At 46.0% G+C, this 72089-nt stretch overlaps 1 protein-coding gene across 1 annotated transcript; it reads left to right on the top strand.

Moving 5' to 3' along the window:
* Positions 1-33841: 33841 nt before the first annotated feature.
* LOC149360176 (MFS-type transporter SLC18B1-like) lies at positions 33842-68958 on the top strand. The gene is made up of 13 exons (XM_089569206.1): positions 33842-34391; positions 45639-45734; positions 45832-45905; positions 46807-46954; positions 49243-49311; positions 57826-57925; positions 59256-59410; positions 60440-60538; positions 61908-61996; positions 64770-64865; positions 65783-65857; positions 65939-66032; positions 68856-68958. The coding sequence occupies exons 1-13, from the start codon at positions 34101-34103 to the stop codon at positions 68937-68939; spliced, it is 1470 nt and encodes a 489-aa protein (XP_089425332.1). The 5' UTR covers positions 33842-34100; the 3' UTR covers positions 68940-68958.
* The last annotated feature ends 3131 nt before the right edge of the window (positions 68959-72089 follow it).

Raw genomic sequence — 72089 nt, 5'->3', positions numbered from 1 at the left:
GAATTCTTCATTCGCAAGTCAGTTTTCTAATTTACTAAGCGATCTTACTTGTCGTTTTCCGAATTCAAGCTTACTTTTACTTGGTGACTTTAACTTTCCGGCTATTAACTGGTCGTCTTTAACAGCTCCTGCCAATGATCCCGAAGCTCAGGCTTTCCTCCAGTCCTGTCTCGATTTCTCATTGCAACAACTTATTTCTGAACCTACGCGTCGTTCCGCCACTACAGCCAATATTCTCGATCTTATCTTGACAAGTGATCCTTACCTTTGCTCCAACATTGCGCTCTTAGAAGGCCTTTCCGACCATTCCGTAATCACGGGTAACCTGAATTTTGTGGCCCATAAAAAGGTAACTCGTACTAAACAAATAAGGTGCTACAACCGAGCAAACTTCGGCGAAATAAACGCTTAGTTGTCAGTCTTTGCTGATCATTTTCTTCACGATTTTTCGTCACGCTCCGTGGAAACGAACTGGAACCTGTTCAGCGTGAAACTTGCTACTCTCATTGACAGATTCATACCCGTCATCAGTATCCCCTGCACTAACACAGCACCTTGGTTTAATAGGCATCTACGTCGCCTTAATAACAAGAAAAAGCGCCTTTACAGACAAGCCGACAAGAACAGACACTCCGAATCTTGGCAACGGTACAAACTATGTGATAAGGAATATCAGTCTGAGTTGATATCTGCACGTAGGCACTTCTTCACACACGATCTACCGGCAATGCTAACAAACAATCCACGGAAGTTCTGGCAGATAATAAACCCCGCTAATCATCCTGACATTACTCTTACTAACGCGGAAGGCAGCAGTGTTCCAGTGGCCGAATGCGCCGAACTTTTCAATAACGCATTCACATCCGTTTTTACCCGTGAAGATCTCCCTCTACCTCCTGTTTCTGTCAGCACTTCTAATACATCAATGTCCGAAATATTTATCAGTGAGACCGGTATCTTATCCTTACTAGGGAAGCTTAAAACAACATCAGCATCAGATCACCTTGGCTTTAATAACAAAATACTCAAAAATTCATCTGATGGTATTCATCGCATCTTGTCCGCTATTTTTTCACAATCTCTATCATCAGGCGTGATTCCGCTGGACTGGCGCCTAGCTAAAGTTGTGCCAATTTTCAAGTCTGGCGATCGTTCCTCACCACTAAATTACCGACCCATTTCATTAACTAGCACTGTTTGCAAACTTCTTGAACACGTAATTCACTCGCAGGTAATTAACTATCTTGAAGAACATAACATTATCTTTAAATATCAACATGGGTTCCGTAAAGGCTACTCTTGCGAAACGCAACTTGCCGGATTCATTCAAGACATACATTCATCGATTGATGCTGGCATTCAAGTAGACTCCATATTTCTTGATTTTTCTAAAGCTTTCGACAGAGTACCTCACAACAGGTTATTAATGAAACTAGCACTGCTTAATATTCACCCTCTTGTCATTGCATGGGTTAAAGATTTTCTGTTTTCCAGGTCTCAATTTACAACTGTCAATAACCACAATTCGTCTTTCAGCCAAGTACACTCTGGCGTCCCACAAGGTAGTGTGCTGGGCCCCTTACTTTTCCTAATATTTATCAACGATTTACCGGATTCCATTTCTTCCCATATCAGACTTTTTGCTGATGATTGTGTAATTTATCGCAAAATTTATTCTAACACCGATTGCCAATCCCTTCAATCTGACCTGAATTCAGTAACAGCATGGTGCTCAACCTGGCTTATGCAACTTAATCATTCAAAAACTAAATTGATGTCTTTTACTAACCGAATGTCTCGAATTCAAACAGCATACTCCTTAAATGATAGCTCACTCGAGCTAGTCACCACGTATAAGTACTTAGGACTTCACCTTCATTCAGACTTAGCATGAAACTACCATATTAACCTTATGCTTGCATCTGCTAATCGGTCATTAGGTCTCTTAAAACATAACCTAAAGCATGCTCCTCCTCACCTCCGTGCTCATGCCTATACCACTCTAATTCGACCTAAAATTGAATATGCCTCGGCTATTTGGGACCCTTACCAATCTTACCTAATAAATAACATTGAATCATTGCAGAACCGCGCCGTTCGTTTTATTTACTCCGATTATTCACGTAACACCAGCGTCACAGCCTTAAAGAAACGCGCAGGTCTCCAGGATTTATGTCTCCGCCGTAAAATTGCACGACTGTCACTTTTTCATAAACTTTATCATCATCCATCACTTCATAACGACTTTTTTTCTTCGCCTACTTCGATTTTTGACCGCCGCGATCATCCCTTTAAAGTTAGACGTTTCACGTGCAGGACATTTATCTATGCGCATTCATTCTTACCACGCACAATATCTGACTGGAACACTCTGCCTTCACATATCGCAACCACCACTGATCCTGATAAATATTTTAAACTTATATCTTCAATAACTACTGCTTAACTCTTCGCATACATTGTTATTTTATTTGTTCATGGCTTCCTTTTTTGCAGGGTTTGTTACTAGAAAGATTCATTGTATTAGCGTTCTGTTTGTATAATTTTAATAATGCAGTAATCTTCGTTCTTTGCCGCGCTGCCATTCTTTTGATTCTTTTGCTTACTTATATGTCATGCAAAGTGTCTTATTTGTGCTTTTGATTGATTCTTTTGCTTACTTATTTCATCCAGTGTGTCTTATTTGTGCTTTTGTTGTTTGTTTTATATTTGTGGTTTTTTTTTATTCTGTTCAATTGCCTGTGCCCCCCCCCCCCCCCCCCCTATGTAATACCCTCTCGAGGGCCTTTAGGGGTATTCTGTATAAATAAATAAAATAAATTCATCCATTGCCGAAAATATATATTTTACCGGGATACTTTACGACGGACATTACTCTCTTCCCCTTCTTTCCCTCGTTTCGTTCCCCTTCAAACGTGTAGTGTAGTACATTGGGCGCCGCCCAGTTGACCGCCCTGCCTTTACGTTTTACTTCTCTCTCTTTCTTCATGGCAGTCCTCTGTAAGACTCGATGCGCTGTCTTCTTTATTTCTATGTCTTATTGTTTGCTGGGGGATTTTCTGCGAGTTGGAAAGAAATTCAAACCTTGTTTTAAGGCGAAAGCCTTTACTACCTCATACTGTCGTTAGCAGCCGTGTTTGCAGCCGTGTCGGCAGATTTGTCCGCCTTTCGGCGTCACTGCTTTGAAAAGAAACTGCGCCGAGGGTGGGAATCGAACCAGGGCCTTTAGCATTTGAAGCGGAGAAGCTACCACTCCGCCACGAAGGCTCAAGGTTAGAGCATGAATAAAGGCGCATCTAGTGAATGCATGGGTTTCGTAATTAAAATAAAAGGAATAAGGTCAAGAAAAGAAAAATAAAAGTAAGAAAATAAACAAAAATAAAAACAAAATAAAAATAAGATATGAAAATAAATATAAACAATAAAAATAAGAAAAGAAGAAAATATGAAAAATAAAAACTAAATAAAAACAAACAGGGCGCCGGGAAAAGCTTTCGCCTTGCAGCACTTTAGGGAGCCAAAGTGCCCCCTGAATTTTTTTCACTCTACGGCTATGTATAGTGTTTATTCTAGTATGATTACTGTGAGTAGGCCGTTCATTGCGGCAGAGGTGTCAAATGCTCTAGTTTTCTGGGGTGGCATCAGGCGTAATTTTAATCCCGAAATTAGTTTTCACCCCGTCGGTCTTTGTGCGCGGTTGGGCGTGTGATACTCGATGTTGCGCAATCCGCTCGCAACTGCACGGAGGAGAGTGAGAAACCCTGGCAACACTTTGACGAATTGCAAAACTTCAGTCATGTCACGGTTAATTTGGTTTATCTCTTTTAATTTTGTACGCGGAGATGGTGGATGTATTCTCCTATTTATTCGCCACCGCACTGCTTTTCACAGGTTGACTCTTCTAGTGTTAGGTGGGCAGACCCCACGTTCTGGTAACCTCAGAGAAGGCCCGCGGGGCGGCCAGAAAGATTGTCCAATGCGAGGCAATGTTAATACTTTGTACCCGTTTACTGCTAATACAAAAATATGTCTTTGATCTCTCTCGAGTTTCAGTAAAATCCGGAAGTGCGAAGAAGAAGGAGACAACAAGAAAAAAGAACTTATCTTCACTGTCCTCCGAAGAAATCTTTCGTGAACTTGGTGTCACAGGGATGACAATGGGACTTCATAAATAACCACATCCGACCATGCCATCCAGACGCCAGAAAACGTCTGACGTCTCGTGCCGGAGTTCAGGAGGAAGAAAAAGGGGGAAGGAGTTGAAGGAGGAGTCGTTATGTTAAAACACTGGACGCAATTTACAAGTGATTTTCCTCTAGACACGGCCAAATTATTCACAGGACATCACATGGCAGATTCTCCAAAGCGGCAACTCTCGGCCTTAGACACTCGCAGGTGATATTCGCCTGAGCGCAGTGGTGACCAAGTGGATGAGCATCCGCCTCGCATGCGGGAGGGGGGGGGGGAGGGGGATATTATCTGGTGATATTCTGATGTGCAATGTGGTGAATGCTGAGGTTTAGGCTTAAAAACTATACACAAACGCACGCGAATATACGACCTGAAAGAGTACAAAAACATCATGTGCGCTCCGCACTATACACGTAATAGAAATTCATTACTCACAATGTTTCAGAAATACCGTTTCTGCCGCATGATATGGCAGATAACCACTGTTCCTGCTTTTCCAGGCTCTTGCTTCAAATGTACCATGAGCTTCGTGCAAAGCAACGGGTCGGTAAAAGTCTGCTTCAAGACAAATTGGAACCCTGTAACTAATTTTACAGAAAGCCGAAAGCTATGTAATCTCCACGCCCGCTTGGAGAAAGCAACAATGAGATCTTTTGGACAATAGCTACCTTCACAAACCCATGCTATTAAAACGGCCCTCACTGCTGTACCATGACGTCTAAAACATGAGAATCAAGAACCAAGCCTTACGGAAATGGTGGACTGTGGTCGGCCGTTTGTTTTTCACTCCTTTGCAGTTGCAGTTCTGTGCGTTCTTTGCATCGCGAGTGCCAAGAGATACCACAAAATCCTTTCACTATACCAATAATGGCGATGGGCACATAATGAAGCTTTCACACGCTGAGGCAAAACGTTTAAAAGCAATCCGGAGGCACTCGAACTTCTCCCTTGGCAAAACATTAACTGGTATAGCTATATCGCACCCGCCGTAATCCTGCCTCCCCCCCCCCCCCCCCCGACCCGAGTCCATTAATTTTGATTAAGGCTCCTGGTGATGCCGCGACAGTCACGTAGCATATGACGGGGGGGGGGGGGGGGGGGGGGGGGGGGGGGGCTCTGAATACGACCCATTGCTTGGAACAATTCTTTGGTTTGTCAGGGCGTATCGTTAGTTACAAAAGTGCTGCAGCACCGTCTCGGACCAAACTGCCTCTATAGACACCACCGAATAGACCGTGAAGGCCCTTAAACTTGCTAAGGCATTAAGTGCGCTTTAGCATACACCCAACCGCAGCCATGCGGCTACAAGGAAAAGCTTACACCATACGCAGAAACATCGCAGCTGAAGAGAAGTTCCTCTTTCACGTGGTGTGAACTCAGGACGACTACCTCATCGTGGTAGTCTCTCTAACAAGCTCAGGTAACCTGACGGCTAGCATAAGGTAGGGTGAGAATGAATTGATCAACAACTCAGAGGTAGTTCCCAGGCATAACCTTTAGTGATGGCACCAAATATTTTTTTTTACCCGCATGCCCGAATTCCTTTAACTTTCGTTCCCGACTACGAGTTGCGAACATTCTACTGGGAGAGCGGATGATTACGGAAACGTCGGTTCAAACCATACTAAGATTCAGGCTACGTTTACCGTTCAGAAATGCCGTCGACCTGCAAGCATCGTAAAAACTGTCATGGTTTCCTCTCAGCAAGTACTCTTACAACCAACTGATTCATTGTGACCGCCTCAAGTACACAGCGACTGTGGCAGTGTTGCCCGCCACTTCCCGCGTCTGCATCTTTGACTGCCTGTCCCTGCTACGATATTTCGTACTGCGTATCCCGTTCATCGACTGCTACGCATGGCGCTATACTAGAAGATGACACTTCTGGCGCCACTACTGCAGGTGTTAAATGCAACACACCTCATTTCGTGAAGACTACTACATTTTATCGCAACGGAGCAATAACCAGCTGAGCTGGAAGATTTAAAAAATTTGCTCTTCAGGAAGCACAATCAGGGTGAATTGAAGCAATGCCTGCTTCATTTGGTTCCATGCCTACGTGCTTGAATGTCACGACAGTATTCGTGGCGATATTCACGCGATGTTAAGAAACGCATAGTCGAAAACTGCTCTTGTAGAGCTCGTGCGTGGTGGCTTGTTTTACGATATTAGTTGCCCACAGCTTGGGGATTTCTCCACTCCTCTGCTAACTTTGTTTTAAAACTAGCCCCTAAATGCGAGTTCGAACATTTGCACCCAATTTTTCCGGGAAAAAAAAGACCCGCTGTAATATTAAAGATTCTACTTCTACACGTTTGCCGAAATTCGTCTTGTAGTGAGTCAACCTGCTATACTTTCAGGGCTCCGATGATATGTCTATAACCGCTTCGACTTCCTTCCTTCGAGAGCGGCCTTGTCTTTGGCTCCCTACAGACATTTTGCCAAGACATTTTGCCTGGATACATCTCCTTACCACCTTTCACAAAGAAATTCGAATGGCGCTAAAGAGGCCAATCTTTGGAAAGAGCACTCCCTCCTTTAGCGGCCGCGATATAAGGATAACCTTTCGAATATCTTGCGATGTCGAGAAAATCACTGCGACTATCGCTACGGTGAGACTTTCGGAGCTGAACAAGAAAAAATAATTTTGAAACGAAAGCCTTGCCAGAATGCCACTTCTCAAAAGCGTAAAGCTCCACCCCGAAAGTAAGTGGATGAGAAATATTTCCTTTAGAGTGCCGCTACGCAATAAAGTATCGCCGATATTGAAGGAAAATGCCGAAACTTTAGTCTGTGAGACGTGACTTCCGCTGAAAGTCAGGCCTCATAACATGAGCCAAATTGTCTGTATCCGCGCCTTCGCGTCGTTTGCAGCTTTGTTTTAGAGTTCAATTGGCTGTCTGCTTTATTTCTTTATTTTAATTACGCTTTTTGCTTGTCTCTTGGAGACACGTTTTCTCCGAATTGAAATGAAGATATGACGTTTTCAGATAAGCAGAAAAAGTACCACGTTGCTCAGTTTGGCATTGAACTTGTTCAATTTTTAGCGCCGAATCTTAGTGTCAAAGTTCTCATATTCTCGGTTCGCAAGAACATATAAACCTACAAGGTTGGCACCCGCGTTATGAACTGCGATATTGCTCGCAAACTTAGATGCTGGCGGAGACCGAGCTCACGCAATTTTTCCTTTTTGTTTTAACCATGGGGTCATTTCTTCTTCGTGCCGTTGCGGGGCTCACCGTATTACACATCAGCTGGAACTAGATTCAACAATACGCCCTATTCGCCCGAAGAGTACTCAAGGATGGAATGAGTATGAGCCCTTCACTAACAAATACCAACTCCCATTCGTCTAACGCACATGTTTGGATAAAACTGGTAAAAGCCCTCTCGCATAGATTTCATTCTTGTGCAGAAATGACGAAACTTTTTTTGACGAAACATCGCGATATTGAAAACCATGTTCTTCAGGCCCAAAACTTGCAGCGGCGCTGGTCGCACTTGTATAAAACCGTAAAATAGAATTGTCTTCGCAGATTCGTTACAATGCCCCACAGAAAATAGAGTTGGGCTATTTTGTTCCAAGCACTCCACTACGTTTTGCCTCATAGCCGTGATTCTGGGCAGTCTGTCCAGTTTTCGTTACTCTTCTCTCAACGGGGAATGCACGCTACCGCACCGCCGCTATCTTCCTTCCAGAAACAAGTTCGCAATGGTAAGCTCACAAATGCATCAGCATTGCTGCCCTGTCTTCGTCAAGAGGCGCACAGATCGCTTTTTCGAAGAAAGCAGCATATTTACTTTGATTTTCATGCACTGCCGTTTTGCCCGGCTCCAAAATTATCTCTGAACGGTGCGAGACACAGAAAGTGTGCTGAATAAAATGACTGCTTTCAAGCACTCCTATAAAGCGAGTTTATGACAGTATGACATCCACTTCGCTAGGCAATTTCGCTGCACTTGAAGAGGTTTGTGCAGGCGTACATATGCTTTTGGCCAGGATTTTTGCCTTTTGCACGGAAACCACACCGAGTAGTAAGTGGGCGAGCTCTTTTTTACGCATTTATCTTACATTATTTTATTATTATATTCCTATAGCTTACTGTAATTGATTCACTGTTCTGGGTTGTTTTTTTTTTCTGTGAGATAGCTCTGTACAAGCTTATATGCTACTCCTCTAATAGCATGCTCTCCGAACATTTCCTGAGGATTTTATGCTTAACAGAATTGTCGTCTTTTCTAAAATCAAGATAGAGATAGATGCCCAACGTTTTATCTGTTCAAAGCTTTACAGAATACGTTCACTGATGTGTAGCAGCAGAGTCTCCGTTTATCAGCTAGCTTCAACCACTTATTGCCGTTTATACAGGGTGTCTACGCTAACTTTAGCCAATGGTTAAAAGATAAAATATTTGAGGTAGGCCGGGGAAACCACTTACATACACCTACCAACTGGCTTGCGAATCATAGGCAGTTTTTGTTTCGCAATTAATTAATTAGCAACTAAAACACAATTTTTCTCAACGCGTAAATATTCACTTTAGACACGAAATGTGAATAGCAAAGTTGGACAGCACCTTCAGAAACCCCCATTCTATTTATTTACGATAAAGAATTCCTCACGTGTATCGTTTTTTTCGAGCTCCAAAGAATGTTCGCGATATACAAAAAAAAAAATCACGTGGCTAGCGCATTCGTGCGCTACGATTGTGCTGCTCTCAGTCCTGGCTTGAGTGAACGAAATCAGCTGCTGGCAAGGCGCGACGATCTCATTGCTCCGGCAGGCCGGTATGTCGACGGTGGTTGCGGTGCAACTGGCACCGTCACGCTTGCATACTGTCTCGCGCCGGAATTTGCCCGACAGTGGGCGTAGTCAGGGATATGATGATGATGATGACCGGTCCTCCCCCTGCTTATTTCTTGTTTATTTGGTCTAAGATGTCCCTGACCAACTCTGCTCTCTCCCTGTCTGTTAAAGTTTCATTTGCCCTCAATTTAACTTGAACCCTTTTCGTTAGCCTGCATGTTTCTGCCCCTTTAGGTGAGTGCTGGTGAGATACAGCCGTTACGTACGTTTTTCTTGAGGTATTGGTAAACTTCCATTAATGATGAGAGGGAAGTTTTCGAATGCGGTCCATTTTATTATTATCCTTGTAGTTATTTCACTCTCGTGATCCTGATCTGCGTTCTCTGCCTACTGGAAGTAAACTTATTCCCTTACCACTTTCAGCGCCTTGCTACGAATTGTAAACTGCTGTTGCCTTTTGACACTTTTGAGCATTATTTTGGTTTTCTGCCTATTAACTTTCAGACCAAATATTCAGTTCTTCCTCTCTAAGTCATTCATCAAGCTTTTGCAATTGATCTCCTGATTCACTTAGCAAGGTAATGTCACAAGCGAATCGGCAATGTCCTGAGCGAAGCCGGCACAGCGTTTTCACACCTTAAAGCAACTGCGGATGTTTTTAAGGTATTTTCAGGTAATATTCGCATTGTATTCCTTCGAGTCCCTTATTTCCGGCACCAAAGTCATTTTTCAAAATGGCAAGCAGAACAATTTCAAAACAATGTATCACACTGCCACTTAAACTCGGATCGTTGTGCGGAACGATCCTCGGTTTGACGCAGCGATTGAGTCAAATACATTATCAGAAAAGCATTCATACGTGCGTTGGATGGCTGAAACAGCACTGGAAATGATCAATTCTAAAGAGAAAGGCCTAAGAAGACATTACAAAACTCAAACTTCTTCCCACGAAGAGTGGGCAATAACGCAAGAATAATATTTGTGACGTTGTAAGCACACCGTTGCCTGCACAAATCACATGTGCTGAGGCCACGGAAACAGCAAACTGTAAAGTACTTTTGAGGAGGAATGGATTGTCGCGCGGCTACAAAACTTGACGAAATGGTCAGGACGGGGAGGAAGAGCTGCAGTGAAAATCTTTCAGACTTTTTGACTCGAAAAACCTCTCGAGTTACTACAACATATAGTTCCCCTCGTCCTTTTGCTACGGAAAGTGTGCAAGAGGAGGTTGCCAGGCTTAAGAATTGCGACTTTCCCGGAGCGTTAGTTAGAGGGCAAATGCGAAAGTCATTCGATGGGTTCTCAGGGACCAAAAGACGAGGCCGCGACGGAGGTGTCCTCAATGACTCATCTTTCAGCGCACACAAAACACATGACCCTAGGAAAAGTACACACATACTTACCACCTGTCCGGATGTTTTATCTACGATTGAAAGATGACTCATTGTGCTATAAGCTGCCAGCTATCCGAGCTGTCTACGCTTGATGGTAGTGAGCTCAGCGGGGCGGCTGTCAACCTGCATGCTCGCAATCTCTCCTATGGATTGAAAAGCTTGGCGAGGAGATGCGCCACTAGGGTTTTGCTTTTGGTAGCGATGAAGCTTGCTTGAATTTGCCCACAAGTGTGCTGGAAATTAGCGGCTGGTAGCCAAGTTAACAAGTTTATCTGCACAATGAAATATGTTTCGACTTTCAATATTCATTGAAAGGGCGCTTTCTACAAATTGGCGTCATCATGCGGTAACATGTTGAGTCGTGAACAAAGTGAGAGGGAGCAGTTTGCGCAATCATTTATTGATTATTCCAGAATTATGATGGACAATCTCAGTTGCTTCGTTCCTAACTAGATTCCTTCTCGTTGTCTAATTTTCGAACGTCATTGTCAACTTTAGTGGAGAAATAACCAGGAGCTTTGTCCTAATGTCGTAATGCAATACAGAACATGACTTTACATCGGTCAGTCCGGCCGATGTGTGAACAGGAGACTACTAGAGAATGCAAATTTCTTTGCTCGAAATGTAAATAGGCGCCTCTCCTTCCATGAGGATCATATGACCCTTGAGTCAGCGGAAGCGTCCTTTCTATTTGGAAAACGCCAATCGCTGTTAACGCCCTTGTTCAGTGGGTCTGACTCTTGTGCAGCCTTTAATGGAACGTGAGTGGACAGTTTGCCACGTGGTTGAGACGTGCGTAGTTCCTGGGTGTTTCGGTGTATGTATACAATCACCTATCATTGCGTTCAGATTTCACCTGCTAGTAACATAGCCTGCCCGTTGTCTCCTTCGTTTTGATTCCCTCACGGTTCTCGCTGTTTTCTTCCAATATGAATTCGCACCAACTAGATAGAACTTCTGATTTGTGACAGTTCATTGCTGCAACCTCTCAATGACGTGATCCTGCCAGCACCCATTGGCGTTGTGCCCGACACACACACGGCGGCAGTTTTCTTCTGAAGATATGGTTCTACAATTCTAACCTTTAATGTATCCATGGGGACAATTATAGACCAAAAAGTGGAATACACGCGATGTGCAAGAAGTAATGCCCTCATATTTTTTTAAAACACAGTTTATTCAAAACTGATGAAATTGAAAAAGAGTACAGTCACATATCCGCCGGACCAACATTACCTTTGAATTTATTCTCCGTAAACTTCTATGGTTTTGCACTATCGGGTAACAGGAGCACGCATGCCTGTTAGTACCCATTTTTTTCTTGCTGCTGTAGCTATGCCTTCACGGCGTGAATAAACCTTTCATTCCTCCTGAAATCTTAATCCGTGAAGCGCGTTTTTTGATGCTCCCAAAAGATGAGAGAGAGAGGACGCCAAGTCAGGACCATAAGGAGAATAAGGAGTACTGGGCAGCCAAACCTGTAAATCCATAACACTGTTTAAAAAAAAGAGCTTGTGAAACGCCGACGCCATTTTCTCAGAATGGTATAATAGGACGATCCGTGTGACAAAGAGAATGAGGTTTGCCAGCCTTTCAAGTTTGGACGCATTAAGTTTTTCTGAAGACAGAAGAAATGAGGGGCATTGCTTTTTGGACAACCCGCGTAATATAGAGCCTCGATGCTGAATTTCATTTTCTCCTGTCTTGAAACTTGTCACTTGAAGAAAAGCTCTTTTTCTCACCTCATCTCAAGCTGCGTTGCAAATAAATAATGCTTCAGTCTGAGAAATTTTGTGCACCTTTCTTTTCTGTTATCCGAACGCCGCTTGAGGGTGCCTGTGAAAAACAAATATTTGAGATATCGCCAACCGTTCTGCAGAGTTATTTCACAGCGCTTTTATGCGCCAAGGGGAGCAAAAAGTGGGTTCTTAGCAAATAGATATTTGGTTGTCAAATAGTTTACTAAGCTATTTAAAGAAACAAGAAGGGGTATATGAAATTTAAGAAAGCTCATAATTGCCGCATCTTGTTATGGCAGCAGGAGGGCCATTTATATGCAAATAGATCAACGAATTGCATCTGTGTTGGAAAGAATTTTTAAGGCTGCCACCCCATCACCAGTCGTCAGCCCGTTCCCACAGCAACTAGTGAGACAATTAGAGAGCATGATAATATAGTGAAAAACAATACATTAACCTACACACTCTCCGCCGTTCACGCCGACGTAGAAAATGGTTTTCGAAGATTTTAAAACTACAATTATTGAAGATTAACTGCTCTAATATTAAAAATTTCGTTTCGTTTTCAGGTGCCATCTTGCGCGATAATGGCTCCAGTTGGATAACCCATTTAAAAGAGCATGCAGTCTTGTAACAGTCCCGCACCTGCAAGAACTAAGACCTCACAAATAAAATTCCCTCTCTGTAGCTGTAAGCAACTTCACATGGTCCACACAAAGCAGTGAATGAAGGCAAAACTTTGCGAAGCAGAGCTGTCGTAATTAAAGTACAAGAAAAACTTCAAAGCGTCAACCTTCCTCCCGTTCGCTACAGCTTGAACACATTCATCACCACCTCCTGGAATAGCACGGATATTAACGCGTGTCGTAGAAATAAATTCTTATTGGCACTTTGAATTAGTTCGGCTCTTCTCTTCGAAAAGGTCCGTTTCAATAGTTACTGCGATTGCACGAAGTTTTGTACATGCAGATTTTTTCTCGCACTATGTCAATGGAGAGCGCAGTAAAAATTGATTGCTTTTCGCGTGTGGTCTAATGACATGTTAATTCCCGTATCCGTTCCCCTCTAGTACACATTTGCACGGACACTATGTTGTGGCGAAATTTTCGTAGAAACAAATGATGCCGGAGCACGCGACTTGCCCACGTAAAAAATTCAGGGGGCACTTTGACTGTCTAAAGTGGGTAGAGGCGGAAGCGTTTTCCGCACCACCTTCGCTGTTTCTGTGGCACTGGTGGCGTCACATGTAATTGAGTACTAATTACTAAGTGATGACAAATCACTAATTAATGGTTAATTGCTGATTAATTCCTGAATACTAATTAACTGCTAATTAATGACGCTTAAGCTTCGCCTTTGGAGTGGAACGCGACAGCGCGTTGTAGCGCTGCCAGGGAGTCCACGGAACGCCACCACCCGTTCGGTGCGATGCCTTGCCCTTTGAACGCAACGCTTTTTGAGGAAAGGAAATGGAGCAGTAATTCTCTGTCATCTCGGTGGACACCTGAACCGCACCGTAGAGGAAGGGAGGAAGTGGGAGTGAAAGAAGATAGATAAAGAGGAGCCGTAATGAAGAAAATGAAAATTGTATTTGAGGAAAGGAAATTACGCAGTAACTGTGTCACAAAATTCAGGGGGGGGGGGACACTTTTTTGACCTAAAGTGTGGTCACTGATGTGTGGTTAAGATGTTAAGCTTCGCCCCTAGAGTGGAACGCGACAACGTCTTACAACGCTGCCAAGGAGTCCATAGAACGCCATCGCCCATTCGGTTCTACGCCTCGCTCGTCCGTAAATTGGTTTTTGAGGAAAGGAAATGTATCTGTCTCTCATTTGTCGGTGGACACCTAAACCTCGCCGGAAGGGAATGGAGGAGGATGAGAGTGAGTGAAGACACCGTATTCACTAGACGCGCCTTTGTTCATTCCAAACCATCGAGCTGGCATGGCGGAGTGGATAGATGCTCGTCTCTCGCGCCGAAGATCGGGGTTCGATTCCTGAGCTCAACCAATTTCTTAATCGGTTTTATTTATTTATATGGCCTGACTAGTAAAGCTAATTAGGCTAATTGGGTAATTAAGCAATTAACTAAGCTCAGTCCCACTTACTTGGAGCATCACTATACGATCCCTTCAATTGGTTGCATGGTTACTAGCCAAAGTACAATTGGCCGCGTTTGAAATTCGCGCACTGTGACGTCACGACCGTTTCCACCAATTGAAAAGCGTGACATTTTCTGTCGACAACTGCTGCTTACAACGATGAGACATTAAAGGCTTCCGCCTTAATATTTATTCGTAAGTTGTGCAGGTAGAAACAGCATTGACTGCTCAAAAGAAGATATCCGGACAAGACATACGCTGCACTTTAAATACGAAATCTGATTCGAATTTAAAAATCGACCAAACCAATAGGGGTTTCAAGTAACCACTGAGAATGCAAAGGGTGGGTAGGCGAGATATTCCATTGAGAAGGCTAATCAGAAAAAAAAATAAAAATAAAAGATGGGATGCTGCACCGCGCATTCTGTGCCCGGGAGACGCTGCTAGCTGGCGAGGAGCGCGGACGTGCGTCGAAACTGCTCCGCACTAATTTATGCTTTTCTATCGGACAAATTCTCTGCAGCGTCCAAAATTCAGGCGGACAAGATTCCTAAAATCATCTGGCACCCGTGGATACTATCCCTAACCAGGTAGGCCAATTTTAAGGCGGAAGCCTTTAATGCCTCATCGTTGTAAGCAGGAGTTGTCGACTGAAATGTCACGCTTTTCAATTGGTCGAAACGGCCATAACGTCACAGTGCGCGAATTTCAAACGGGGCCTATTGTACTTTGGCTAATGACCATGCAACCAATTAAAGGGATCGTATCGTGATGCACCAATTAAGTGGGACTTAGTTTAGTTAATTGCTTAATTAACCAATTAGCCTTTCTAGTCGGACCAGATAAATAAATAAAACCGAGTAGGAAATAGGTCGAGTTGGGGAATCGAACCAGGTTCTCAGGAGTGCGAGACGAGCACACTGCCTCTCCGAAGACGGATGGAACCAACTCCTCAGAAGGCCAGACAAGAGCATCCAACTGGCACTCATTTCGTGGGCCCAGGAAGTCGCCCGCACCTGGGGGCCACACCAAGCCCACCTGCCCTAAATCCCGCCAATCTATGGCAATAAAGTTGTTTCTCTCTCTCTCTCTCTCCGCAATACCAGCTCGTTGGTTTGGCATGAACAAAGGCCCGTCTAGTGAATACGGCGTCTTCGTTCACTCCCACCTTCCTCCCTTCTCGTTACAGCGAGGTTCAGGTGTCCACCGAGATATGCGAGAGAGATACATTTTCTTTCCTCAAAAGCGAATTTACCGCCGAGCAAGGCATAGAGCCGAATGGGCGATGGCGTTCTGTGGACTCCCTGGCAGCGTTGCAAGACGCTGTCTTAAATCCCGCCGTCCTAAAACACATGGACCCGACATTCACGGGCAGGTGGAAATTCTGCGGGCAGTATGCTAACCCATACTCTATTGTGTGAGCTTGCCAGTACAATACACATATAGCCGTTATAAGTCAGCCAACTAGGGAGGGCTGGGAGGCGGCCCTGTCCAACTCGGACCTGGAGGCCTAGCGGGCCCCGGTCCAGAGAGCACGGGCAGTGGCAGCGGCCAATGGAGTCCCGGAATAGGGACTGCCACCCAGTTCAACGACCATCCACACCTCCCTTTCCCAATTCAGTACAGTCCTGCAATAAATAGTTTCTCCTCCTCCTCCATCCTGTGCCCGAGATTTTTCTTCTAGTGACATCCCCTTTAACTTATGTGGACTTATATGCCTCCTTTCCAAGCACACTGATGGAAATGGAGATTCTGGACCGCTGGCCGCGACGATCATTGGCATGCAGGCCTCCCTAGCACTGCTCCGTTTCTTGAGAGTTTCTGACATGCACGACAGGCTGTGATATTACCGAACACTGCTACTTTCTTTTCCTCCTTCATTTTAATACCGCCTCATCACTTCACACCCTTTTGAGGGTAGTAAACCGGTTTATTCTTCTAGTTAACCTCCCTTCCTCTCTTTCTCCTCTTCCTCCTCCTATCCTTCCTCGCTGCATTTTACCGTTATCATTGGAGGGGAAAGGTCCTGACCATTTCAAACAAAACATTTTCGGCGACGCAATATTTCCTTTGAAACTGAGCCCGTCCTTTTACAAGAACTCCACGGCAGATGTTTCGCGTACCTCGGAGCAAATCCACGTACACACAGAATGAACGGTAAATCTTTGGCGACAAGGAAGCATTGCGACAAGCAAATAGATTAAAAACGCACTCTTCTGATCAAAAAATTTTTATTCTTTTCAGGGCTATTTCTACATAATTGCTTCATTGTTTTTGCTTAGTCGCACTGAAAATGAAATTAGGCCTGTCTTTCTTTCACGCGAAAAATCGCGCTGGTGATGCCCTTATCGCTTTTATAGCGCACTAAGAAAAATTCGAATTTCATAAGTGCTAAAAACTGCGTGTGAAATTCTCGGCTTTCCCAGTTTTGTGTAGGTGGCTTCTCGCCCTTCAGGCTTTGAGAGAACCTTGGTCGATGGCTCCACGGGGCCGGAAGCCAGATCCGGTGCAGCGGCGTGTGCGCGATGCCTGGAAAATCCGACGTCAGCAGTTTTGCGAGTAGAGAGCAGAAAAGGACTTTGGAGCGCGTGTGGCCGTCAGCCACAGGTGTTTGCAATGGGGGAGACAGGAAATCCTATTACCACCCCCCGCGCCAACACCCTAATAAGGAAACGGCTGACAAGCGAGGCCAAGCAGCGCATGACCTCTTGTTTGGGCCTAGCGTGGGCCTGTTGAAATGGGTGGGTCGTGCGGATTATGTTAGATGCAGACGACACAAATGTAGTTTTCTGTGTTCTCGAACTTTTGAAGTGTGATATATACGGCAAGTAAATGTCTTCGGCTGCTTCAGTACAGTTATCGTCTAACTAATAACCCTTAGCGCAGACATCTAAGTAATCTAGAAATTCGAGCAAGGAATAAGGCCATTGACAAAAATATAACGTTAACCTTTCAGCACCAACGTGTTAATAAATTGACACAGACAAGTTTTGGGGAGTTCATCTCGCGGGACATCGAAACTGGAAACATTGTTTATCACAACTGCGCATAATTCTTTGCTTATACCTTGGTGTCTGTCATCAATATTTAAAGGTATATTTTCCCAGCTGAGTTCTATTATATTCTATTACGCGGTGATCTTCTGCCACTTGCACTACTGCATTCTATTATGGAGCAGTACAGGGAAAGGTTATTTATAAAAACTGTACGTCCTGCAAAGTAGTAGTAGTAGTAGTAGTAGTAAAAGACTTTTAATCGACGATAATTAAATTTGTAACAGCCCACGCTAGGCCCAAACAAGAGGTCCTGCAAAGTAAACGTAAATTTGTTTATAGTAAACAAATAGCGGGTTGAAAGTAGAATGCCACTGTTTCTAAAATTGTTCAATCTTACACTTCGGGAGGATATTTCAGCAGAGCTTGGCTATCTACAGGTACCTTAGCATCAAATTCAGCTGCAGAACCTTCGTTACAAAATACAAAAGACCATATTGTGGAATTACGCGTCAAAAGATGAAAACTTTGTTAAGCAATTGTCTATAATAGCGTACAGCGCGGACCATGGAATATACATGTAAGCTACCACTTCTGCCAAATAGCTTCCCAGAAATAATTTGCATTGCAATAGAATGCAAAACACATCGTTCGTTCAAAAGACGATTAAAATAAGCCGTAGTGAGAAAAGATGCTAGTAAAGTTCCAAGATTTCCAACAAAGTATCGCATGACTGTCTTATTTTTGTGTCAAGGCCTGGAAGGAAACACCAAATGCGACGCTAGAGGAGACGCAGACCTCACTACGGCCCCTCTTACTGTAGTAGCGGTTTGTTTAAAAATAATAATAAACGGAGGGAAAGGATTTTTGCTAGTCCCTGAGCGAGATAGAGAGAAGCAACTTTATAGCCATAGAATGCCGGGATTTAGCGCAGATGGGATTGGTACAGCTTCCAAGTGAGGGCGACTTCCTGAGCCCACGAAACGAGTGGGAGCTGAATGGTTTTGTCTGGCCGTCTGAGGTGTTTGTTCCATGCCTCCTCGGACGGAGCCGGCATAAACGTTTTTGGAGGCGGGTTTTGTCGCGCAACCCCAGAAGATGTGCGCCTTAGTGGCGATTTCTCTCTGGTTTCAATTCTGACAGAAAAGGTCGTGTTCCCGGTCTGTAATGATGTAAGTCTAGAATGGCTAAGGATCGAGTGAGTCTCCCACCTGCGGAGCAAGGTCGCTTGCGCTCGATTAAAGTCGGGGTGGGGAGGCGGGAATTGGAGTCTCTTCTCTCTGTGGAGGTTGGTGATTTCGACAAAGGTCTAGGGAACCTCGGCAAGAGCGTCTGGGTCCGTGTGGCCAGCCGCCCGGTTCGTTAGTCCTCGGGCTAGTCGGCCGACTGCTTCATTCCCAGAGTTTGTTCAGCGTGGGCGGGTACCCAGACCAGGTTGATCTCATGGCCGGGAGTGCAGCCCCGAAGGATGCGTGCAGCGGGATGGCAGATAAAACCTGCCGATTAATTTTGCACCGTTCTTTTGGAGTCGCTTAGGTCGCTTAGGATGGCAATTTCTTCCGCCGCTGTGGCAGAGTGGGCTCGGACTGTGGCGGTGGTGACAAGAGTGGATTGTGGCGTGCTTGCACAAACCACGTATGTGCTTGCATTTTGCCGTGCAGCGTCCAAATATTTTGCGTGCTCGTCGGCAATGTACGTGGCATCTAGTGTTTGTGCTTTGTGTTGGCGGCGCATATAATGGCGGTCAGGTAGCATGGTTTTCGGGGTTGGTTTTGTAGCGAGAGCCGCACTACGCTACCCAGTCGAGCATTTCGCCGTGAGCCTGGAAGGCCGATAGTACGCATGGGCGAAACCACACAGGAGCAACAGGTGCCCGGCGCATGACGTCAGAGTTTGCCGGCCCGACTACTTCCGCTGGCACCGCATGTGAATGCGCATGCGTGGCAACCGGAGAACGACAGCAGGTGCGCGGAACTATCCCCAGCAGCACTGCCAATTGGCCCAATACTGAAAATGTATTGGCACATGCTGGTGCTATAAAAGACTAGAATAAAACCATCCATCTCTAATATTGGGCCAGTTATCCGTGCTGCTTGGGATAGCTTTCGCTACTTATATTCTGGCATAGCTGAGCGTAGCCACCACCAATTTTTTTAAGACAATGCGGCTATGGACCCCTATCGGAATGCGGGCCGTGGGGTTGACGTCCCCTATGGGGTTGAGGCTGAGACGTCCAAGTATGAGCCGGCCGTGTTTGGTGCGGGAGAGGCGGTGAATTTGGGCGTTCTTGTGCGCCTCTATCAGTTCTTCAAGCGTGTTGTAGATGCTGAGTTGGAGGAGATGCTGTGTGCTGGTGTACCTGGCAGCCCCAGTGTACGCTGAACGTATAATGCTGTTCACAGCTTCCTTGTCCTTCCGGCGAAGGTGATAGTAGGGGCAGGAGTAGACTATCGTGTAACTGACGAAAGCTTGCGAGAGCCAACAGAGGTCTTCTACCTCTTCGGCGGGTGCGATGCGCCGGATGAGGCCGTCGATCTGCCCCGGCATCTGCCATCGCTACGGGAAGCACCTGAGCTGGGGCAACGGAAATAAAGTGGTAGCAGGCAGACTGGAGAAATGAAATGAAAAACAAATTGCCAGTGGCTTAGCTTAGCTATGCCAGGATAGACGTAGCGAGAGGTACCGTATATCCCTGGTTACGCCACCGCCGCATCACCATCATCTCTCGGTCGGAGGCGAGCGGTGCGGCGTGCGGTGCCGGCAGCTCTCACGTCACTCGGCGGCTCCGTGCTCCACAGCAACAAGCCATCCGCCTGGCGGTAGAAGCCACGAGGAGTCAAGACCTTTTTGCCTGCTTCTAATTACGGAGGTCTCGGCCTCCGTCACCCAGGCCTGCGTGCAAGGGACGGTGAGTAGGTGGCCTTCTTGTCTGGTGGAAAATGAAATTGGTATCATCACCATGATCCTCTTAGTCGGAGGCGGGCGGCGCGGTGCGCGGCGCCCCAGCTGCGCTGCTGTGACGTCACACGGCTCCTCGCGCATGCGCACAAGTGGCGTCGAAAGCCCATAGAGAAACGGCGAGACTCCCAGTAGTGTAGCTTTCGCTACAAAAGGTGAGGGGACGGGCAGAAGAAATAAGGGGAGGGAGGTAAAATACACAAGTATTCTATTTGCACCATAACAAATGTGCAGGTCGGGATCATGTGATGTCCATCCTCTCTTTCCCTCTTTTTGCTGTGATGCGGTCAGCCCCCGGGGCTGAGGTGGTGTGGAGCCTGAGTAGCACCACACGAATCTCGCCCAGGGAGATGTCCGCATCAAGATAGGGGTTGGCGGAGCCGGAATAGATGGGAAGAGAGGGGAGTCGTAGCAGAGGTAGCGGTTCCTCAGGCCCGCCGGGAAGTGAGGAGTGAAGGAGCTGACATATCCGTGTGAGTCGGGTCTAGCCGCACCCTGAAATGCGACCACGTGACGCGGAGGCCCAGGCTGCCGGCCATGCTATCGCAGGTCTGGCCCCACTGTTGCCGAAGAAGGGAGGATCAGTGCTTCCCCATGTCCGACGGCAGCTGGGCCAAACGAAGGCGCAGGCAGCGATTCTGTTTCTGGGCCTGCCAGCGGTGGTGGAAAGCGTGGTAAGCCTCGCAAATGTGCAGCAAACTGCTGTCTGCCATAGTGGAGTGTGGTGCTGCAAGGAATGTAGACGTGGCAATGCGGACCTCTGCCAATAGGGTCTCAGTTCAGGCCGAGAGATTGGTGATAGGAGCAGAATAGAAAAAAGAGAGACGAGAGGAGCGGAACCGGCCCCAGTCAACTATCTGGGTAAGGAGAGCAAGGGTACGAGCAAGAGAGGGGAGAGATAAAGTGGTGCAGAGGATGTAGTGATCGCTACCGTGTGAGACCCCTGTATTAGTCCATGTGAGATGGTCAACATTTTTGGCGAGCGCAAGGTCAGGATTAGTGTCTCGTTGAACACTGGATCCGATCCTGGTGTGGCAAGCGAAGTCGTTAAGCCCAGAAAGGCATTCGTTGTGGACGAAAGTCTAAAATGAGTGGTCGTCTGGGAGTAGCCCCAGCTGGTATGGGGTGCATTGAAGTCTCCCAGAATGACAGGGCGTTGCGGCCAGTGCAGGCGAGCGTTTTGCGGAGGACAAGGAGGAGAGGAGTTGGAGGGGCTTTGGGAGGCCTGTACATATTGAGAACGAAGAGGCTTCCCTCAGTGCGACGGCTGAGAGGATTTCAAGCAGGAGATGGGCAAATTCTGAAATGCCCAGCTGGTTCAGTGCGGCAGTAATGTTGCTGTGCACCAGCTTTGTAACGTTTGGTTGAGCTTCCGAAGGAGCATGGAAGGAAGCGTAGTCGCGCAGCTTCACAGGAGCTAGGGTTTCCTGGAGTGCTAGGACGCAGGGGAGAATGTGAGGAGGAATGTTCTGGTGCTGAAGCTACACGGTGCTTCGTTTGCCGCGGAAGCCCCGAAAGGTCCACTGCCAGAGATTAAGGTGCAGGGGATGTCTGGCCAAGATGGATGGCGAGGTCCTCAGAGGGAGTTAGAATAAGAGCAGGTATTGGTGGGGCTGGCAGCAAGAGAGGTGCGGGATTGGATCCCCAGTGCCGCCGGGCACCCACCGGTAGTACAATGGGTGGAAGCTTCCCCTGGCCTGGTTCTCGGGTTAATCAGGCTGAAATGCATGGGAAGTTTGTCCTTGACCCCACATTGAGCAAGCTAAAATACCTTGTGGCATGGCGCTGCTTGGCCGCACATGCCCTTGTGCCATAAAAATTCACTATCATCATCACACTGAAAGAACAGCCGCGCGGCACAACAAACGCGCTCGCTGAAGTGACGACGCCGGCTGTAACAGATGAATGAAAGGTTTATTGGACTCTTATCTGAAAAGGGACAGCCGTCCCTCTACAAACAGAAAAAAATAAATTACGGTGACTGATGTCGCCCAACACACACTCACAAGCAGCACACGTGCACAACAAACAAGAGTTCATGAGGGTTCATACACGTGGGGGAAGCACGCGGGAGGAAACCGCGCACCAACACCGTGCATGAACATTGCGCACAACACTGGTGCGCAACACTTAATATGGCAGGAGCCGCCCCGACACACGGCTCCCGCTTGCGACAATGAAGCGGGTGCTCCACCATCGCAGGATTTATTTCTTGCAGCGTCAATCGGTCTAAGCACGCCTGTTCAAACAGGCGCGCTCGCCCACGCTGCAGCATGGAGAACATGGCCCGTTGGAGTCGGCCCTGCAAGGAGGCGGCGCCTCTCTGGCGGCACAAAACAAAAGCGCCTACGCACAACAACAGTTGCACAAATGCATCGCGTGGCCTGGTGGGCGAGTCTACCGACAAAAAAACATACGCGCCATTAGTCGCCAAAAGGTTCCAGCAACAACGAACTTGAACACCGCGTGTTCGACTGTTTCTGTCTCACCGCTCTGCGGACACCGCGAAGAAGGAGCGATGCCCAAGGCTGCGACGCGAACTCCTGTCGGCAAAACCCTCCAGCCTCGCAGCCAGGCGATGTCACGGACGTCTGGTGGAGGAGAGTGAGACGTCAAGTGTCGCCACCGCACCCACCTGCTCCGCTCTAGTTGCTCCGGGGTAGCGTCCTGTAACAGACTAAAGAGAAATTTATTGACTGGAGTTGTCTCAGGGGCTCCCGTCCCTCGAAAGAAGCAGTGACACCCAAACAATCTAAGTCCACTAAGGCGCGAAAAAAACACATGTGGGGAGCACACCAAAAGTTCGGGGCACTGTCACAAGGAGTTCACGTCGCGGTGTTCGCCGCGCACTGGTGTCACGTAGTCCACGGCACACAGCAGGACCACGCTCACAACGCTCACTTTCCTGCTCACTAATACGGCAGTGATAGTACGGCCACGCAGCAGCGCCGCACTTCGATGAAGCGGGTAGACCAGCGTCGAAAGAATTGGTGCCCTCCATACACGAGGTCCACACATGCTTGTGCCAACATGCGCGCACGCACCCGCTGCAGCATGGGGTACATGGCCCTCTGTGGCCGTCCTTGCAGAGCCGCTACACCTGACTAGAGCCACAGAACAAATGCCCTGACACAAAGCAGCACACGTACAGAAGCGTCGCGGAATGTGGAATTAGGGTCAAGGGTCCCCGAACATACGGGACATAAGGACCCAAAATGTCCTGGCGACTGCAAATTCAAAGAGTGCGTGTGGCATTGTCTCTACGAGACCACACTGCGGACATCGAGTGGAGTGCGAAACGCCCCAAGCCGCCAGGCTATCTGCCAAAGGTAAGGCCCGCCAGCCCCGCAGCCAGCAAGTCTCGCGCGTCAACGGGAAGGGATGGCGACGTCAGGTCCCGCCACCACGCCTCCATGCTTAGCGCCAATTTCTCCTGTGGTGTTTCTTTTATGGCCAGGAGTTCGCATATCCGAGAAGCGGAAGAAGGCAATAGCTCTACCTCTGGCAGTGCTGTGGGGAGGGACCTAAACACCTGGCAAGCTCTCTGGTGGAATCGAGGCTGCTGGACGGCTGTCGGGCCGACGCTCTGCACGTCGAAAAAAACGGCGACGCGACGTGCCGAGTAGGTACGCCAGAAGCCCCCTACCCGGGTAACCGGCCTGATTAACAAGGTCATTGATCGCTCGCAAAGCGAGCACATTGCATATTGTGGGGAAATGTGGAAGGCTGCATCCCGCCATGTTAGTGGGCAGCCGAAGGAGTGCGCGCGCTACAGACTCCGTTTTTCCCGCCCAGAAAAACGGGCCATATAAACTGGCAAAGTGGCGCATAAAAGCGCGGGGTGGGTATGTGAGCAACGCGAGCGACATAATACAGTGGGGCGCATACCAACGCGCGGATGCTAAACACGCGCTCCGCGATGGGGAGGCGGAATCGCACCGCCGCTGTCAACCGTTTCCCGCCGGTCTCTCTCACCTGTGTCCACGGCTCGCGAGCCGGCCCACCGGGCGCGAGGAAATAACTGCCAGAGCTCCCAGAAAACTCTTAGAACTTTCACGGCCGAAACCCACTGTACGTCGCGCAACAGGTCTGAAGAAAACGCGCCAAAGCGCAACGCTCTACTTCAGCAGGGCGACGGAGAGCTCGCTGTAGACTTCAAAAAGCCTCAGAAACGCTACGTAGCTGTCCTCATCCCGCAGAAGCAGGAACAAATCGTCGGCAGATGCCGAAATCTTAACCGGCCTTGACCTGGCAATGGGGAACCCCGCACGGATGGGCTCTCGGCAATGCCACGTAGCCATGGGTCTAAGCATGAAACAAAAACCATGGGCGACAGAGGGCAGCCCTGCCTAATTCCTCTAGATACACAAAAAGATGCGCTGATCGCTCCGTTAACGGTCAGACGGGCCGTAGGCCTCGAGTAAAGAGGCCCGACTCTCGCTACGATGTCTGAGGGAAAGCCGAAGGCCTCGAGGACACCCAACAGGTGCCGGTGCTCGATACGGTCAAAAGCTTTAGACTGACCCAGCGAGACAAAGCAGCACTGGATCCTCGCTCTCCAGGTAAACGTGAACAAATCGTGAGTAAGTGCGAGAGCGGAAAACACCGAACGGCCCGGCACGTTACACGTTTGAGCAGTCCTGACCAGCGACGGCACAATCGCGCTCAACCTGTTCGCCATCAGTGACGCCACGATCTTGTAGTCTGCGTTGAGCAGAGTGATCTGGCGCGGCGCCTGCGGGTCGGATGGGCATCAGCGGGGCTTCAGAATGAGAGCGACTCGGCTAACCCTAAAAGACTACGGTAGTGCTCTGTCCATCAGGAAGCTGGTGACCATATCGAGCGGGGGACCCTCTAAAACATCGTAGAGCTTGGGGTAGAAACTGACGGGGATACAGTCAGGTCCACAGGCTGAGGCAGCGTTCATTTTAGCACTAAGGTATTTGTTTGGGCTAGTCGGTACATTGTTAAAACTGAAGGCACAGCGCACGAAAGACAGGACTAAGGTAGGGACAAACACAGCGCTGACTTGCAACTAAAATGCTTTATTGCCGCCGCGGTGGCTCAGCGGTTATGGTGCTCGGCTGCTGACCCAAAAAACGCGGGTTCGATCCCGGCCGCGGCGGCTAGAATTTCTTTGGAGGAGAAATTCTATAGGCCCGTGTACTGTGCGATGTCAGTGCACGTTAAAGAACCCCAGGTGGTCGAAATTTCCGGAGCCCTCCACTACGGCGTCTCTCATAGCCTTAGTCGCTTTGGGACGTTAAACCCCATAAACCAAACCAAACCTAAAATGCTTTATTGCTCGCATGCAATAAATAGGCGAAAAAGGAGCACAATCAACAGATAAAGCATCAGTGATGATTGTCAAGGAACACAACAAACAAAAGCACACAGTCGCATCCTACAGTAGCGTACTTAACTTCTAAGATAGTCAATTTCTTTTTGTGTTAGCGTGACGGAAGGCTTGCTGAAGCAATTGTCAAGACCCCGGTGAATTAAAAGAGCTTCAACTATTTCCCGCGTACGTTGGTCCTTATGTTTTAGCTGTTGTGGCGCGGAGCTCATCTCGCGTCGCCGGCCCACAGAGCTGGTGTTAGAGCTCGTCGAGAACTACGGGGAGACCCTGACAGAATACCTCAAGATCTACAACCCCGACTCTATTCTTTTGATCCCTTTCGTTCCGTTATACGTATATATGCGAGTATAGCGGTCATCGAAGTGGAACCCCCAAGGGACCACCATTTGCGTAAAATTTGAGGGCTACGCGTTTGACGCAGAAAGTTGAAAGTGGTGCCAAATGATTTCGCATGTTCCTGAGGATAAAATTGCTAATTGAGATAAAACCCAAAGTCTAAAACCGAAATGAAACCGACCACATTTTCATCCCAAACCTTGTATTCGAAAGACGTTCAGCGACCATTAGCGCCGAACCGCTTGTCGCCGGTCGTTCCGGATGGCGCCAAGCGATTTTTCGTGTTGTGGTGGACACGTTTATGAAATTTGTTGTTGCTAACGAGGAAATATACCGGAAAGCAAAGGCGGCTGTCAATCGCAATAGTAGTGGAAAATCATTGAGGTAGATGGCGTTGCTTGCATCTTAAAGGTGTTGCTTCCGGTAAGCAAACATCCACGGATGTTTGGATTTGGACTTCTTCACATTTGCTGAGCCCGCCGCTGTAAACACTTGAAGTTACCGCGGCTAACGTAAGCCGAACATAAGGCAGTTTTGGCGGAGGATTTTTTTCTTCAAAGACTATGGCATGTTTTGTCATCGGTAGCTAGATGTATACGGACGAAGAAAGGCAAGACGATACAGCGCTGTATCGCTGTATCGCCGTATCGTCTTGCCTTTCTTCGTCCGTGTCTAAGGAGTGCGCTGTGTTTTTCCCCCAAGGTGGGCTAGATGTATATGTTCTTAATTATTTATTTTGAAGTATTCATGTATTGTCGTGCATGTTTGGAACCGTGGCACTGTGACTGACTTACTCTTCATGGTTTATGGCTTAGGGGGGTTTAAGGTCCTAAAGCGACTCAGGCTATGAGAGACGCCGTAGTGGAGCGCTCCGAAAATTTCGACCACCTAGAGTTCTTTAACGTGCACTGACATCACACGTACACAGGCCTCTAGAATTTCGCCTCCATCAAAATTCGGCCACCGCAGCCGTGATCGAACCCGCGTATGTCGGGCCAGTTGCCGAGAGCAACCACCAATGAGCCCCGCGGTGGGCGTGGCTTAGTTCGCCTAAGATTTCCGTTCACCGAAAATTGGCACTCTTCTTTGCCTTGAACCCTATGTGAAGATCAGGAAGCTCTGTTTGGCATAATATTTAGCCTTCCTCGGGTACGTGAGCAGATGGAGCCAAGAGATGGAAATTTGTCATGTATATGCACTCCCATTCTGCTAAAATGATTTTTCTTCTATTCTACTCATTCGGTTTGATCAGGATTTGAGCTGCAAGCCGCAAGTGAGAACAATGGACATGGACAGGGCATGTAGCACTAAGTTGAGATAACCGATGGTTGCATGAGTTAATGGACTGCCCTCCTAGGAAAGAGATGGGGCGGCCGGTAATCTATTCGGTGGAGGAGATTCGGAACTTTTGCTTTAATAAAAGACAGAGGGCAGCCGAGAATCTTGTCGGTGGATCCGCTTTTCAGATTTGCGTGCAGAATGTGGTAGCAGCTGGCGCCACACAAATAGATCTGAAGAAGAACGGCTAATTGGGTGAGTTGATGGTTATTCACAACAATTTTAAAACAGCGCTACCAGACAGAGAGGACCGACGCATATCAGCGTGTTTTCAGCGCAATGCGTGTCTTTGTTCCTGTGTCCCGTGCCTGATAGTGCTGTTCTTACATTATTGGAGATAAATGGTAGAGGCCTGTTTCCTGCAAAGTATTAAGGTGGTCTCATTATGATGATAAAGATAAATGTAAATGCCGTCCAACATGGGCGTTCCAACCTTGCGTCGTTCCTGCCAAATGGATTGCTCATCACAGTAGTGCCGAGCACTAGGGAATAGCCATGAACTCTGTCGGCCGGAAATCCGGAGCTTATTTTTTTTATTCCAGGCTTGCTGAATGTGAAAGAGTAAAAAGCAAATACATGATGATTTCGAGTTGTTTTTCTTTATTTTGCACGAAGCAGAGCTCCGGCGCAAGCCCGTCTTTTATGTTCGGAAAAAAGATTGCAGAAAGTAAAGCGCTGAACCACTTTCCATTGCTCATAAGTTACGTTTTGCGATTTCCTGCCCTCTCGCCACAATTGCCGCATGCTCAAATTTATCTCCCAATGATCCAAGCGTCATTCCCAGAAGAGAGATGGTTTATAATGGCTCATTATCAGTGTAGATGTAGAGAAAGTGGCTCTACGATATTCGCCTCTTAGCGACCACATCTGACGGCTGCCCGCCTCAGTATAGAAAGGCGACAGCCCAGAAGTAAAATTACCACGCTATACCAGGGTATTGCAGCAAACCCACACATAAAATTGGATAGTCTTTGGAGTGGGTATTTTAGCTGGCAAAAGTGAACTTTGCCTAGAGCAATAGAGAAAACAGAGGAAGGAAACAGGTTACGACTCCCTCAGCACGTAGTTCAGAAAACGACACCAAAACTGCTGGGTTCCGATTTTGGCGTGGTGCAAAGACGAATAGTCTGGACCCAATTAAATTAACTCAGCCAGGTAGACGTTCGATTTTTTGGAAGACACAATGTATCACACTGCCTCCTTGGCTGTTTCAATATTAACCAAACAGTCTTTTCGTATTGAACGGCTTGGTACCGGAGACTTTTGAAAAGACTGAAACTTCTCCATCACTTATTTATTATTAAAATAAGGCACCTGCGTGAAAAATTGAGCTAAATGACTTATTCCTCAACCTTCGGTTAGTCAAGAGTCTTCCTTCAACTAATATCATTTATTTATTACAATTAGCTACTGCGCCCATTTGGCATTATCGTAGGGGTGTTAATTGCAAACATAAAGTTGCAAAACAAAAACTGCAAACAGAAAAACGGAAGCGAAAGCATACAGTCAGTTCTGAAGCAAAATTAAAAGGAAAATAGTAATTCAAACAGTCATTTTAACAAACAAGACGGAAACACATTCAATGCCAAGTGTAAGAGATACACAGACGACAAAAAAATTGTTACTCAGTTTCACAATCAACTACACGGCATGTAAGGTGAAACAGGTTCAAATAATGTTCCTGATTATATATTCGGATACGTCTCAATATATGAGGCTCGAACGTTTCCTCCCGTTTGCATTAGGAATTATTGCCAAATGCTAATGCACTGCGATAAAGAATTTTAAACAATTTACAGCGTCATGATTGTAATCCAGGAACTGAGTGTCGTAAACGTAAATGCGAACGAACATTTCTTCCTGCTACATGGCAGGCTGCAAGCAGGTTGCATAGAGAGCGCAATGGGCCAGTTCATCCTGTCTTTTAAAGACAGTACAGGCTGTCAAATCCCCGATAGAAAAACAGTGCTCACGCGTGTACAGTACGCGACAACACATGCACAGAGGGTAAAACGCATGTCTAAAAGGAGCGAACTGTCTGTTGCGGACCTCCCAACGCCGCTGCGTCCAGGAAGTTTAAAATGACTACGAAATCCTATAAGTTTAACTGCACATTTTTTAACCAAATTTTATCGATATATATCGTTGTTCAGCCCGAAACAAGCCCACAACGTGTTCTAGACAAGTGTTCTGCCCTCTGTACGTGGTTCCGTGCGCGCACAACCTCTCCTTCCATCTAATGACCACAAGGTTCCTTGCCACATTATGCAATTCATTTATGCTACGGCTGATATCTACCCCGAGGTCGCCGCTCCCCCTGTGGGTAGCACCGCTCCATTCAAAGGTAGCTCATGTGCCGCAAGGGCAGCAGCTGGTAGTGGCTCGGTGTCATTTTCAGGACTCCTGAAATTTGGTGTAAATATGGTATCGAGCTTTGCTTTCAGCTACCGATGCTGAGAAGAAGCTGGGTTTGATGACCACGTGAGATTTGTGCTCCACGATTCCTCCTCACTTGTACCATGAATGAAATAGGGCCAACGTTCACGATTGTGCCACGGACTCATTTCTCAGGACCTCTGCAGGTCCTCACGAGGACATCATCCTAGATGTTGAAAAGCCGCTCACGCGCTTTGCGTCGCATCGTATCAGCGAGCTGTTTTTGAGCCACTCTTCCTCCGACCGACGGCTTGACTGCGGGGAGTATCGTATGGGGAGTGATGCGTTATGTCAGCAGGAGCGCCTGTAAGGCTGAGCGGAGGGAACCTTTTGATCGTCCTTTCCACAGCGCAGATATTATTGACTGTACAAATCTCTCCGCCAGGACATCAATGCTTGGATGCTACACTGCATTCACGACATGACAACCAATGAAGCCGTAGGCGAAACTCCTCACACTGACGTCAGTCTCAGGAATCACCTCAACATTTTACAAGAAAACGAAAATTGTTTCTTCGTACGGTACGCTACACCGCATAAAACCGAAATTAACAGGGATATGTTTATGAACTGGGAGAAAGTCAGCGGTGCTGAGTTAAAATAAAAGAAAGACTTGACAATTTTATCACGAAAGAAGTAGTATCGCAGTGACCTCGATCGGGAAGGGCGTCAAGACTGGCAGTTTAATTCCTAGAGCCGAAGCTCTAGTAATTAGCTGCGGCTAATTTCTAGAGCTGCGGAATCGCAAAGAATTCCGCAGTTGTTTCCTAGAGCTGCGGAAATCGCAAAGAACACGAGCCTCTAGAATTTCGCCTCCATCGAAATTCGACCGCCGCGGCCAGAACTGAACCCACGCCTTTCAGGCCAGGAGCAGAACGCCATAACCATTCATCCAACACGGCGGGGCGGAGAACTTTTCATAAAGTTATGGTCTTCAAAGCAGGAGCAATGGTGACGCCGCTTCTAAATGGCCTCACCAAATTTGTACCGACGAAAAGAGACCGATTGCTTGCCCGTGTGGTGGTTAGCGAAAATATTTCGTGAATGTTCATGTGGAGAGGGCTCGCACATCCGTCTCTTAGATTTCGCACTTGGCTGGACGGAAGGAACTTGGATTCACAACGTTCTTTTTCTCGCTGTGCATATACACTCGGGGCTAAAAGATTTTTATTGATTTGCTATGAGGCATTTAATCATTGTACAATATTTAAGCTGGTTTTAAAGGCACCTGCATGGGTGCAAAGCTGGCGTTAATCAGCAGGATAACGCACCATCATCCAAAGTGGGAGCGCTTCTTCCGTGAGGAACTTTTAGGAAAGGTGCTGGCGAATGGTGAAACGAAGTGATTAACTTTTTATTGGTGGCCGGACGATTAATTTCTGTGTGCAGATATGCTGTCTTCCTTAAGCACTCGGAATGCATGCGCACGAAGAGCACTCATTTCGCGTTTTGCGAATATTTGTGGCGGAAATTGCATCGACGTTGAATAATTATTCGTTCGTTTAACCAGCTTCGCAACCAACTCAAATACCCAGCCCTATACTTTCTACATTTCAGAAAACCGTGACAGAGTCCCACGTAAACATCCGCGAATAGCGTACTTTTTTTTGGAATGGATGTAGAGGAGTAAAACGTTTCAGTACTGAAGTCTTCGAGCTTTAGATTCCTGCACGGATGTTTCGTTAGTTCATTACCTCTTAGATCGGAACACGTAGTAAATAATCAGTCGGTCGTGGCTTTCAGCCGAAGTGATAATATAAAAATCAGGGCTGCACACAAACTGCATAGAAGGGTATGCCATATGAAGCAACAAAATCTACGAGCGCCGAACAGTGGGCGTCCTGATGTTGATAGTGCCTAGGACAGGACTGCTGACCGTTTCATCTTTGCAACTGAAACATCGAGAAAGCGAGATAAGCTTTTAATGCGCCAGTATAAGAATTTCGCTGTTGGAAAAATCTATCCGTCCGTGTAAAGCCTTGGCTGGCAGGTGGAGAAGTGTAGAGAAGGAAATCACCATCTTCATTTTCGGAGGAATATTGGAGGGAAAGTAAGAGAAAGACGGCGAAAACAAGGGGGAAGCATATGGTGACTGACAGACTAGATCATACCACCCGCTTTCACAGTCTCAACTCGTCAACGCCAGCGTCTCTTCTCCGTCCGGGGGCAACGCTACTTTTAACGCCCACTCTGCCGCCTCAGACCCGTATCCCATACCCCACCCGAGAGGACTGGGAGGCGACCCTGTCCGGCTGCTGCACCCTTGATGCCCAAAGGGCCTTAACGCCGCACGTCCGGGCTACGACAACCGCAAATGGGGCGCTTGACTAGGCATCCCACCTAGTGGTTGTAAGGGTGTGACCCTGCCTATGATTCTCTCTGTGAGAATCATAGAAATCTCTGCCTATGATTACACACATATTTTCTCCACCACCAGTCGCCTATAAATTTATTGAAGAACCGAAATTTCAGCCGTCCGAAAATCGCTGACATGTTACGACGTGTTAGAGAGTGGTTTCGGGAAAGGGAAAAGGATTGCGGCAGTGAACAGTGGATAGAGGGCACAGGGAGTTACAAAGTGATTGACGGACTAGATCATACCACCCGCTTTCACAGTCGCAACTCGTCAGCGGCAATGCTTCTCCTCCGTCCGTGGGCAAGGATGTAGAAAAATCATCCCAGAAAAATTAAAAGAAAAAATTTCAGTTGTTTGAGTCTTGATGAATATACAAGAAAGTGGAATGTAAAAAGGCTTTAAAGGTAGCGTGGGAGTTCGATTTCTAGCAGTTCGACAGAAGAAAAGTTCGGTCCTCAGCGATTACAGCACAAAGAAGAATACAAGTAGGTTTTAATGTTTGTAGATTTGTCCAATGTCCTCCGAATGACCGAATATAATGATCGGTGCATGGCGCTGCTAGGAAGTGAGACTCAGAGACCTAAAACGCAGTTCCTCGATTGTGGCCGTTCTGTGAGGGTCGCTATTGTGTGCTCGTAATATTCTCGCTCATATTCATACCTGGGCATTCCTACAATGTGCTGAACTGTTTAAATTAACCACAGTTGTCACAATGAGGAGTGTTCGCCTGAGCTAAGCGCTTTCTGATTGCGGAGTTTTAGTCCCAGAGAACAGTAGACAGATTTCAGATCCCGGAGAACTTTACGCAGAAGTCTAGTTTTTGGTGAGCCGGCACAATTACTAAAGGCATAATGATAAAATCATACGTTTAGACCGAATTTATTGCTTCATAAAGGTGATTTTTCGTCTTTGAGAACGCTTAAAATGATGCAAAGAAAAACTTTGTTATGTCTCAAAGCTTCAGATCTCTGTAGGCAGCTGGATCTACCTTTTCATTCCCTATAATTCTATTGTCCGCTAGATTCCCTTGAAATATTGTGGAGCGGTCTTCGAGCCTGGCTAAGTGGGGTGGGTGTGCAATTTCACAGGAAGCTGGCTGAAGATTGTTCTTCCTAAGCAGGCTTGATAAGTTTGGCTAGCTGCCCTTAAGTCTGAGAATACCGCCGTTTGTCTAGCTAGCTTTCCGGCGCAGGATATTTAGGACAGCTTCTTTGATGCCATGTTGTTCACGAAGCACTTAGATTTCATTACATTGAACTTTTAATGAGTTTGGCTTCGATCTACACTCGCAATTTTTACATCTTACCAGAGGAGACGAGAGTGATTGCGAAGTAACAGCGTTCTAAGATATAGAGTTCACTGGAGGGCGTGCAACAACTGTTTCCACGTGTCTTTAAAAAACAAATTCACAGAAATCAGATATACGTTGGGTAAAATAGTCATGCCGTCCAGTTCGCCTGTAGTGCTTTACAGATCTCGGCATTTACTCTCTCGGCAGTTTCGGTGTTCCTCTTACGTGGCTCTTCGTTCGAACGGATCTGATAAAAACGCTTCCGTTCCAGGGATCAGACACTGAGGGTTTCGAGAGACGGATGTCGTGAAATGCTTAAAGCGGAACTCAGAAATATACCATAGCCAGGTGTTTCCAGGCCGCCTACGCAAAGCTGTTTATTCTGAATTTGTGTCTGCAGGTCGGCGGGGAGAGGATCGTTCTTGTGGCAGAGTACACACGGTGATAAATGCCCCGCCAAAAAGGAATAATCGTCTACAAAACAGCGGAAAGCTCCATTCATCCATCCGGTCGCGCTTCGCTCTCAGATCCAGTGAGGAAGTGACGCATAGAATGAGCGACATGTTCAGCGCTTTACCGAGAATTGGAGGCGACGTTCTGTGACATTAGCTTGTGCTCAAGATGAGCTCATACTGCTCACATCGTGTATGCAACCGTACTTCGAAAAGCATTGAAGTGTGCATCTGACTGCTGTAGTTAAGTGTTCCTATGCCAGCTTTCCACTCCTTTAAAGAGCCAAAGAGCACGCCGCAGACTCTTTTCAATCTTTTTTTGAGGATACGCATGAGCAAGCAGTAAGCTATGAGTGAGAAGTCGTGTTCAGACTTTAAAGTGCAGGCCAAAGGTGATGTTTACGTCGTCGAATTTGATACCCGATTGCCTGACGCTGAGGACAAGCATAACGGTGTCTTTGGTGATGGCGAGGTATACACAGTAACGAAAACCGAGGCCAAGAAACAAGCAACAAATGCGTCAAGTATAGACTATGTGCTGAAAATCATCAAGACCTACATGTGGCTCGTTCCTCTGATTCACACGGAGTTCTGGATGTCCGCGGGCTTTTCGCTTATACAGCCATTTTTTCCTGGACTGGTAAGTCGTTCCTTATAGAACTGTTGAAGAGATTTGCTTTAAATAACTAAATGTTTGGTCACGATAATGTTTCATAAAAATGGGACATATGCTGTTTATGGGTAAAACGGTAGAGATGCATAAAGAGGTGTCGGGAAGAGGGAGCCCTTAAGCACAAATCTTTGGTGAATGCAGTTTTTGCCAGGAAGTGGTGAGAAGAACAAGGAATTATGTTTCCGTCAAGTCTGACACCAGTCGGTTGCGTTGGGTTCGGCCTTTTAAGCTCCACACTAAAGTTATACCCACCATAGGCATGTCGGCTGAGTGATAATTTGGTGGCATTTGTAACCTAGTCAAGCAACTTAATGTTTGCATGTCGCTTAATTTCGCACAGTCGCAACGCTAGTAATGTGAGTCATCATTATGACGCCTTTTGCATTTGATCCACGGTTTGAGTAAAAACTCTCCCCTAACACTTCATGCAGAAATAAAAGCAAACTAAACGCGCCATTTTTTTATAGGCATCAATAAAAATGACGCATAGTTTGTTAACCAGAAACTCTGACTCTTTTATAACGGCTCCATCCTAATTAGCTCAATAAGGGTTGTGCAACGAAAAGAAGCAAATCTATAACGAATTCACCACTCCATTTTCTGTGATTTGATGACAGCGTTCAATCCATACTGGCATGAAATACTATAATACTGTAACGTGTCAATTACCTGTAGGCTCATGTTTGTTAAAATTTAATTATACGGGCCTTTCGAAGCGAAATTATTTGATTGTTACCGTTCTCATTTTCCTTCTTCCCTTATAATTACTTTTACTGCGGAGAAATACTGCCTGGAGCATTTAGACATCGTATTGTTAAATTTAGGTAGTACGAGCTGGGTACTTTGCGAGACAACTTCATAAACAGGAAGTCCCTGCATTCAGTCGTGATCCGACCTCCTGTAACAGATGGGGCATATCGGTACCACGTGATCATGTAACGATGCAATTATTATTGATGTTGAAATTGCGGTTCGAGGGAGAAATGAAGGAATCAGCGGATATCATTGCTTGTCATTTAAAATATGTCTTCATCTTTTTCCTTAATACCTGATGTCTGCCCTCGCGAGTTGCCGATTTCTAAAGCCAATACAATTTGCAAGAGGAGAAATAGAATCAACTTAGGCAAGTACAGACCCGTATAAATACTGCTCGTTTTCTCGAAGGTTTCCGAATGCATTGTTCACTCATGCTTTGTGTCATATCGATAAACATAACGTAATATCTACCTCGCAGTTTGGTTTCAGAAAAACATGCTCGAACGAGATTTCCCTAATGACTCAAAATTATCCTCGAGAATTTTCAAAAAAATAACACCGTCTCATAATTTTTTGTCCCCTATGATGCTTTGATGCTTTAAATCAAAACTTACTTCTAAAAAACTTAAAATTACGATGCATTTTTGTTTCTAAAACTGCCAGAGATACTTATTTCTAAATCACTTATCAAAATTGACTACAACGACATCACTCGGGGCATAAAAGGGCAGTATTCTGGGGCTTTATCTTCTATATGTTTTCATAAATGGCATATTACATATAGATAATTCTGTAAATTTTACTATCCACCTGTATGACATGAGCTTTATTAGTGAAAATAATGATAACGAGGTTCTTTTTCGCTGTGGAAATCATTTTGGTCATGGTTAGCTGATTAGTCATACAGGAATCATCTGACTGCAAACGGGAAAGAAAAGAAAGCCATAATGTCTTCACCTAAACGCAAACATATTAATCAAGGACAGTGTTTCGTTTTAAATAGTACTTGAATAGATATTTGAAGTAATTTCATAACATTATAAGTAAGGTATTTGAGAATACAATGTAGGATTTTCCGTTCAGATGGGGAACCGCTTAACTGGCTCACACTCCATATCTCCATTATTGTTACCGCGATGTATTTTCGTGAAATATTAAAATTTAGCTTTACAACTGACTTTGCTTATGCACTTTACGCTAGTGCTTTCTTGTAGCGGGCAGCAGCCCACCACATAATCTAATAAAAGTACGCACATTTTAGAAGAAAATTCTCGCCTTTTTCAGGAACCAAACAATAAAATGTTCAATTGGCGCACTCCAGAAAGAGCTAACTTAGTGACCATAAAATGCAGTTATGAATTTTTAATAAGAGAGCAATTACTCATCGGCATCCACCCAAGCGCAGCCATACGGCTACAAATGCAAGCTATACAGCTTTCTCGGAAACTTCGCAGTAAAAGAAAAATTCGTCCTGGTCCGGGGTTCGAATCCGGGAGCACCGCTTCACCGGAGCAGTCGCTCTACCAACTGAGCTAACAAGGACGGCAAGCTTATGGTAGGGCGAGAGCGAATTGATCAATAACTCGAAGTGGGAACTGTGTTGGTCAAATTTTTAGGGGAATCCCCGAAGGTGGAGTAGATTTGTAATAAGGGATTAATTACTCATCGGCATCCACCCAAGCGCCGCCATACGGCTACAACCGAAAGCTATACAGCTTTCTCAGAAACTTCGTTGTTAAAGAAAAATTCGTCCTGGTCCGGGGTTCGAACCCGGGACCACCGCTTCACCGGAGCAGTCGTTCTACCTATTCAGCTAACCTGGACAGCAAACTTATGGTAGGGCGAGAGCGAATTGATAGCTTTCCTTTGTAGCTTATGGCTGCGCTTGGGTGGATGCCAATGAGTAATTACTCCGTTATTACAAATCTACTCTACCTTGGGGGATTCCCCTAAACATTTGACCAACACAGTTCTCACTTAGAGTTATTGATCAATTAGCTCTCGCCCTACCATAAGCTTGCCGTCCCGGTTAGCTCAATTGGTAGAGCGACTACTCCGGTGAAGCGGTGGTCCCGGGTTCAAACCCCGGACCAGGACGAATTTTTCTTTAACTACGAAGTTTCTGAGAAAGCTGTATAGCTTTCCTTTGTAGCCTGATGGCTGCGCTTGGGTGGATGCCAATGTGTAATTACTCTCTTATTACAAATCTACTCCACCTTGGGGGATTCCCCTAAACATTTGACCAACACAGTTATGAATTTTGCTTATGTAAAGCCCTAATCAAAGACAAAATCCGAAATAACTTCCTTACAAGCGTAGCTGGTATAGGCCATAACTACCAACCATATCATAATCGACGACGGTCGAATTTCGATGGAGGCGATATTCAAGATACCCGTGTACTGTAGGATATCAGTACACGTTAAAGAGCCCCAGGTGGTCGAATTTTTTCGGAGACCTTCACTACAGCGTCTCTCATAGCCTGAGCCGCTTTGGGGCGTTAAACCCCCATAACCCACAAACCAAACCAAAAAATGTGAGATTTCAACATCAAGAACTAATAACGGAATGCAGACGTTCTATAACCTAATTCCAAGACTGCAGACTCACAATGCGTGCGAACATTAAAAACACTAATGTGCTAAATACTTAATTTTTTTTACTGACAAAATGTATGTATCTGTTTCTTTGTTTCGTTGTTATATGCATATTAAGATGTGCTATTATTTTTAACACAAATGAAAGAGTACATATCTTTTTTTTTCTTTTGGAAATAGTTTTATTCGTTGCATTTTGCAGATAATATGCTCTGCGTATATTGTTGCACTATGTCATCTGGAATTACAATGAACATTTATGTGACGCTTGAATATTGTCTCCAGCTGCCCCTATGTAGTAGGGGCTTTAGTACGTCCAACTGATCATAAGGCAGCTTTTTTTACCTTCCCGCCATGGAATTCAGGATATGAAATAGATTTTTTTAAATATTTCTTTTCCGTACACTCTGAAAATTTCTTGTGGCAATGTTCTTAATAGCCTCCATTTTGCTTTTGAACCATACCATCGAAAGTTCTGTAAACGATATTAACTGTAATCAACAGCGTGTCCTCCTCCTGAATTTATTCGAATTTACGCGCACGTGTTCAGGCAAGTGAAAACAAATTTTGTTAAGATCAGATGGGATGTGCTCACGCTGCCAGCCCAGTGATTGAGCACAATGCTTTATGTTGTCAAAACTTTTAGAAGACAGACTGAAATTAATTACGACAGAAATGTTTACAAGAATAAAAAAAACAACAGAAACTTAGCGGTAGTGGAATGACGTGGTTCCCGTTGTCGTCTGATTTATTGAGGAAGCAACCGGCAACGGGACTGCGTGTCCGTGTATTCAATCTCCGTGACGTAGCAGTGGCTTCCCGCTAAGTGGAATAACGTCATCACTGAGAGTGAAGCCGCGGGATGGAGGGAAGGCTAGGTGTTTTGTACTTCATTGTACGCTGTTCTATTGGCTTTATTGGACGCGTAGCGTCTGTACGAGACTGTAATCGCCGCACAGTGGAGGACCTGTATAATGTTTCCGCTCTTGTTATTACTTAATTTATTAACTTATACTGTCACTGTTATGCCACTACAGTAGTTGAGGCTATAGAATAATGAAAAACAAATGCACTTCTAAGAGTAATTGATTTTACACATTCCTCATGCGTTGTTATTTTGCTTTCTGTACAGCTTCCTGAACCGCAGCTTATATACAGTTTTCTTGATGTCGTTGTCACTTCATTCGCAGCTATCTCTATATGTCCATTCTAAAATCCCCGTACGCTCATTTTTCATATTTACAAAAATAAAGCAAGAACGGACTGAATATATTATTACGATGCAGATGACGAAGAAGCGGGCTGTAGCGCGACACGGAGCGCTCGCGCTAGGCCAGCAGCCATTAAAATCATATTTCATCGGTCATCATGTCGTTCGGTTCCTTGGCTTGCCACCACGTATCATTTGGTGTGAGGTGAGGGGTACATCATCATCCTGCTCCCTGGAGCACCACCGCCTTCTACTCGCCTTGGTCGTCGGCCTAGGGAACATGACTCCGTCGCCCGGCTCTCCCCAGCTTTACTTGACCAGAAATGACCAGCCGCTTTCCCCCCCTCCCCCGCCCCGTCCCCGGCACCGAACATAAGACACGGCGACCAGGACCAGACCCGTTATGACCCGATGACAACTAGAACCAAGACAGCACCCCCGCCCAAGCTGCACGGCGAGTCTATAAACCTTGACGTTCGGCCCTGGGCGACCGACCGCTGGCCCTGAAGCTCCGGGGGCAACTCTTCATCAGACCATCTCATCCACCACGTATTAATATGAAGAAGCTGAGCGGGGATGGTTCATTGCATTCTAAATGTCCTCGTGCTAACCATGTTCGTCGCTTTGCAACGAGTTCCGCCATTATATAGTAGCACAAATTGTTGTCCAGTAAAGCAGCGCAATATTACGAATTTCAAAACAGCGCTTGCGAGTGAAAACAGGGCATTTCCGGCCCCATACCTCCACACACACACACACACCACTCTAGTTACAATAGAAGCTTCTGCTGTCAATCATTTCTGAATATAATGTCGCCGCAGCGTGTGGGCGTTCATTATCGAAGACGCAAATTCGAATGTCGTAACGTGTTCGAAAGCGTCACCGGAAGAACCAGGTGCACATTCACCCACAAACATGTCTAATGCGCTCAAACGGTGCACCGAGAAGTACACGTGGTTAATTTACGAGTGACGAAGGGCTCTAAGCAAGACTTAATCGTGCCAGCACAGTGCGATGGGTCGTTTTCACTCCCAATGCCTATAAAAGCTGTCGCGCCGTCCGAGCGCTTTATAACAGTTCGTGGACGACTGTACGTCAATCCAAAGAATCATTTTTAACCCTCTGCTCTTCAGGTAAACTTGAGTTCACGTCTGAAGAGCGTCCCGAGTCCGGACGACAAATATTATTTAGGTCACCATGCAGGCTTTTCTGAAGCTTTTTACTGGCGAGCCCAAGTTGGTTTACGAGCATCGATCCTTTCCATACGCTATACTGGTGGTACTCAGCGTTTTCTAAAGAAAGAATGGCACCTAATGGCTAGGGGCACCTACCAACTAATTTGTAAGCTGCACACGTATTGGCCTCCAAAACTATTTTGAAAATCAGTAAGTATCCGGCGATTCTCATGCAACAAAAACAAAATAATTCTGAACAATCTGTGACGTACTGCGAAGCGCAAGGGCATGTGGAGTCATCTGATCAGTCGCTACGCTTGCTAACATGTGCGCTAACTTCTGGGCGCGCATTGAAGAATATTAACATGATGGCCTTGCATTACGTAATGTGCGGCTCCGTCAGAGGCATACACACTAAACGCAAACCGACCGAAAAGGTGCCCAGGTAGGCCTAAAATCCATTCTCCTTTAGCGGATTCCGTAATGAGAACGGAACTTATCCGTCAAAACGGCATAAATACTTTATGCCCACCCAAAGAAGCCTTTTGTCAGGAGCAACGAATATTTACTAAATCCTTCAAAAAATTGGTACGGGGCGCAGATGGATTGTTTTTCATTTATAAGCGAGGTTTTAGGCATAGCCTCTGAAAATTACTTTTTCAGCCACCTAGGTGTTGATGACGAATATAGGAATGTTCATTACTTGCTTAGGATGCCAATATTCCTGACCTCTGTCCTCGCTGAAGCTATTCATGAACCTCCTGCATGCTTGGAGCCTTTGAGCAAGGAGGCTGCGTGATACTGTGCGAAATTTTTATTACGGAGGATATGATAATCTGTACACTAACTACAGTATACACTACTGTAACAAAGTGCAGTGAAACATTTCCGATGGTCAGGTGGACAGTAATGGAGGAAGAATAAAACCAGGGCGGAGATGTCACCTGAGGCATCACGCGGCATAACCAAGGGTAGTAAGCCCATACAAAACATTAAACTGAACGCTACGACCAGAGCGACGCGGTGACGACCAGCCATGGCGCAAGTATTGTATACTTGGGCGTAGCGGTCGCGATATCAACTTTTGGTATCCGTGGCGCGAGGCCAGTGCACACGTCGCCATCCCCAACACACAGACCAGTCACTTTCCGCCCCGGAGCTAAAAAAACATCACTGTCGCTGTACCTGAATGTACGAACGACTACAAGCACAGACCGCTTCCGACGCTCAGAATCGTAGCCCTAACGGTCCGAAGAGCTGGTTTAGGTTGTTGAGTAGCTGCGCGGTGGCAGCGAAAAGGGCCTCTGAGGGAGCCGCTCCGAGCGGGGCAGCGGTGAAGGTATTTCCAAGGTCGGTCGCCCGCGCGAACGGCTTGACGGAACACTAGCTAGGCTGTAGTTATCATTAAAAGGCGCACTTCTTGTCCAGATTTCGTACGTATCATCTGGCACTGACCACCGCTTTAAGGCCGCCATTCCCTGCTCCCGTACCAAGTTTCTGTTTAACTCATCTCTGCCAAAAACTTGCAGTGGGTGGAACTTAATTAAGCCCACTCTTGCCTCAGTTGCGGATGCATCATCCTTTAAGTCGGCACTCATCGACCACCTTTTGTAATAGGACCTTTGTTACTTGTTAACAAATCTGCAAGTTGTATTTTTCTGTCTCTTTCTGCTTTATAAATACCCCCTCTTAACGATCTTGGGGCCCTGAGGATATGAAATAAATAAAAAAAAATAAAGCTGTGCAAGTATCTTTTCTTAAACTAAGTACGACGACGGCATTAAGCTTGTATTAAAGCGAAAGTCTTTAATGCCTCATACTGTCGTTAGCAGACGCGTCGGCAGGAGTGTCGACAGACGCGTCGGCAGAAGTGCCGACAGACGCGTCGGCAGAAGTGTCGACAGACGCGTCGGCAGCCGTGTCGACAGACGCGTCGGCAGGAGTGTCGACAGACGCGTCGGCAGCCATGTCGACAGCCGCGTCGGCAGATTCGTCCGCCTTTCGGCGTCACTGCTTAAAAGGCTCAAGGTTCCAGCATGAATAAAGGCGCAACTAGTGAATGCATGGGCTTCATAAATAAAATAAAAGGAGTAAAGCCAAGAAAAGGAAAATAAGAAAATAAAAATAAGAAAATAAACAAAAATAAAAAGAAAATAAGAATAAGATGTGAAAATAAAAATAAAAAAGAATAAAATTAAGGAAAGGAGCAAAAAATAAATAAAATATGAAACATAAAAAGTAAATAAAAACAAACAGTGGCCAGGAAACGCTTTCGCCTTGCAGCACTTTAGAGAGCCAAAGTGCCCCCTGAATTTTTCCCTCATTATTCTGTATTTATTGCGTAAACTGTAGCAAGGGTTAGCTGGTGTCCATATTTGACAAAACTTCTACCGTTTTTTCCAAGATAGACTTGCAGTTGTTGTCTCGCAGTCAACATTCAAATTGCCTGTGCAATGTTAGAGAACAATTTTGGGATTTGCTTGTCTTCCCTCCGGTCATCCGCGTGTTTCACGATTCTATGGACTGTTGCACGACTGTGAAGTAAATACAGTACCACCAGCTGGCCATTAATACACTGCTTCTTCCGCTTTGATGGATGCAGTTATATATCTCTGCTATCGGTACTGGCAATCTTTCACACTTTTCGAATCTCCTCTAGCCCATTTGACATGCTATTCCTGTTTGTGGACTGGCTGCCACTTTGTTAGCATTCATGTATGCGAAGTAATCACCGAACAGTGGTTTACCATCTGTGACCTCGACCTACCCATTGGCTTCCCCTTTGCTAAAGCGATTACACGATGCAAAGAATGCAGCTGCACCAGCATCTTGGCTGGGAAAATTTGGTGGTGTTATGCTTCGTCAAAGGATGGAAAAAAATGGCTACGGCTTAGCTGAGCTAACCCTGGTTACGCAAGCGAAAGCTTTGGTATCTCCAGGTTAAGCGTCGGTTTAGCTGTGGTTAGGCCTGACTAGACATGCAGACCTATGCTAGGCTGGCTGTCAGACACAGCTAGTGATAGACCTTCGTTTCTTCAAAATAATCAGATTCTATAAAGCCAAAGCCTACGCAGATGAATGAACGCCGACGGCCTATAGCTTCAGTGCTTTGTTTCTGCTACAACGTTGTGAATGCCAACGCTTGTTGTTTCTTCCACAGAGAGACACTGGATAGGCAGCATGCAGCGGCCGCGGCGACGGCGAAGCGCGCGGCTGCAGCTGCTGCGAGTCACGTGGTGCATCACGTGGTTACTTACTGAGCTCCGCTCTTTCTGTGCCAGGTCATTTGTGCAGACACAGCGAAATGGGCTCCGCTACGCTAACTAGTAAAGCTTTAGCTTTAAAAAACCCCGCCGCGGTGGCTCAGCGGTTACGGCGCTCGGCTGCTGACCCGAAAGACGCGGGTTCGATCCCTGCCGCGGCGGCTGAATTTCTTGAAGTCGAAATTCTAGAGGCCCGTGTGCTGTGCGATATCAGTGCACGTTAAAGAACCCCAGGTGGTCGAAATTTCCGGAGCCCTTCACTACGGCGTCTCTCATAGCCTTAGTTGCTTTGGGACGTTAAACCCCAATAAACCAAACCAAACCTTTAGGTTTAAAAATGCACGAGACGAGATAAACGGGCAGCAGAATTATCGCCTTGTGGCTGGAAATCATCGAACTTCATCTGAGGTCGATTTTCTGTGAGGGCATCCTTGAGTTTTAGGAATGCGTGACGACAAAAGCGCTACTTCCATATTATTTTTAAGTCTCAGCAAGCGTAAGAAAAGTGAGCGATGCCTTTGCGGGTTTCTGTTCAGCCACCGCCCATTCCCAAAAATTATTATAGATGCCAACTTTGGGAACTCGGCGCACAGTAGAGAAGTGGTATCGTGCTGAGTGGTCTTTAATGCAAAGCTCCACCCGCGTTATAGGAGACGCATTAGTGGAGGGCTGTGGATTAATATCTGCCACCTGGGACCCCTTAACCTGCGGAGTAAATTGGCGATTTTATATTTCACTTTTGCGGAAATAATATCACCACGGCCGGAATTTGAACCCATGACAATAGACTCAGCAGCAGAACGTCATATTAACTATGCTATTGCGAGCCTTGTTAAACTGGAAGCTGTGCTGGTGAAGCCGCTAAAGTGGGCCGCTGATGACGAAGGCATGACAAAGGCCGGCTCCTGTTGCTGTCTCTTGCGCAGTTCGCGTGCATACGCAACCTTTATCTTCATGGTTTCCAGCGTGGCGGTGGGCGAGAGCTTCTTTATCCTGCTGCACATCAGCAAAACCAACGCAGCTGTCGCGTGCTCTGACGTGAAACCACGCTTGGCTTTGGTGACACGCCAGCTGCCACGGGGAGCAGCACCTGCTACTCCTCAACTGTGTTGCCACGCACGTTTGACTAATGTTACCCCACGTTTGCACTTTCTGTCCTCGCTGTTTTTCCGCTCTCCGAACACTTACCGCCCGGGGGTGAAACATCCGGCGATTACGCACTGTGCCGTAGCCCCCCTGGATAGTTTGCGGAAAAACAGCCCCTTTTGCCGTCTCACGCTGAAGATGCGCTCGAGAAACGCTTCTAAGAGCATCGCTCTAAAGGTCACTGGTGGTTCACCCTTGTAGCAATGAAAATTTCACCACTAGCTCAGGTAGCGCTGAATTCTCAAGTTAGTCGCGGTATTTAGTAAACGTGGGTAGGAGTGCGGGAGGGTCGGATGGCAGGGGTGTGAGTGTGGAGGTTGGGGTGTAGGCTTTGCATGCCTCACACGTGGCAACGCCCGCTTGAGGCATGCTCTCCGTATGAGCCGGGCGTCCGACGTGACATGCGTAGCGAGGGAAACTGACGAGACGCTGACTGAGAGGCAGAGAAAGAAAAATGGCTGCTGGGGGGCACGAGCAATGCCATCCACGCCTATGACGGCGACGTGATTTAGGCACATCTGCCATACACAGTTTCCGCTACAAAAATATTCCAAATGCATTCACTAAACAAAATTGGAATGCAATTTCCGTTCCATAGCTGGCCTGGGCATTGCCAGTTCATAGCTGTTGTGCCTGCAGGGCCGTTTTTTTTTTTTAAATATTGCACCTGGTATTCGAAGTGGATGTCGAGCCGGGCAAAACTAGGGCTGAATGTCAAGGCGGGAAGGCTTCAATTGTGGCCAGGAGTTGACACGTGGCGCTTTGTACAAGTCTGCCGCGCTTCCGCCGCACCCCCAGTATTTCTTGATGTGAAGAATATGGTGCGTGACTACGCCACGGGACTCGTATGCTCAACTTCAACCATTCCAAATTTCTTTAACAGTGACAACAGTTTCGTCCTGTTTTATTTCCGTATACGACAACAGGAAGTGCACAAAAGGGATATGACCTGCATTAAAACAATATAACGATAGGCTGCTGAATGAAAACGCTGTCAAGGGGTTAGCGTGGAGTGGAAACTAACATCTTTCGTGCGCGGACTCAAGTGTGATTTTTTTTTCTTCCAGGCAAGTTCGCGAGGTCTGTCGGCATCGAAGTATGGCTTCGTGTTTTCTAATTACAAGTTTGGGATGTTGATCGGCTCCATTGCTGCGGAGCGACTGGTAAGGATAAGCGAAGTCCCACTTTTCTCCTCCATAGCCGTGTTTCTAAACAAATTATTCTATGACAACCCTTCTCATTTTTCTATTTCTCATTCAGATAAAAACACAGCCGCCTACGACCTGCTACCTCATCGGTCAAGGTGCCTTCTTTTTCTTCATGATTGTTTTTGGGTAAGGAACCAAACGCAATTCGAAGTACTTAATAAAGCAACTCCAAAATCAAAATACGCTTTAATTTTGCGCTTAGCCCTCACTAAATATCGTAGTTTAACTTTTTGTCCGCGTGACACATCGCATGAATCGTGAGGTCGGTAATATTTGGCAAAAATGAAGCCTTGCTAAGAACTGTGCCAAAGCAATTGTTTATTGTATTTGGCAGCTAACAGGAAGAACAATGAGCCATGCTTTGACCTGGCTCGTTCTCTTAGCGGTGGAAGTCGGCCAGCTTTTTCTAGAAACTAGCATGTTTTTCTGTGCATAACAAAGATGTTTGATGTGCAGGGCCGTTCACTCTCAGCTTGAACACGTGAGAGGTATGGCTGTGCTCTTCGTATGGTCGATGCATCCGACACGGCCAGGCACTGAATCAAAGTGGCGCAGGTAGAAGGCGCTTAGAGCTTGTGCTTCTCGCCGTGTGCCATTTCACTTCGATGCACTCATGCATGGGACGCACTGGCGCTCTGAACAGCTCTGCTAAGCCGCTCGCGTGCTCAGGCTGGAAATGTATGGCTCTGCATGTAAGCCGTTTAAAGTGACCGTTAGTGAGTAGGCTGCCCGACGTGGGCCTTTACGATTCATTTCTGTTTTATCTGCTTGTCACAGCCGTTTGCCAAAGGAACAACCTTATTAAAACCCACCTCAGTTCAGCATTAAACTGCAGCGTGCTTATCCGAGCTGCTTTCGCTACCGCGATCTATTTGTAAACACTGTCGAAAGTTGTAACTCCAGCATGAGAACACATTTCAAAAATGCACGCGAATAACTGCGAATTATCTATAGCCTCCGTAAAAGGCCGAATTCAAGCATGCGTAGCAGCACCCCGTATACAACAAAACATTTTTTTTTTACCCAGCTGCCTCTACTGGATACAAGATGGCGGCGTTCTTCTGGCCTCGTCTCTAGCGTGCGTGCTTGTCGGAGGATTAGCCAACAACATGTACCTAGTCGGCATGTTTACGGTCATCACAGCGAAATTTCATGAGAACAGCGGCATTATTATTGTGAGCATTTTTGTCTCTGCAATCATTTTTGCAACATCTTGCTCTAAGAAAGCTGAATTAGGATTCGTTTTCTTTTGACCATTACTATATGGATATTCGTAATGAGAAACTTCGGTTTAATTAAGTATGGGCGTGTGCGTTCCACGTATGTTTATAAATAAACTGTTTGCGCTGCGGTGTCAGCTGCTGCCGCTTTTTCCAAGTTGTATTTGCGCAGTTACGCAAACGTTTTACTCTCAATTGGCGCATAAGTTGACATACAGCCTGCCGAACGCATTAGATGAATTCCTCGTTATTATTTTTCCTGTGATCCTAGTATATTACTAGTTGTGGAAAGCGGCTTTGATTGCAACTGCGCCCTGCAAAATTCATGACAATGGTTAGGGCGCAATTTCCTGCAACGTATGAGAACGTAACTGAATGCATGTTGCTTTAGATCGCATCTACGCCACCTTTCTGCTCGAAGCGGTAACCTAAGTTTTTGGCTACACGACCGATATTCCTTACAAATAAACAATATTGCAAATGCTTTACTGCAACATTTGAGAATTTCCTTTGCTGTCGTCGTCTGTCAGGTCCATCATATTCGCGTCAGCCATCATGGTAGACCTCATCTCGTTCTATTTCATTCTCATCATCATCGCTTTCTGCAATACGTCTATTCAACGAAAAACGCCTATCCCATTCGCGTGAAAATAGCCATGATTTTCGCACGTGAGGCTAATTTGCTCTTTCAAAATTCCTAATCTCATCCGCCCAGCTCATTCTACACCACCTCCTGGCCTCTTTCTGCTCTACTGTTCAGCCCTCTTGCAAACCACTCCGTTGCCCTCAGAGACGACTGGTTAGCTCCTCGTCGCGTTGCATGCTCTGACCATGTCCATTTTTCATTCTTCATTTTACCTAGGATATCACGAATCACCACTTGCCTCCTTGCCCACACGGCTGTCTACCTGCTCGTTAACGCTACAGCTGTCATTTTACCTCCCACAGTTCACTGCAGCGTTCTCTCTTTGTTTCAAGGTTATTGGTCAGGCTCAAAGTTTCTGCCCCAGAGTCCCCATACGTGTCATGTATCGCGTCGGCAGTTTTTCTCGTTGCCAGGCAGCGCGTTGTTTGTGCGGGTTAACGATTTTGCTATGCTAGCTATAAAGTGCTAAGCGCGGCGTCCCTCTCCTCGTTGTTTCCATGTACGTCAGGACTACGACCATAAAAAGCTTGATTTGCTTGCACAACTGTTCTTAAGTCTTTGGGAAATATCCGCTGCACTTTCATGTCATCTTTGTCCACAGCTATTTCACTTTTCATTTCCTTCGGAACAGGAACAGGCAGATCCCTAAATTTGAAGTAATTAATATCTGATTTTATTCCGATATCGCCGATTGCACTTGTGCTCCTGTCTGCGTCATTCAGTGTAGCCTAATTCTTTTCAACACGCACTTATATCCTGATTCCACCAGTTTGTCTTTTTTTTTCATTCTCAGTTAACGACTTTGTTATGTTCAACTTTTTAAATTGCATTAATCGAATACCTGCGCACTTGCGATTATGTTTTCCTACCACTAACGTTTTGTTTGTTTTTAGCTTTTTAAAAGACGGTAATAAGCAAGATCTCTTTTAGAATTGCTTTCCTACTGCTGCTATTTAGCTGCTCTTATGAACAAGCTCTTGTTATTACGCTAGCGATTACTGCTTCTGCGGCTAATTCTTTGCAGCTGAGCCCTAGAACGAATTACTTTTTTCGTTAAACAGAAATCGATATAATGTGGTTCTTTCTTGAATTGGGACATCATTTCATCCTGAATTTATGTTCTATATCATCATGACGCATGGTTCTCTTCCAACAGATCAAAAGCCAATATATGGATTTAGTCAGTGTTCTGATCCATGTACACGAAGTAAGCATTAATACCACTGGAAAGCAAACATACACTTTGTACTCAAGCTTCCTAGTGCTGTTAAGCAGGCAGCCGACAAAGATGCATAGTTAATTTGCATTCGAGCCTCAAGCCTCGGATGGATGGCACACACAGTGGAGGCCTTTTATGGTGTCTCCTTGCGTTTGGCTGCCCATTTAAGGCGCATCTCACATTGGTAATTGTGATCGGAAACATTTGCTTTTCCCATTTTCGACACCTCTGACACCTGTAACGATGAGCGTAGTTCCTCAGTCAATAAAGTTACATTACAAAAGTGTGCTGTAGGTTTAGTAGTGACGTGGACATCAATTTATTTGACTTTTTTTGGCCATGGAAACCAATAACGCCAGCTTCCGCGGTTATTTTCAGGGCTTCCTCGAGTTTCTTTTCGGCGCAGGAAACATGGCAGGAAGTTACTTGGGAGGCTGCCTTATTGACGTAAGTAGCATATACCAAGAAAACAAGCTTTTTATATTATGTTGAAGAGCTTTATTTTTTTTGTTCGGCGAAATACTATAACTTTTAAGAATAAAAACAAAGTCAATCACACACTTTACGCTATTGCCTTTTATCTGAAGAAATGATAACAAAAAGTGATCTTTATTGAACTAGTTCAAAGAAAGAACCAGTGCACGCTCGCAAGAACAGGTAATAAATGACAAAAACATCATGAAGACCTTAACTATAAATGAGATTACCAGGAGGAAAGCATTGAACTTCTTTGTTTGAAGTGGTGAAACGCACAGCTCGCGAACACACGGAAACGCCCCGAAGAATCACTGTAGAACGAATGAGCCAATTCTTCGCTTTCTGATGCCGTTCTGAAGGAGCGCTGTGTGCAAAATGGTACGCCCATGAGGTTTATACACACCACTAGTTGCAGTTTTGAGGTCATTCTGCTACGCGACGTTCAGCTTGAAATGGGAGCGGTGCGGTAGAGATACGTCGAATTTCCTCTACCGACAAGTTGCGGTGGTCTTGGCTAACCACTGTGTGGTGCTGACTGGGCACACCGAGAAACCAAGAAAACCGCTTGCGGTGGGCATATTGTCAAGTTGTTGATCACTTTCGACCAAACTGTCATGCGGGAATGCGTTGAGACGTAATAGTTTCAAGCATCTTAGGATGCGGCACTGTGGTTTCTGTCGACACATTGCTAGTTTTTGGCGAAGTAAGCTGAGATTGCCTACAGAGACTAGCAAGTGGCTTTAACGAAAATACTGCAGCGCCACCACAACTGCGTACCTATGCTGTACAGTGAGCAACAACCTTGAAGTGCCCTCTCATTGATACGGTTTGGCTTATGGGGGTTTAACGTCCCAGAGCGGCTCAAGCTATTATAGACGCCGTAGTGGATAGCTCGCGAAATTTGGACCACCTAGATTTTTTTCACGTGCACTGACATCGTACGGTACACGCGTTGCCAGAATTTCACCTCCATCGAAATTGGACCGCCGCGTACGGGATCGAGCCCGCGTCTTTCCGGTCAGCAGCCGAGCGCCATAACCTTTCAGCCACCGCGGAGACTTGATTGATATAGTGGCGGCTGCTTCGAATGATCACGTTAGCGTTCTCTGCAGGGGCACTGTGCGCACGAGGAACAGCACGCTGCTTGGTACGGTTCTTTCGCCTTGCGTAAACCCTAGTGATCATAACCATAGTCATATTTCTTTATCACTCGCTCGCGTCATACAGCAAAGGTTGATAAAGACATGCAAGAGTTAGTGGAAGTACAATAAGATATAAAATGCGCGTTCGAAGCGCTTAGTTCATGGACTACCCTGTGGCTGGGGTCCTTATGATGTAAATAACCATGCTCTATAAGCGATATACTGTGCTTGCCAGGGACGCTTACGAGGGCTTCGACATTGTTCTATTATCTAGAAACCATTCTTTCAGTCAGGAAGAACATAGGGCGCCCGCAGGAAGTGTCGCATCTGTTGTTTTAACATTGAGAGGCGCCTTGATTTATTTCTTAGCAGACGAAGTTTAGGGCAACAGCCCCAGTGTCTTGGCTTAAAAAAGCGCACAAGAGTGCATTCTTCGTTGACATTGGGCTATGTCGAATCCAGAAAGCTTGAAAATAGCCACACATGAAAAAGACTTAGAAAGACTTTAGCCCGAACGGCCTGCTTAGCAGTTACAGTAAAACGTCCATGAAAAATAATTCGGCCCAACAGGAGGATAAAATCAGCAATGTTACGTGCAAGAAGACTTTCTCAAAATGAGGACCCGCTATAATTGTTGCGATCATTCAGGACATGATGCGCTGCTTTTCGCTAAACAGCGCACGAAATATGGGCATTCACGAAAAATTATGTGCATGAGACGGGCACTTACTAGCAGCGAAACTGCATACTGTTGCCGTGCATAATATTTACAGGCTACGATCGAACAAGAATGTAACAAAATCCTTACGAAAGAGGAAAACATAAAATCATATCACGCAAAACACGAAGGAACCCTATGTCCGATTAAAACACAAAATATCTGCTGCTAACAGGAATACAAATGGCTGGCTCGAGCATGCGTCTCCTTTTCATATCTCATAGAGATCTATTATTTCAACGGTGATTTTATCTCTACGTACTGAAGTATAACAGTTTCAAGAAAAAATTGGTTTGCAACCCTGACTACATGTGGCACAATTTGTAGAAAGATGAGATAAAACGCCGTTTAAAGGACGTTCTCATTCAATCGAACTTTAACACAGCGGCGAATTTGCGTAAAAAAATTTTGAATGACAAGCTGATCGCATGCAGTGCACAGGATCTGCAAGGCACGAATGCGGACTTGTGCTTTACCCTACACGTCAGAAAAAAAAAAAAAACTTCACGATTGCCATTAACACATCTTTGAATCGCGGCAGATATGAGGTTCAGCCCCGCCGCGGTGGCTCAGTGGTTACGGCGCTCGGCTGCTGGCCCGAAAGACGCGGGTTCGACCCCGGCCGCGGCGGCTGAATTTCGATGGAGGCGAAATTCTTGAGGCCCGTGTGCTGTGCGATGTCAGTGCACGTTAAAGAACCCTAGATGGTCGAAATTTCCGGAGACCTCCACTACGGCGTCCCTCATAGCCTGAGTTGCTTTGGGGCGTTAAACCCGAATAATCCCAACCAAACCAGATATGAGGTTAACCTCTACGGGCAAAGAACCTGCAAAGTGTTGCAGCTAACAGCTCTTGTAATGGTGAGTGGTGTGAGCACAAGAACTCCATGAAAACAACCACTTTTTCCTGTATTGCCCTACGATGCGTCACCCGTAGGTGCACGATGCTTTTTCAAAAAGCTCTTGTTCTGTCTTCACGGAGAGATAAATTTTTTCGCAAAATAATGGAGGCTGGTGATATATGCCCGACACGAAAACAACTATTTGTGTCGCTGTTATAGAAGCAGAGATGAAGTTCCTGGTCTGGAGAGGGTGGTTCCAGTCTATTTCTGGTGATATTATGTTAGCGTTTGTTTTTGTGGCATCATTTCTGTAGGTCGGTTTTGCTGACTATATATTTTGCACTTGAAAACAATTCTGTTTCATTGCGAGTCAGCAGCGTCCTTTTTGTTGTGCCCTCGTCTTTGTTCCGCTGTGAAACAATGAAATACTCCAAGTCTCACTGCTGTCTACGTTTCAGTCATCAAGTAATGAAATTCGGTCACGAATAGCTCAGGTGGAAAACGCCAGAAGGAAGCAGTCTTCAAATTATGGCAATGTCGAATGGAGTTAAACGCATAGCGAAAGAGAGTGTTTTCGAACTACATTTCCCACTGTTTTGGCCGTTTTTCGTTAGGCAAGGAGGCACAGAATTCTTTAATACCTCCACCCGCGTAAGCCTTGAAAACGACCATATAAAAACCATGTACCCTTTAAACAGTTGTGCAGTTATATGGGCATAAAAATGGAGTAAGCTGCTCTCTAGCGCACTCTCTATTATAAAAGGCTCTGTGCTAGAGGACAAGTTACACCCTTTTTACTACTTTCTGTCTAGAGAGTTGATGCCCTCATACTACATGTCATACTACTTGCTTGCGGTGCCCAAGGAAGCCGTATTGCATCCCGATAACAATTCTCTCATTTCGATGCGGGTGAGATGCAAAAGTGTTCGTGTGATGTGCGATGTCAGCAAGCGTTAAAGGGACACTGAGGAGAAATTGAAGTTGGCTTGTATCGACAGAACACCAGCTCCTGATTACAAAAACGCCACTCATACTGACAACAAAGCTCTTGTGACGTAGAAAAGAGCAAGAACCAAAATACAGGTATCGCCGCCACAGGCCAAACTCGCAAGTACAAGCGTGATGACGTCATAGGACAAAACAGTGTTGCTAGAATGAATAGTTCTAGCAACACTAGGTCACGAGAAGCCACGAATCACTCAGGCGCAGCAAATGCATGTACAAATATCCTTGACGTCGTCAGATGGCGCCACGTACCCGGCAGCTACGCGTGCGCTTGCAGCATCGGGACCAATAAGCGCCTGCTCACCGGCGGTAGGTGGGCTCGCGATATTCCGCTAACGGTAACAAGGGACACGGTATGCTAAAGGTGTCTATTTGCGAGAACTTCGTTGACGGCGGTGCAAACGTAAACGAAGCTCAGTTCAGTTTATTACCTTAAAGACCCCCGTAGGGGTATTACATAAGGGGTGGATTATACAGAAAAATAGGTACAATGGTTGCCATGTGGGTTCAACATACAATATGATCTGTTAGTGCTTTGGAAAAGTTGGATGGGCAGGTGATAGCGGCGATGCTGTGGGAAAGGCCGTTCCAATCTAATGCTGCTCGTGGGAAGAAGGAGGCAGCGAACGTGGTCGTATGGGTCCGAGGCCGGGCAACTTGAAGAATGTGACCAGTGCGATGCGATATGCGAGCTGGTGATGTGATATAGCCTGCGTAACCGTGAGTGCTGTAAAAGAACTTATGAAACAGGTTTAGGCTGGCAATGCGGCGACGAATAACAAGGGTTGATAAGGCGGATTCTGCTTTTAAAGACGACACGCTGACTTGGTATGAATAGGTATTGTGGATGAATCTAGTGGCACGGTTCTGGACGGATTCGAGGGCATTTATGAGGTATATTTGATGTGGATTCCATAGGGGGGATGCATATTCTAGTTTCGGTCTGATTAGCGATTGGTAAGCCAGGAGTTTAACTTGTTGGGGAGCGTGACGTAAGTGGCGTTTCAAAAAGCCTAGTGTTTTATTCGCGGATGATATTACATTAGAAATATGTGTGCGCCAAGATAAATCATAAGATAGCGTGACTCCTAAGTACTTAAATGAGTTAACTGCTTCTATTGGGATTTGAGCTATATTGTACGAAAAAATAAATGGTTTAGTGCGACGGGTGAAGGATACAATCTTGCATTTCTGAGGGTTAAGTGTCATCATCCACAGGTAGCTCCATTTCTGAACGTTAGTTAGGTCAGTCTGGAGGGCAAGACCGACAAGACCGCTGCTGTCTCCAGTTTCCCGCGTCCCACTGACAAAAAGACCCTTCGACGTTTTTTGGGACTGTGCTCTTACTATCGAAGATTCGTCCAAGATTTTTCCAAAATAGCTGAACCCTTAACAGCGCTGACCAGAGACGACACACCCTTCTTGTGGGGAAGCGACCAAGAGGATGCTTTCGTGGAGCTCCGCCACCGCCTGCAACGTCCACCGATACTCGCCCATTTCGATGACGCCGCAGCAACTGACATACACACTGATGCTAGCAACGTAGGCCTTAGGGCGGTCCTGGTACAGTGGCAGGATGGCGCCGAACGAGTCATCGCATACGCAAGCCGTACACTTTCGCGCTCGGAATGCAACTATTCAACGACTGAGAAAGAATGTCTTGCGGTAGTCTGGGCCATCAGTAAGTTCCGCCCATACCTATACGGAAGACCATTTCGCGTTGTCAGTGATCACCACTCGTTATGCTGGCTGGCCAGCCTCAAAGATCCATCTGGGCGGTTGGCGAGGTGGAGCCTCCGTTTGCAGGAGTACGACGTAACGGTCGTGTACAAGTCGGGGCGGAAGCACCAAGATGCGGATTGTTTATCACGCGCGCCAGTGGACCTTGCTTCCCCGGAAATCACTGAAGACTTCTCTTTCCTTGGTGCTGTTAGCGCAACCGATATGGCGCAGCTTCAAAGGGAAGACCCAGAGTTAGCGCCGCTCATCGCGTACCTGGAAGGCTGCGACGGTCCCCGCATTCCTCGTGTTTTTCTTCGTGGACTCAAATCCTTCACTCTGCAGAACGGCGTCCTCTACAAGCGCAACTTTGAGAGCAACACTGCAACATTTCTGCTCGTAGTCCCGTCCGAGTTGCGACCTGATATCTTGAGCGCTTGCCACGACGAACCATCTGCCGGCCACCTGGGGGTCAGTCGTACCTTAGCGAGGATTCGGCAGAGGTACTACTGGCCAAGATTACTTCCATCAGTGCGGACATACGTCAAAACCTGTCGCGACTGCCAGCGCCGTAAGTCTCCTCCCTTCAAACCCGCAGGATTTCTTCATCCCATAGCGCCTCCGAAGACGCCTTTCCAACAAGTGGGAATGGACCTACTCGGCCCTTTCCCGAAGTCATCCACTGGAAAACGTTGGATTGCTGTCGCGACGGATTATTTGACGCGGTACGCTGAGACAACGGCGCTTGCAAACGGAACTGCTGTCGAAGTGGCTACGTTTTTTGTACACAACATCGTGCTGCGTCATGGCGCTCCTGCGGTTATAATTACTGACCGTGGAGCTGCTTTCACAGCCCGCTTGACTCAGGCAGTCCTAGATCTGACCCACACCAGCCATAGGCGTACAACAGCGTACCACCCACAGACAAATGGTTTGGTAGAGCGCCTTAACAGAACCCTGGCCGACATGCTCTCCATGTATGTGGATGTGGAGCATAAAACATGGGACCAAATTCTCCCATACGTAACGTTCGCTTACAATACGGCCCTGCAAGAGACAACGCGGCTCACGCCCTTCCAGCTTGTCTTCGGTCGTCCAGTTGTTACTTCTTTGGATGCCATGTTGCCCGTCGACCCTCAGTGTGACCTAGAGCCAGATCTTGACGTCGCCACTTTCGTTCAGCGGGCTGAAGAAGCACGTCAACTGGCCAGGCAGCGAATACACCGTCAACAGCACGCCGACGCTGACCGCTACAATCTCGGACGGCGATTTGTTACGTACGAACCAGGCGACCACGTGTGGGTTTCGACACCAGTTCGTCGCCGTGGGTTGTCCGAAAAATTACTGCGCCGATACTTCGGACCTTACCGAGTTCTCCGCCGCATTAGCGACGTGACGTACGAAGTTTCACCGGCAACCCCAGGCCGCCCTTCGCGCAGACCACCGCATCCGGATGTTGTGCACGTCGTTCGTATGAAGCCGTACCACGACCGTCCTGCTGATTGTACTTGACGCTGAGTGCCGCCGGTTGTGTGTCGTGATAGCTGTGTCTCACTTTCCGTGTCTAACCCATTTTCCCCTCTGTGAAAGCGGCCCGCATCGAGGCGATGCTGCAGGGGAGGGAGCAATGATACAGCTCAGAAGTGGACGAAGAAGAAGTGCTTCGCCATCTCGCTTGTGACGAGGAAGAAGAAGTGGTTCGTCTTCTTGCTGGTGACCGCTCGGCAGACTGGAGCAGTTCTTGTGTCTCTGTGTGCTGTGTAATATTCGTGACAATATTACATTAGAAATATGTGTGCGCCAAGATAAATCATAAGATAGCGTGACTCCTAAGTACTTAAATGAGTTAACTGCTTCTATTGGGATTTGAGCTATATTGTACGAAAAAATAAATGGTTTAGTGCGACGGGTGAAGGATACAATCTTGCATTTCTGAGGGTTAAGTGTCATCATCCACAGGTCGCTCCATTTCTGAACGTTAGTTAGGTCAGTCTGGAGGGCTTCTTGGTCGAAAAGTTATTAATATTACGATAAATGACGCAATCATCTGCGAACATACGAATGTGACATGATACGTGAAGGGGCAAGTCATTAATGTATATTAAGAATAATAACGGTCCGAGCACTGATCCTTGGGGGACGCCTGAGGTTACTGGAATGTAATCAGAAAATTCGTTATTAACTATGACAAATTGGGTTCGATTTGTTAAAAATTCCTTAATCCAGTTTAGAATGATAGGGTGAATATTTAGGTAAGAGAGCTTAAGTAGTAATCTCTGGTGTGGTACTTTGTCAAAAGCTTTTGTGTAATCTAAAAAATAGCATCAATCTGTTGGTTGCAATCAAGGTTAGCATGTAAGTCATGAACAAATGTAGCCAGTTGTGTCTCACAGGAAAGGTTTTTACGGAACCCATGTTGTGATGAATGAAAGAAATTGTTAGAATCGAGAAAGTTCATGACTTGAGAATAAATTACATGCTCCATGATTTTACAAGGAATGCTTGTTAAGGAAATGGGTCGATAATTTAAGGGCGAGTTTTTGTTACCAGACTTGTGTAACAAAAGCGACGGTAGCGACGGCTGCAATAGCCGATAGATGCATTCAACGTGCGGCCAGCGGTAGCTTTCTTTTCGGCTGCAGCTGGGCCGCACTGCTGGCCGCTAGAAATCACGGAGTCTGCGTTGCGATATGTTCACGTAATGTTCGCGTCACTTAGTCCTGTGTCGTCATAAGAGAATCCCAAGTTTGAGTAAGAGCGCGGGAAAAACTTTCTCAACTTTGAATCCAAATTTCTTAGAAATAAATGCGTCTTTCGCTGCCGGCCAAGTGGTAACAAAGCCATGAATGCCGAACTATTGGATTTTAATTTAAAAAAATAATAATAGAGCTCTCCTCATTGTCCCTTTAAATAACCCCATGAGATCCGCTTTCGAGTCGGCACGTCGGCTAAAAGCAGGCTGATAGCCTCGGGATGTGAAACCACAAATTAGATGAAAACATCCATCTCCTTGCAATTCGAAAGGACACAAAACTAACTCTGTTGTCTTTTCTTTCTAGGTTTGGAACTATCCACTGCCATTCATTGTCATTGGCGTCGTCGCAGTATCAACATTCCCTTTGATTGCGGCTCTACGCCAAAGGCTTGACAGTGATTCTGGTAATTTTTTGTGTCCACAAATGAACGTCACTTTATTTTTTTATGCACACGAACTAATGTGAAGAATTGTGAGTAATGCAATGCTTTCGTAGTAATGACTTTTTGTCATCTCTTAAACGCACTTTCAATTCATAATTTTTGCTCTCTCGGGTTGAAAACTCTTAAGTGCTAAAAAATAGGCACCCGAGGGGAAGATGACACAAATGAGGTTTATGTGCATGCCCTATATTCAGTCGTCTTGGCCATGGTTGCTTGGAAACAGGCCGGCGGCAGCTTAATATGACGATTCATTTCCGTGGTAATTCGAACGGCCCTTTGTAATTCGCAAGTGTGTCCCTTGAGGGCAAGGCTATTGGCGAGTTGGCAGTATGAATTGCTGGCAGTGGCGCAGAAGGAGGGGCGGTCTTGCAATAAACAGGCAAGAACATAAAATAAGGCAAAAAGATTCGCATAACACGACTAGGTTCTTTATTATTTTAAAGCGATAGTGTTAAGGCTCGCTTTATGCAAAAAATCTGACCGCGTCGATGTCTGCGTTGTGAGCGAATAATCAGCTGGATTAGGTTAGCCCAGGTGACCACCAATCTACCCTGGGTGGCAAGTGTATGGCCAACCTGGGGCACAAGATTTTTCTAGGCCTTACAAGATTTTGCAAGATTCTGACGGGCCGGTCACGTGACCTTCATACTAAATTATTGTAGACGAAAGCATCTTTTGACAGGAAAGAGTTTATGAACGCAATTTCTTCATATAAATTATAAGATTTTCCTATAACAATCAATATAACCGCTGATTTTCCTGTCAGCATGCTTGCTTGCATTACTTTTGTTAACGTTCTTGCAGTCGTCAAAAACGTTGTCTATTGGGTTTTAATGGCACTATTAACTGCTCGATGCAAGCGATGGAAAAACTGTAAAAGAGATATTTTGCAACGCATCCAAAGAATGAAGCATCACCTTCAATATTTCTATAACAGTGCCCTACAATATTCCAATATTCAAAGATCTTTCATCCTTATTCACGTGACCTAGAAGTAGAATGAGGTCTCCGAAGAATCTATGAATCTGAAGAAGAGAGAGAGAGAGAGAGGGAAAGGTAGGGATGATCAATACCGCATATATGGTCATTAACCCCATTAACCCCATCACTTCATTCCCTAAGGAAGAGCTTATGAGGCTCCTCTGTTTTTGTTTTTTTTAATCTGGTTGGTGCTTTGCAAGAAGTTGAAGTATGCAGTATGAATTGTCTGCCTAAAATCCTCTGTAAAACAACCAGTACTGCGCTTTGCCGCATCCTGCTATAAGTTTACAAGATAATTGTTTTGTTTCAGAGAGCAAGCAGCCTTGCCTAACTGCGCAAGAAGAAAGCATCAACTATTGGTGGTTACTTCTTGACCCCGTTTTCCTTGCCGATATGATAACTCTTACAATGGTATGGATCATCCTTGGATTCAACGAGCCTACCTTAGAACCAAGCATCAGACAAGTGCGTACCGCCTACACTTGCATTCACATTTTGAAGACAGTGAGAAATAGAAACGTTAGAATTATCGAGCAGCAGGTATACGCCAGATAAGTTCAACAGAACTGGTGAAATGAGGCGCTCACTTCCTTTATTAAGTGCATGAGTATTTCTCGCAGCATATTTGTCGAATAATAAAATACTCCATTAAAGCAATCTGAGGAATTTTGGCGAAAAAATAAGCAGATATGCATGCAATTGCTATGCACCATATGAAGGACAACCTACTATCGTGGACTGAAGTGTACCGGACGGACGAGCGCTTGCAAAAGCTGCGTCGCTGGCAGCAATACATTTTTATCGCATTGAAGTTTCCTGCTATTAGACGCGGTTATCTGAAAATGTGTCCGGAACGTCGTTCTAATCCTTTTTGCCTTAATACACGAGGCAAGAGTGCCGCAGCCCGCAGCAGCGAGCTGGTAGTAGTGTTCAAAAAACAACGCTAGTCCGACGCCTTTTCACCAGAGCGGCGACATACGCAGGGACGCGTGCCAGTATGTCGACTCATCGTTCAGCAGCTTCTCGTCCCAAAAACAAAGGAGCCACAGCGGACGTTTCCACTCGAATACCACTAGCGAGCAAAATGGGCATGCCATTTTCGCACCACTTAATGCCTCTGGTAACGCCAAAATTAAACTGATCTATGTGCTGCGCATCCTTGGCACATCTGTCGCCGATACTGCAGTAAGCCATTACTTGTATATCGTAGTGATAAAGTATACAAAATAGCAAGCTGAGCGATTCTAGTCACAAAACCCGCCATACAGCGCACGCATGTCACACGCAGCTGTGGCAGTAGGTTGGGAAAAATTACTGTAGATTAAGGACATCTTGGGGATATCGTAGGCAGCACTGAAATGGGAGGTGTCGGAAATATTCAGATGCTGCTAAGCGCTAGAATATGCACATTGCACTCTTACTTATATCGCGACGCTAGACGTTGAAGTGAGGATGACGACTACTGTCGTTGGCTTATTTTTTTGTCTTTTGTAGTTCAATCTCAGCTCCTCTGAGACCGGAATGGTCTACACGGTCCAGTATGGGTTCTATGCTTGCGGATGTATCATCGCAGGAATCATCAGCCATTTTAAGGTAGGCCCTATTAGCAAAAAAACACGTGGAAGTTGCACAACCACTTGTTTCAACGTTCACTCTTCGCCGCTTGTTTTTTTTTTTTCAAATTGGACGAAGATGGTTTCTGTAAACAGCCACCATCAGAATCACGCCTCATGTAGATATGAGGCTGTCTGACTTAGCTGAAAATTCGCGTGAAGCCTACATTCTGTGCGGTGAATTTATGGGGAAGCAAAGAGCTCTCTCATGTATTTGTTTATTTTATTTATTATTTTGTAATGGCTCTTAGATGAGCCACAGGCATTTCCAAGCTATTTTCTTTAGCTTTTGGCTTGTGGCTCATTCTAAAGACTGTATGCACATTTGAGAAATAAAGTTTGGATTCATTCATTAATTCATTCATTCATTCATTCATTCATTTGATGTATCTCAAGATAGAAAGGAATTCGTTCTAGTTTTCTGTATAGTGAGATGTTTGCAAAGAAAATACAGCATTGATAATATATTGCTAAGAACCTTGGCTTTACAAATACACCTCCTAAACGGTTGCAGCTGACCTATATGCTTTACACTGACTCAAAAAAAAAATGGCAGAGGAGGGGGGGGGCGGGGGGGAGGGGGTACGCTCAAGCTTTACCTTTCAAACAGAACGCGAAAGCCTTATCGGCTCCCGTTCAGAAAGCCGACTCAGCACTGAGACAACAACCTAATTCCTAATTAGCATACTCATAATTATACACGTACGCATCAATATATGTCTCTAACACAGTTCACTAAGACAGAGAGCGCAACGCACTCAGTAAGTGCACATTTATTCAACTGGAACCAACGAGACTTCGCTGATCAAAAAAGAGCCTTCGTGGCCTATCGTAAGCGTGGTCGTCTCGCATTCCGAAGGCCTTAGGATGGATTCCTTGAAAATTATAGTTTTCTGTCCAGCTCAGCTACTTTCCTTTTGATCAGTTGGATTTCCTCCTAAGATGTGGCGTCAATCCGAACATTATTTTACTTCTTGGAGAGTTTTGTTATTTTTTTTGCTTCCGTCCGGATTTTTCGCTCACGGCCAGCGCCGCAGACTGTGTCAGCGACGATTTCGACGGCGCTGGCTGATCTTCGACTCAATACCTATAACGATATCGCATTGAAATCTAATAGCCATCAAAAGAACTAACTCTCTTTAAAACTTTCAACTTTCAAATCCCTTCAGTGGGATAAAGTGATAGCTAAACTTCACCCAGCAGACGCTGAACAGCGCGTACTGCCAAGAATCTATGGACTCGACCAAATATTGAATATTATTCGTGGAAATGCCAAAAACCTTTCTCTATCACGAATTGCTTCAAGAAATCATGAGCTGGTGTTCTCTTGTATTCATCATGCCTTGCAGGCTGATGCCTGGTACATGGTTTTCGGCCAGTTTACCTGCACTGCTGCGTACCTTGTCATGGCGCCGCTCCCATTCATTGGCAATGAACGGTAGGCATTCCTTGTATTCCGCAAACATCATAAATGATAATATATCCCTGAATGACGAATGCAATATTCTTTCCAAAATCTATAACCTCGACTTCTTTGTTTTAAACAAACAATGGTGGTTGTGCCCTGAACTAGCAAAACGTAACGCGGGAATCACGCCTTGTTCAAGTATGACGGATGGTCCCTTAACTTTTGTCCTACAAGCAGATTCAGTCAACAAAAGTTAGCTCGCCGTCAACAGGCCGCTTCCAGACACTTGTACAATGCGCATCTCTCGCTTCAAAAACACGCTTTCGTGGCTGTGCAAATGCGCTCCTTTGCACTGTTTTGCAACAAATTAGAACTTCTTAATATATTCCAGCTACATTTAAATCACAACGCTGTTTCACCGTTGTATCAAAGAAAGGTCATTCTATCTTAGGAAAGCACTAAAATGATTTCAGAATTTCCTATGCCCCTGAATTTGAAACAAAACCATATCGTATCTGTTACAGCGCAACAGCTTATTCTGCATCATCTCAAACTAGTGGTCATGGTACTCACCTTTCGCTGTGTTGTAATTTCCAGACTCACCAAATTAGCGAAATACATTTCATCTGAAGGTGGCTGCCAACATAACTGGGCCCAGTAAACTAACCATGCTGACAAACATTGTTAGCTGACCCGCCGTGGTGGCTCAGTGGTTACGGCGCTCGGCTGCTGGCCCGAAAGACGCGGGTTCGATTCCGGCCGCGGCGGCTGAATTTCGATGGAGGCGAAATTCAAGAGCCCCGTGTACTGTGCGATGTCAGTGCACGTTGAAGAACCCCAGATGGTCGAAATTTCCGGAGCCCTTCATTACAGCGTTCATCATAGCCTGAGTCGCTTTGGGACGTTAAACCCTAATAAATCAAATCAAACATTGTTAACTTACGTCTATTGCCATCTATAGGCTGCGCATTGCTGCAACTGAAACGCCGTGGAACGACCTGTGATGTACAGCTACTAAGATTCCTGTATGTGTCGCACCAAGATCGGTATCGGGAAACCGCAGCGTCAGAGATGAATACTTGTCGCCTGTGCAGCGCTATAAGCAATGAATCGTCTCCGGTCAGCGAAATAAGATGCGGCGCTGGAATAAATGGGACTTCACAAATATTTCCAGCTACGGCAGAGGAGTGGGCACAGCCGTTGCTAGATCCGATGGTAGAGCGCACTGTTCTGCGAGTCCTCCGTCACCTACTTCCTCGAGATTAGCCTCGCACTCTGGTCTGCAGCCCGGGTCAGAAGGCTCTTGAGGGAAATCAAGAGGCGCATGCCTGGGCCACCGCTCTTTCTTACCTGGCTGACTTTCCTTCAGCCGCCTACTCTTACCTGGCACTCAGTTTTGATCCCATATCCCGGTCTTCGCCGATATTATAGAACATCTTCACTCATATTACCGCCAACGCCCCCTTGCTCACCCTCGCCTCCACAGCGGGGAGTCCATTTCCCTTCGCCAACTTCAAACCGGCACCAGCCGTAACCTTGTGGGCTACCACCGCTTTTATCCTAGCCGTCACCGCGTAATTGCCCGCTATGTGGCGGACATGCTACTCTATTTCACACCGTCTTGGCCTGCCAGGCCATTCATGCAGCTCCTCGGCTGCCCTTTGAGCATGAAGCTGGCTAGGAGCATGCCCTCCGGTCGCCCGATCCGGGTGATCAGCGCCGGCCGGTCACCCGGGCTGCGGCGGCCACGAGGTCTGTTAGCACCCTGTATAAAGGCATCCACTCCCAGGCCGTACCCATTACCTGACCAATTAATATATTTTCCATCATGCATCTGCGAGCGTGCTGAAGGATGCGCTCTCGCGCATCATAAAGTCCCTGTTTTCAACGAAAGTGCATAATCTTTGTGAACAGGAATTGAGAAAGTGCCTCTTTTTAGCCATAAAGACCAATAGCAAAGAAACGAAATATTTTAACTGCTGAAGCAGGATGTCCTACTTGGGAGCCTACGCAAATGCATCTTCGCGCAGAGTCCCGCTGATAAATCTTCGCGATGTTCTCGTGGATGCGTTCGCTTTCTTGCGTTTGGCTATGGTCATCGCTTACTATAGTAAATGTGTGTCATACATGTTAACAAATAAGGGTGTAGTTGTAGTCTAAGTGGTAGCTCATAATAGTGAAGAATAACCGCAAAAGGCACGCGACGGATTGCACCGAAGAACACAAACCACCTTGTGCTGTTTCTTTCTGGTGGTGGTGATGCATATTCTAATAACAGAACTTTGCGCTCCCAGAATTGGGAGGGACCCTTAGAATGGGGCTCCGACGGCCTTAGCTGCGCCCCGTGAACCAGCCGCATTGACCCTCTAGGCTTCAGCTGGGCAGCGCGGCATCTCACTTCTCAGGTTGTGGGTGGCTGCAACTGGTGTCTTGCGTGGTTAGTCTTTACTACCACGGAATCTAACGTACGAATAGTGTCAGGCGTTAGCGACGCAGCAATTCTACAATTGCAAAAATTGTTTCCGAGAGCAGTGGGAATTTTATTTTAAAGGTTTCTACCTGTGCAGCGGAGGTATTCGCGAATAAGATATTATGAACAATGCATGATTGTTTATATTTCCCATAAGTTTGTTCCTCGGAGTTCCATTCACATTTGTAATCTAACATGCGACGCGACCCAGGCGTTAGATGTAGCTGCTTAGAACAAAGCCTTTGAGCAGCCAATAGATATTTTCAGAAATAGGAGTTAGAACGTAAAGCACAATGTGTAAAACCATTATTTCATGTAATGCTCTCATTTCAGGAAGCTTTGGAACGTTTACGTGTGCCAAATCCTTACTGGCATAGGCACATCATCAATATTTATCTGCGCCTACAGCCACGCTCTCAGCCATGTAATGTAAGTACTACTCCTTTTTTTTTTCACATGGTACAAAAGATCAGAGGACCAAAGAAAACATTAATCGAGCTGCATTTTAAAAGCTTTCATTCTGCACCAGAGGGCTGCAAGATAACCGCTGGTCCTTAAGGGTAACGGAGTGGATTCCAAGAGACGGCAAGCGTAGCTTAGCAAGCGTAGCAAGCGTAGAGAAGGCAAGCGAAGGCAAGCGGAGGTGTGTTAGCCACGTCAAGTGCCTGACATACCTCCACTGTTCCACTTGAAGGTCAAATATACCGTGCCGATGACCTTGGCTCGACTAAGCTAGTAAAGCTTTCGCTTTAAAAGATGCTGGTGCTTATAGACGTTAATAATTCGTCAGGAATGAAACTCGTGTTGAGGCGTCACTTGAATGACATGTTGACCAGTGAACTGTCGATGCTGGGTTTTTGCAGATTCGCAGTAATTTGCAGTAGGGCTTGTTGTGTTTGATGCCGGGCATGGAAGAGGTTTTATGATCTCCCGCAGATTGCGTTTTTCCTTGCGCACCAGTGGTAGAAAAAGTGCCACACTGCTGTTGGCGCATGCCTGTGCAGTTCAGGAATGGCACTGCTCGACGTCATTTCATAAACTGCCTGCTATATTATTCGTAACCGCTGAGTGCCCTTTTAGCAACCTACTGACTGCCCTGTGCACGCCGCAATCCTTAGAACCTGTGCACTGCGCTTTTCTTTATCTTAGAAAATTGAGGCATACACAACCAGACAGTTAGAAAAAAATAAAGAAATTTAAAGACATGCCTGTATATCATGAGATGCCTTGGAGCACCTAAAAAAGTTGAATGAGGAACTCAGAAGATAATGCCATTATTTTTTTTGCATCCTGGAAGCAGAGACTGTTTTGGTACTCAGACCGAGTTGCACTTCCTGCACTTTCAGGCGCAGCGGATATCCGAACAACATCCGCACCAACGGTTTCGTCTCCAGCTCTGTTTTCTCGTTCCTTGTTGTCGGGTGAGTGACCTGTAATTTTTTAACGGATTTGAATTAGTGACTTAAAAAGCTTACAAAATTTTTTGCCTTTTTTTTTGACAGGGCAATCCTGACACCGCCTATTGCGGGGTACGTGTACGATACATTTGGTTATCAAGACGCGTGTCTCGCCCTTAGCTGTCTACTCGGTGCGTGGGTAAGTGGTGATTTAAGCAAAAATTTCTGCACTTCAATATCGCTGCATGGTTGTAGCGGGTCATGGCTCATTTTATTTCACTGCTAATACCTGAACAGCATGTTTATATTTAACACTTTTCTGGTGATTTAATTCAACCCTCCTTCTTCGTCCGATCTCGCCCGTCCATCCTATGAAGACAGACAGCTCAAAAGCGCCACAGCTAGAAGCAATAAATGAATTTGAACAGAACTTTAGAAGTTTAGCTATGAAGAAACGTAGCTGGCTTAAGCCATTGTCAGCCCTCCCACTGCATACCGTCTTCCCTTCTCTACAATTGTCTCCACTCGCAGCTGTTAGCTTTCTCTCTCAACTTACCCCGCTTCGAGCAGAGATGTTCTCTCTGCTTAAACGCCGTGGTGGCTAAGTGGTTAGCGCGCTCGGCTACAGAGCCGGGGTACCCGGTTTCGAACCCAGCCGCGGCGCATGTTTCGATGGAGGCGAAACAAAAAAGGGCCCCTGTGCTCTGCGATTTCAGTGAGCGTTGAAGATCGCAAGGTGGTCGAAATTATTTCGGAGCTCACACCTGCGGCACCACTTTGCCTTTTTCTCCTTTCACTCCCGCCGTTATCCTTTCCCTCACGGCACGGTTGAAGTGTCCGCCAAGAAATCAGAAAGTTACTGCGGTAGTTTCTTTCTTCAAAAGCCACTAATAATCCCGTTGCACATCCAACCTTATCCACACCTCGTCATATGGTTTGGCTGCTGGCTGCTATGCGAAGAAATTTCCCACATTCTTGTACTTTCACCTAAAGGAGGAAAAGGAGCAGTTGTCCTCACTTGGCCCAAGTCTTTTATGCTTTGATTTGATTAAGCCTGCTGCCAGTATATGCGATGCAGGCTGGCAGCTTTATTTTACAATCTTTTAGGGCACCCCAATCTATCGAATGTCTGTCCATCGATCGCCTCCTCTTGAAGTTTCGCCTGATGCGCATATCGCCACAACTGAGAACACGTGGAAAGAGCCCTCAGCAACTGTCGCTCGATCCCCGAAACATCTGTTGTAGAGCGCGCAGTGCAAAATAAGCGGAGGCATAAGTGGTGGTTGCAGCTCTTTCCTCGACACGCATATTGACGTAAAAAATTGTCATACACGTACACTGAACTAATACAAATAGCCAGTGACAGCGTGGCGCGGCGACCGCTATACCATCATTTAAACGGAGTTGCACCCCACTGAGACAATGACGTTAATGTCCATGGCCCTTGCCATGCCAGCTAAAAGCACTGCCGTCATTCTCGCACTGGATTCAATTCCGGCTGCTCCGGCCGTATTTCCATTAAGGCGCAGTCGTGAAGGCGCCCGTGTGTCGTGCCATGCCAGAGCAGGTTCAAGAACCACCGGCGGTCGAAACTTATTTGGAGCCCTCCACTACGGCTCACCGTAGAATAAAGCAGTTACATCGGCTTTGTTTTCCTCGAAACCAGTTTTCGCCTTTTACTGCATGAAGTTTGAGCTTTCAAGAAGTAGGTCCACCAGGCTTTCAGGCTCTGCAGTCGCGGCTAACATTGTCAGGTCTTTCATTTGCGGCTAAAAGGGCTCACCAAAGACAGAACTGGAGAAGACATTCCGCACAGAGAATTACATAATTCATAATAGCACTATTTTGTACTACAAGTTTCTTGACCTGTGGACTGTGACTTCAGTGCACAAAAACTCGACAGAAATACCGTGCTCGCTCACACCTGTGACCAGTTCATTGCTCAGTAATCACTTGCGAGCGAACATTCATTCGAGGCGAAGAGATAAAGAGGACTTTATTCCGAAACTCAGAGTTATTCGTCGAGCATGTTTCGTGTTACATTAGACTATGAGAGTTGAACCCCTTTAAGATGAATGGCTCTGTAACAAATTATCTGCACCCCACTGGGACATATCTTGTAGGATATGGCGTTTCTGTATACCGTTGGCCTCAGGAAAAAAAAGTACACTCGTAATCCTGCACTAGTTTAAGCTCCGATGTCAATAAATTGTCGGCGTTCAAGCAGCTTGCGCGTGCAAGGTGGTTCTGTTCGTCAAATAAAACAAATGTGCAACACATAGCAAAGAGGTCGATGACGACACTTTGAGCCACTTTGCTTTCGAGGTAGGAATCTGGAAGTTCAGCAAGAGTTTAACGTAGGGCTCGTTCGATTAACGTCTGCGTTTGGTAAACTTTTTTTTCTGGCCGCTTAAAATTGCCTTGTTTGAAAGCAATGGATCTCGGTCTTACGTACTTCCAGTAGAATATACCAGTTGTCATGGCTCAGTGCTCACGGTGTCCAGTTGTTGAGCGCTTGGACGCCTGATACAATCACGACCCTGGTGGCCACGTTTACATGGAGGTAAAACATAAAACACGCCTTTGTCCTGCTACCTGTCAGTGCGTGTCAAAAAACGTCGAGTTTCCGAAAATCATGTGCAGCTTATTCTCATGGTGCCTCTCTATCTCTTACTTCTTTCACTCCCTCCTTGATCACTTTCCCCAGGATTCACGCTTCCGAGAAGTGAGACGGTTATTGCGAGTGGCCTTTTCTTCAAAACCATTTCATTTATTTCAATCAGGACTATAGAGTCTTGACGCATATAAATGGTCTTTTATTTGGGCAAAATGGGGCAGAAAAAGTCACTGCTTGAAGAAACGCGCTTCAAACTCGTTTCGTGACCGATTTTACTCTGAAAGATGGCGACCTGTGTTGTGTAAACGAGAGTGCTCATCGAAAAATACATTCAGATGATATTAAATGATAGCTTTTGCGCTTGTTTTTGAAGTGGACTTGCCTTTCTTAATGTTGAATTTGCAGATTCCAGCCACATTCGCAGTGTGGTTTCATAATGCCTGCAAGACATCGGGCTCTGCCAGAATCAGCGCTGACAGGACTACTTGAATGTAAAAGCTTTGCCTCATCAATCGTATCACAATAAATTATGTATAAAGAGCGATTTATACTTCCCATAGGCTTTTCTTCTGAATGAAGAAGGGCACTTCATCTTGAAGACTCCTCAAAAAAGGAAGTCGAACTGTATTTAATAAAAATCATGCGTGAATTGTCAACAATATATTACCTCTTTTTTGACTAGTAAATGAGTGAGTATAGTAAGAACCAATAAATAACACTACAGAAAAACATACTTCTTAGACACCGTCTGGACTGAAATAACATGTAACTGTTCTCCACAAACATTTCTCTGAGAATATGGAAGCGAACAGAGAGGGAATGAAATTTCAGACTACGTCAACCACTGGAAGATGAAATACCTGCCGAAATGGTTCCACATGCTTTAATTGGCTACAGCTAATGAAAACAAAAACACGGACTAAGTTGCAATGGCACAAAACAGGAGTAGCTGAAACTTCCTCTTCATGAAATTGTGTATATATACAGGGTGTCCACGCTGACTTTAGCCAAGAGTTAAAAAATAAAATATTTGAGGTAGGCCAGGGAAACGCCTTGCATACATCTACCAACCGGCTTGCGCATCATAGGCAATTTTTTGTTTCGCAATTAATTAATTATAAATTACGATAATTTTTCTAAATTCATAAATATTGACTTTAGGCAGAAAATGTGAATAGCAAAGTTGGAGAGCACCTTGAGAACCCACCATTTCATTCGTTTGCGGTAAAGAAAACCTCACATGTAAGTTTTTTCCGAGCTTCAAAGAAAGCCAACGAAATACAAAAAATCACGTGACTAGTGCATTCGCGCGCCACGATTGTGCTGCTCTCAACCGTGGCTTGAGTGAACAAAAACAGCTGCTGGCAAGGCGCGACGACCTCAGTGCGCCGGCAGGTCGACATGTCAACGATGGTCGCGGCGCCCGCGCGAGCCAGTCTACAAGCGTGACGGTGCAAGTTGTGAGCTATGGAATGGCCAAAGGTGACAAACACAAATGCGACCAGTTTTATTCGCCACTGAGAGGCAAAAGAAGATAGGAAAGTATTTTACTTATCTTCTTTTGCCTCTCAGTGGCGAACAAAACAGGTCGAATTTGTGTTTGTCACCTTTGGCCACCCATGTCATAGCTCACAATGCCCGGCGCGTTCGCTGCAACTTGTACCGTCACACTTGTAGACTGGCTTGAGCAGGCGCCGCAACAACCGTTGACATATCGGCCTGCCGGCGCACTGAGGTCGTCGCGCCTTGCGAGCAGCTGATTTCGTTCACTCAAACCACGGTTGAGAGCAGCACAATCGTAGCGCGCGAATGCGCTAGTCACGTGATTTTTTTTGTATTTCGCGGGCTTTTTTTGGAGCTCGGAAAAAACGTACATGAGACGTTTTCTTCACCGCAAACAAATGGAATGGAGGTTTCTCAAGGTGCTCTCCAACTTTGCTGTTCACATTTTCTGCCTAAAGTCAATATTTACGAATTTAGAAAAATTTGCTTAATTGCTGATTAATTAATTGCAAAACAAAAAATTCCTATGATGCGCAAACCGGTTGGTAGATGTACCTAAAGAGTTTCCCTGGCCTACCTCATATATTTTATTTTTTAACCCTTGGCTAAAGTTAGCGTGGGCACCCTGTATATGAGAGAAGCCAACAGCCACAGAAACCAAAGGACGCAGGGTATATTAATTAATTTTTATTTATTTTGTGATGTTGATCAATTTAGAATATTACTGAATATGTTATCGCTTAACGCTAATTGATTATAAAAGCAGGAGAAAAGAGCACCACATGCCGCCGGTGGGAGACGAACCCACGATCTCCGAATTACACGTCCGGTGCTCTACCTCTGAGTTAGGGCGACGGCTATCAAATCTCCTGCTTTCGGGGATATTAATGTTTACAAGTAACCTAACCTTTGGAGTGTTCATCAGCGCCACCCACGTTCATAAGGGGCGGACGTAGTACGTCCTGAAGTACCGCTTGTGTGACGTGGAACGTCATAAAACGACGGGGGTGGAAGCTTGTGAGAACCCTCTTATGCTTCTTATGGCGTCAAGGCTGCCATAACCGAGGCCCTCGCTAAACAATTAAGCAAACAAGGGAAGGGGGATGAGAGGCTTGTTATAAGTATGAGAGAAGCCAACAGCCACAGCAACCAAAGGACACAGGGTATGTTAATTAATTTTTATTTATTTTGTGGTGTTGATCAATTTAGAATATTACTGAATATGTTATCGCTTTAGGCTACTTGGTGGGCGTTTCCGGTGGGCTTTTCCCACCGGCGGCATGTGGTTGTTTTTTCTTCTGCTTTTCCAATCAATTAGCCTTAAGCGAATTCTTTCGAATTCGCTCGAATTGTGGAGAAGGTATTAGAAGCAGTGTTTCTTCGAAATAAAAATCAGTTGAAAGTAAACAGCGCTTGTCTCTTGTCTCGGTGTTTTGCGCTGTTCCGTCAGAAATTAGTAACCAACATGCCCAAGCTGCTGTCCTGGCGGGTTACTTAATGGAGTCAATTTGGTAATAATGATTTTTTGTGTACGCCGTAGTACGCACAAATTTTCGCTCAGTTTTTTATGAGCAGTATATAATGTAAAGGTGCCTTTAAAAATGACATATTATTTGTTTGACTGATCATTCACAATTAGTTGTCATGTACATTATCATCCTCTGCGCTGCGCCTCGGCCTCAGTGCAATGCATTATTTCTTCATTGCGAAAACTTTCGACATCAGAGCGACAATTTTAAACATACAAGAGCCTAGGAACAGGATGTCGTTGGAATGCCGGGTAGCGACGGATGCAATGATGCAAACATCTGGCCAGCCACATGTTCTTTGTATTGGAAGGTACTTTTCTTAGCTTGCAGAGTTTTTGCGCGCCATGAATAGCAAAATTTAAAAAGGAGTTAAAATCATCTGTTATGTAAAATAGTCCTCTTCATAAGTTCTCTTCATTGACATTTTCGATTAGAAACTCGGTTCAGTCCTATTTTCAAGAAATGTACTCAAATGTGAGAATAGGGTCAAACCGGATTTTTCACTTAAACAAAGAGCTATATTTGTCCCACCAGCGATTAGAGCACGACTTTGAAGCGATGAGAAAAATAACGGACAATTTAACGTACTTCAAGCAAGTGCGAACAG

Source organism: Amblyomma mixtum, chromosome 2, assembly GCF_055824585.1.
Source record: "Amblyomma mixtum isolate Tamu chromosome 2, ASM5582458v1, whole genome shotgun sequence".
Classification (NCBI taxonomy): domain Eukaryota; kingdom Metazoa; phylum Arthropoda; class Arachnida; order Ixodida; family Ixodidae; genus Amblyomma; species Amblyomma mixtum.
This window is presented reverse-complemented; position numbering and strand designations above follow the sequence as displayed.

What these genes read in the sequence shown, in the direction of transcription:
- LOC149360176 (XM_089569206.1), top strand. Translation starts at nt 34,101, where the DNA reads ATGAGTGAGAAGTCGTGTTCAGACTTTAAAGTGCAGGCCAAAGGTGAT. An exon ending in AGCCATTTTTTCCTGGACTG is followed by an intron (nt 34,392 to 45,638) that starts GTAAGTCGTTCC and finishes TTTTTCTTCCAG; the next exon opens with GCAAGTTCGCGAGGTCTGTC. An exon ending in CCATTCATTGGCAATGAACG is followed by an intron (nt 61,997 to 64,769) that starts GTAGGCATTCCT and finishes CTCTCATTTCAG; the next exon opens with GAAGCTTTGGAACGTTTACG.